Genomic DNA, 53,875 nt, shown 5'->3' on the forward strand with positions numbered 1-53,875 from the left:
ACAATTGGCAGAAAAGTTGAATGTGAGCCGAGTAGCAATTTGTGAACGATTACAAGCGATGGGAAAGATCCAAAAGATGGGAAGATGGGTGCCACATGAATTGAATGACAGGCAATTGGAAAATCGAAAAATCGTCAGTGAAATGCTGCTTCAAAGGTATGAAAGGAAGTCATTTCTGCATCGAATAGTAACGGGTGATGAAAAATGGATTTATTTCGAAAATCCCAAGCGAAAAAAATCATGGTTATCATCTGGCGAAGGCGGCCCATCGACTGCAAGGCCAAATCGCTTTGGTCGCAAGACCATGCTCTGTGTCTGGTGGGACCAGGTTGGTGTCGTATATTATGAACTGTTGAAACCTGGAGAAACAGTTAATACTGATCGCTACCAACAACAAATGATCAATTTGAACTGTGCATTGATCGAAAAACGTCCACAATACGCTCAAAGACATGATAAGGTGATTTTGCAGCATGACAACGCGTCGTCTCATACAGCAAAACCAGTCAAAGAAGTGTTGAAATCACTTGGATGGGAAGTTTTATCGCACCCGCCGTACTCTCCAGACCTGGCTCCATCCGACTACCACCTTTTCGCATCGATGGGGCACGCGCTTGCAGAGCAGTACTTCGCCGATTTCGAAGAAGTTAAAAAATGGTTCGATGAATGGTTTAGCTCAAAGGAGAAACAGTTCTTTTGGAATGGCATCCATAAATTGCCTGAGAGATGGGCAACATGTATAGAATCAAATGGCCAATACTTTGAATAAATATATTTTAACTATCCATTGTAAATAACGTGTTTTCTTTAGCGAAAAAACCGGAAAGGAATTACCGACACATCTGGTATATCCTGGTACATTTACCTCATTATCTTCAATTTCATCAGTCAATCTAGACTCCGACAACGCTAAAAACGCAGGATTTATCTTCTTCATGATCTGCTATTGTATCTCGTCCTTATGTGTCATCAAGCTTTGCGCATTTGTATACCATATTGCTTCTAACTTCATCTGTAGTTGCTATTCATCCCAGCCGATTCTCTTCTTTTCTTCTCCCAACGCTCTCTTGAATGTCGGGCATTCTGGGTCCAGTGCATTGTGCCCCTCATTGATCTTCAAGTTGTACGTTTGATTCTTATGCATACAATTTATACATTTCGTCTTTTGTGCCTTGCATTCTTTCGCTTTATGGTTTCCAGCGCACTTATAGCATGTTTCCTCTCGTGTACAATTCTTTGCCATATGTATGTATGTATGTATGTATGAATATTTATTCCTCCCCTAAGGGTTCGAAGGCGCTTTTGCAGGGAGCGTTCCCCAACCCTTTACAATTCCTCCTTACAATTATTCGCTTCCCTTGATCTTTATTTTCTGGTCCTGGGGGAGAACTCGCGTCCCGCTTGCCGCTCGTCCCCTCTCTTGACACACACACACACACCTCTTCCCTCTCCTGGACTTCCGTTTCCTTGGCCTTTCAATTTACATTCTTTTCCAATTCTTTGTCTACTTCCTCTCCGCCTTTACCCCCCTCATCCCCACCCCTCTCCCTCTCCAATTCTCTCATCCACCTCTCTCCCTCTCCCTCCTCTCCCAATATCCTCCTTACTTCCTTTTTCCAACTCTTTTCACTTCCATTTTCCCATCTCCTACATTCCTCCTACACATGCTCCCATGTTTCCTCTTCCCTCTCACACAACCTACACCTCCTCTCCTCCTCCTTCCTCCAATACTGCCCTCCTCTCATCTCATTTCCCAATCTGTACCTCGCCATCCTTTTCCACCTACTTTCTCCCCACCCCTTCTTCAAGTACTGCGGTATCCCTTCCCCTTTCACATATTCATACCACCTATATACCTTGACTCTCTTATCTTCTCCCCCCTCTCTCTTTTTCCTAGCTCCTCTCCCTTTTCTCTTATTTCTGTCACCAATGTCTCTCCCTCTTCTCTCCTTTTTCTTACCTCCCTCATGTCCCATCCTCTTTCCTTGAAGAATTTTATCCTCACCATCTCCCAACTCCGCCACTCTCTCCCCCTTCTCCGCTCTCTTCTTTATCTCCTCTAGACATTTCCTCGCAATTTCGCTCCCCCTTCCCTCCTCCAGCCTTCTCTCCCATTTCCATGCCCTTAACCCCGCTCTCTCTCTCTTAACTTCTCTCTTTTCAATTCCTCCCTTACCATGTATCCTGGCGTCTCTCTCTTTACTCCTAGTATCCATCTCATGTATCTTTCCTGGCTTCTCTCTATCTCTTCCCTCTCCTCCCACCCCCATATTTCCACCCCATATCCTATCACCGATCATACTAAGCTATCATATAACTATATTCTTTTCCCCCATTCTCTCTCAAACCTTCTTTTCCCTATTCCCCTATTCCCCATACCTGTCCCATCACCGTCATTCCTATCTTTACTCTTTCCTTTATATGCTTCTCCTGTCCCCCATCTTTCTGCATCACGTATCCTAAATATTTATATTCCTTCACTTCTTCCAATTCCTTTCCTTTCCATCTCCATTTCATCTTTCTCTCTCTACCCCCTCCCTTCCTAAATCTCATCACTTTCGTTTTCCCTATATTCACCTCCATCCCTTTCCTTTCCATATATCTTTCCAATCTCGCTATCATTGCCTTCATCCCCTCCTCCTCCGCCATTATCACCACGTCATCTGCATATGCAATCTCTTCGTTTCTTCCCTTTCTTCTTTTCCTCTCCCTCCTCATTACTTCCCATATCTTCCCCTCTTTTACTTTTTTATTCACCCACCTCTCCCACCTCTCATTCTCTTCTTTCCTCTTTCCTTCGCATAACTTTTTATATTTTGATTTCTCTTCTCTATATCTATCTCTATTCACCTCCCCTCTTCTCCATCTCCTCAATTCCCTCCTTACCTTCCTCTTCTCTACTCTACATTCCTCATCCCACCAACCTTTCCTCCTCTCCTTCTCGCCCTCTTCTTCTTCCCTTACTATTGCTCCCTTTATCCTTTTATTCATTTCCTTGATCTCCTCTTCTACTTTTCCTTCCCCTATTCTCACTTCCCCCAACTCTTCCCTAAATCTTTCTCTAGCCCTTTCCGTCCACACCCCTTTTTCTTTCCTTCTCTTCCCTACCCTTCTCTTTCTCCTCTCTCTTCCTCCCTCCATCCTTACCGTTATTGGATGATGATCTGACTCTATATTGTTCCCCACCTCGAAACTTTTTATCTTGCTCCATCCTTCCTCATTTACTATAACATAATCTATTACCGATTCTCCTCTTCCCCCTATGTACGTCCATTCCCCTTTCTCATCTCCTTCCTTCGCTCCGTTCACTATCATCCATCCTCTTTCATTTATAAACTCTATCAATTCCTTTCCCTCCTTATTTTCCTGCTCGTCTTTCCATTTCCTATTCTCCTTCACCCCCTCTTCATCTTCCCATATTCTCCCCCTCTCCTTCCTGTCCTTGCGTTAAAATCTCCTCCAATTATCGTTCTTCCTCCTCCCCCTTCCTCTTCCATCCATTCCTTTAATCTTTCCAACCTTTTCCCTAAATCCCCTCTCACATATACTCCTATTATCCTCCATCTTCTTCCTTCTATTATTACATTCCCCACCATCACTTCCTCCATCGCCTCCCTCTCCTCCTCCTCCCCCATCTCGCTTCTAATTCCTTCCTTATTCTCATTACCATCCCCCCCTTTGTTCTTCCTTTTCTATAAACTCTCTTTGCCGTTTGTATTTCCCATGTATATCCCTTCGGTAGCTTCCTCTTTAACCACGCTTGTTCTTTTTCCCCTATCCATGTTTCCATTAACGTTATTACATCCCGTTTTTCTATCTCTCTCCAAAACTCCCTATCTTTCTTTTTCAATCCTGCTACATTCCAGAATGTCACCTTTAACTCCCTCTTTCCTTCTTCCCCTCTTTCCTTCCTATTTCCTCCTCTCCCTTCTCCTCTTCTATCTCCGCCTAGTTTTCCTCCTTCCCATTTTCCTTCCCCTTCCCCCTCCCTCTCCTCTCCTCTCCCTCTACTGTCAATACTTTCTTTTCCCCTTTTCTATTAACCACCCCCCTCACTTCTTCGTCCCACCTTCACCATTCCTCATATATTCTTATTTTGCCATACCCTCTCCACACCCTACTTCCTTTTCCTTCTTCTTCATTCGCTATTCTTCTCATTATCCACCTTGCTCTCCTTTCCTCATATGTCAAATCGTCTTCTATCCATACCTTGCTTCCTTTCAGTTTCTTTTTCCTTTCCATTATCCTGCTTTTTCTTCCTCACTATTTAATTCCACCACTACTATTTCTCTCTCATCCCCCTTTCCCGTCTTTATCCTTCTTATTCTTTTTCCAATCCCCTCTTTCATTCCTATTTCTTTCAGTATCTTCTCCACCTCCTCTCTTACCTCCCCTTTACCTATTTCTACCCCCCTTATCACTATATTCCTTCTTTTCTCCCTCTCTCTTTCCTCCTCCCTTCTTTCCAATACTTTCACTCTCTCCTCCATTTCTCCCTTCCTCTCTTCTGCTTCTCTTCTACTCTCCCTTTCCCTCTCCTCCTCCACCTTCTTTACTCTTTCTTTTATCTTTTTTATCATCTCCCTTTCCCCTCCCTTCTCTTCTATTTCTTCCCATTTCCTCTCTAAACTCTCTATCCTATCCCTCATCTCCTGCTTCTCTTTCTCCCATATTTCCTCTCTCCTCCTCATTTCCTTCCTTAACCCTTCTATTCCTCTTTTACCTCTTTAAACCCTACTCTTATTTCCTTCCTCATTTCCTCTAATAAATTCTCCCTTTCCCTCCCCTCCTCTTCCCCTTTTACTGGTGACCTCACTGTCTTCCTACTTTTCATAAATCCCATCTCTTCCTCCTTCTCTCTTTTTCTTTTCCACATTTCCCCTATCATTCCCGTACTCCCTCTTCTCCCTCCCTCCTCCCCTCTTTCCCCTCCATTCCCTTTTCTTCCCTCCCCCTTACTCCTCTCTTCTTTCCCTATTTCCTCCATTCTTATCTTCCCCTTTCTCTCCTTTAAACTTCGCTCCTTTCTCTTCCTCCTTCCTCCTTTCTCCTACAGATGTCGTTCCTTCTCCTTCTTGCCTCTATTCTATCTGCTCCTATACTCCTTGGCCGTATCCTTTCTCTTATTTTCTCCCCTCTATAAACTCTCTTTCCCTGCTCTTCTCTAGCCGTCCCTAACCTCACTCTCTCACCCGTATCTTTCACCCCCTTTCCACTCTCTCTCTCTCTCTCTCTCTCTCTCTCTCTCTCTCTCTCTCTCTCTCTCTCTCTCTCTCTCCCTTCTCGCCTCCACTCACCTCCATTACCGCTCACTCTCTTCACACTCTCTCCTCCCCCCCTCCTCCAATTCTGTCCTCTACACTCTCCTTTTCTCTCCTCCTTTCACTCTACTAGAAACCCTCTCCTATACTTTACGCCGCCGGAAACGGAAGCCCCAATTCTTTGCCATATGATAATAACCTCAGCATTTGAAGCATCTCTTCACACTGACGTAATTAAACACCAAGCATTTTCTCCATCCCAGATTCATCTTCTTTCTTCTTAGCATATCTTCATGGGTCTGTTCGTCTGTCTCGATTATTATCGAACCATCTCTTTTTTCTCTTTTTCCTGGTTTTCCATTAACTATTCGCTTTACTACTCGTATGTCACCAGCAATACTATTTTGCTTCTTGATTATATTTATTAGGTTATCATCATCCCATTTCAGTTCATCTCCACTAATACCAACTATTTTAACATTGGGTTTCTTTTTCTGTGGCTCAGTAACTTGGAAGTTTTCTCCCAGCTGGGCCTGTACTGTAGTCTTCAGCTTTTCCATCTCTTCTCCAGTTTCACAACCCATTACAATTGTACCTTTACCTCCTTTTCTTAACTTCGTTATTCCCACTGCCATATTCTTGATGTTTACTTTTTCTTTTACCAACTTTTTGGTAACTTCACTTTCCTGTTCCACCTTGGGTTTGACAATTAGGATGTTTTCTTTCTTCCTCTCCTTCACCACACTGCAGTAGCTCCTCTGGGTTGAACCTCCAGCTCCACTAATTTGGTCAACTATTCCTCCTTGAATTTTTTGCTTCAGTTCTTTCAACTCTTGTCTGTAATAGCCTATTTCTTCTTGTACTACCTCCTTAATCATCAATTTGATTTCCTTTTTACGAACTACCTCATCTCTCATCTATTTGATTGCTTTAACAATCCAGTAAATTTTTAAATCAAGACCGGATGATTTCTGTCCCTCTGCAGTAGGTTCCAATGATCCATTAGATCCTGTTGAACTTAGCCTACCTCTCCCCTTCCTTGACATGGTTGGAGCTTTCTTCATATCTGCATTTATATCACCATCCACTGAAAAGTTTTCATACGGACCAATACATGGTATCAGTTCATTATTCTTGTTATACACTTTATGCTTGGACACACATCCCGGATGAAGAAATATTTTATTACAGTTCTTACACCTACTAACATTACTTTTTATTTCCTTTTTATACACAGCGCATTTATATTCAGGATACTGTTCTTCTATTATCGACATTAGAACCGCTTCTTAGCTGTACTGTCAACACAAAGTCCACGCATATCGGGATTCACATGTCAACACAGAGTCCACGTATACCGCGACTCACATGTCAATAGTCTTATGTTCGTCTATCAGGCGGACCCGAAGATTCCAAGGAATAAATTTAGGTTCTACGCCCGCAATTTAGCACGTCCCGGCTAGATATCACTCCCAGTAATCACCAGTCTATGCACTCACAACATAGACACAAATTTACAGTAATTTTGTCACTTTAAACCACTCAAGACGAGCGACAATCACGAAGCGATGCTCAACACATCCGACTCATCAGAGAGAGAGGGAGAAAGAGAGAGAGTGAGTGGGTGAGAGTATAAGAGGGAGGAGAGTGTGAAAGCGAGGAGAGCGTGAGGGAAAGAATGAGAGTGAGAGAGAGAGAAAGTGTGAAAGGGAGAGTGTGAGAGAGTAATAGTGTGAGAGAGGGAGTGAGAAAAAGGATATGCGAAAGCGAGAGGGTATGTGTGAAAGGGAGAGAGAGAGTATAAGAGAGAAATTGTCATGAGAGAGAGGGAAAGGGGGGGAAGGAGGGAGGGAGAATGAGAGAGGAAGAGAGTGAAAGAGGGGGAGAGTGTGAAAGAGAGGAGAGTGTGTGTGTGAGAGAGAAAGAGAGAGAGAGAGAGTGCGAGAGGGAGAATGTGCGAGGGAGAAAGTGTGAGAGAATGTGAGAGAAAGAGAGTGTGAGAGACAGCACGAGAGAGAGGGGGGTATGAGAGAGAGAGAAAGAGAGTGTGAGAGAGAAAGTGTGAAAGGGAGATAATGTGAGAAAGAGTGTGAGACAGAGACAGAGAGAGTATGAGAGAGAGAGAGAGAGAGCGTGAGATAGATAGATAGATAGAGAGAGAGAGAGGGAGGGAGTGTGTGAGGGAGGGGAGGGTGTGAGAGTGATTGAGTGCGAGAGAGAGATTGTGAGAGAGATAGAGAGAGATTGATTGATTTGCCTTTATTACCAGGTACGTAAATATGAAATCGGAATTTTTGTATAGAAAATACACGTTGATTGTATGAAAATGATAAAAAATATTTTATTCGAAGTATTGCCCATCGTTAGCTATACATTTTTCCCACCTGTCTGACAATTTGTGGATGCCACGCCAAAAAAACTGTTGCTCTTTTGAGACAAACCAGTCATCGAGCCATTTTCGTACATTTTCGTAAGAAGTGAAGCGCTGCTCAGCAAGTGCGTGTCCCATCGATGCAAATAAGTAGTAATCGGACGGAGCCAAGTCTGGTGAGTAAACCGCATGCGAAAGTATTTCCCAACTAAACGCCTCAATCGTTTCCTTGACCAGCTTGCTGTGTGCGATGGTGCATTATCATGAAGCAAAATCACTTTGTGTTGTCTTTTTTGATATTCTGGTCGTTTTCCACGCAAAGCTTGATTCAAATCGGTCATTTGTTGTCGGTAGCGTTCAGTATTAAGTTTCGCCAGGTTTTAGCAGCTCATAATAGATCACACCCTTCTGATCCCGCCAAATACAGAGCATTGTCTTTCGTCCATAGTGATTTAGCCTTGCAGTCGATGTCGATGGTTTGCCTGGAGTTACCCATGATCTTTTACGCTTAGAATTCTCAAAATATATCCACTTTTCATCGCCAGTCACAATTCGATGGAGAAATGACTTTCTTTTGTACCTGACGAGCAGCATTTCGCAAGTGGTTTTTCGGTTTTCCTGCTGTCTTTCATTCAGTTCATGTGGAACCCATTATCCCATCTTCTGGATCTTTCCCCATGGCTTTCAAACGTATGGAGACGGCTTCTCGTGTCACATTTAATTGATCCGCAAGTTGTTGCGTTTAAGCGTCATCCTCATCCAACAATGCTTGCAATTCGCTGTCTTCAAACTTTTTCGGTGGTCTTCCACGTTCTTCGTTTCTCACGTCAAAATCGCCACGTTTGAATTTTTTAAACCACTCAAAGTATTGTAATTTACCAAGAGCATACTCACCGTAAGCGTCGACAAGCATTTGATGCGATTCTGCAGCAGTTTTCAAATGGTAACAGAAAATCAATGCTGTCTGCAAATCGTAGCTTTCAAGCACAAAATTCGACATGTTCAACGCTATTACAAATTATGTTGTATGAAATTTGTATTATTGTGAGTTGAAAATCTTTGTCAGATGTCAACCAATGGAAATGGCGCCAATGACGTGGTTTGACGGTAACTACATTGACAGCTACGGCCATCTATGGGCAAATTCGGTTTCATNTATCGAAGCAAAATTGTAAAAATATCCCGAATTTTCTTCTTTGTTGACGTACATCTTTTCCGAAGTGCTTATCAAAAACTTAATCGACAAATCACAAACCGTTAAAGAATTTTTTAGTACGGAATGTCACTTTTCCAACGAGTAATAAATATTTAACCTATGCGATTAATACATCAACGTGATATATAACCACTAAAGCCATCTAGCGGAAAAATAATAGATTTCTTTTTCCCCAACCTAATACAATGGTATCTTTAACTTGAGAATTAACTTCAAAGTTATTCTGAATTTCAGTACTCATTTCAGTGTTATTCTCAACTGTAGAGTAACTTAAACTAACTCTCAAGTCGAGAATAACACAGGCATAATCACAGGCCTCAAGATGAGGATAACACTCACGTCACACTCAAGTTGAGGGTTACACTCAAGTTGAATATTATAGTCAGAAACATTTCTTATGAAAAAACACTCAAATATTGAGTATTTATACTCAGTTGTTCGAATTTACTCTCAAATGTGGGTATATATACTCAAATTTGAGTGTATATTTGAGGATAAATTTGAACAATTGAATATAAACACTCAATTCAATATTCGAATGTTTTTCCGTAAGGAATAACATCGATTCGACGTTGATTTGACGTTGATATGGTCGGTGAACCTTTGAATCAACGTTAATTGAACCCTCATCGACGTCGGATCCACGTTGTGGTTCTGACTGGGTTATACTTAATTGAATATTCGAATTTACGCGCAAATTGAATATTATTTTGAGTGTATTTTTGAGTTTCTTTTCCATAAGAGGAGATAACGTAATGAAGGAGCTACGAAACATTGCAATAAGAGATTTTCAGCGGCTGGCTTTGGAGCGGCTGGCAGAGCACATTGAACAGCATTGTATAGCTTTACAGGGATCATAGAATAATTACTAATAAACATTTTTTTTACCTTACTTTCTTTTGTTTATGAGATTTTGTTTATGAGAAAAAGTCCGAAACTTTTTATCCACACTATGTATACGTATTGTTGTATCCAAGACACAAGGTTTGTGGCAGCGTCCCGTTGTCCGCGAGCCTTAAAGCATTTGATCGATTGAACAACTGAAGAAGGATTGTCTGGACGACGGAATCAACCAATAAAGGAGAGATCAGCTGACAGAGAAACGTTGACAACGATCTTAAGAATTTTGCGTGAAAACCTGAGCTTTTGTATGCTTGAAAAGAGTTCTGTTATTATAAAATAATAATAGTTCTTCCTGAACGAATTATAATTATTTTCGTAAACTCGGTACGCGCGGAGTCGGTCGTGGGTAACAGTATACATTATATATTCTATTCAAGCTTTTCTTTCACTTGTTAGTTGGTTGACCTTTTGATACGTTTCTTTTGATATACCAGGTATGTAAATATAAAACCGGAATTTTTGTATAGAAAATACACGGTTATTGTATGAAAATGATAAAAAAATATTTTATTCGAAATATTGCCCATCGCTAGCTATACATTTTTCCCACCTGGCTGACAATTTGTGGATGCCACGACAATAAAACTGTTGCTCTTTTGAGGCAAACTAGTCATCGAGCCACTTTCGTATATTTCCGTAAGAAGTGAAGCGCTGCTGAGCAAGTGCGTGCCGCATCAATGCAAATAAGTAGTAATCGGACAGAGCTAAGTCTGGTGAATAAGCCGCATGCGAAAGTATCTCCCAACTAAACGCCTCAATCGTTTCCTTGACCAGTTTTGCTGTGTGTGATGGTGTATTATCATGAAGCGAAATCATTTTGTGTTACCTTTTTTGATATTCTGGTCGTTTTTCACGCAAAGCTTGATTCAAATCGATCATTTGTTGTCGGTAGCGTTCAGTATGAACGGTTTCGCTAGGTTTTAGCAGCTCATAATAGATCACACCCTTCTGATCCTACCAAACACAGAGCATTGTCTTCCGTCCATAGCGATTTGGCCTTGCAGTCGATGTCGATGGTTCGCCTGGAGTTACCCATGATCTTTTACGCTTAGGATTCTCAAAATATATCCACTTTTCATCGCCAGTCACAATTCGATGGAGAAATGACTTTCTTTTGTACCTGGCGAGCAGCATTTCGCAAGTGGTTTTTCGGTTTTCCTGCTGTCTTTCATTCAATTCATGTGGAATTTTATTTTCCCATCTTCTGAATCTTTCCCATGGCTTTCAAATGTATGAAGACGGCTTCTCGTGTCACATTTAATTGATCCGCGAGTTGTTGTTGCGTTTGAGCGTCATCCTCATCCAACAATGCTTGCAATTCGCTGTCTTCAAATTTTTTCGGTGGTCTTCCACGTTCTTCGTTTCTCAAAATCGCCACGTTTGAATTTTTTAAACCACTCAAAGCACTGTGATTTACCAAGAGCATGCTCACCGTAAGCTTCGATAAGCATTCGATGCGATTCTGCAGCAATTTTCTTCAAATGGTAACAAAAAATCATTTGCTGTCCGCAAATCGTAGCTTCCAGGCACAAAATTCGACATGTTCAACGCTATTACAAACTATGCTGTTGTATGAAACTTGTATTGTTGTGAGTTGAAAATCTTTGTCAGATGTCAACAAATGGAAATGGCGCCAATGACGCGGTTTGACGGTAACTACATTGACAGCTAGGGCCATCTATAGGCAAATTCCGGTTTCATATTTACAAACCTGGTATTAAACATACTTTTGATATATTAGAAAGCAGCAATGATATATTACAATTTTATAGTTAGTTTGTACATGATTCATTTAGAAATAAATTAACAAATACGTATTCTTTTACCTTTGCTTGGTCTGGTTCGGATATAATAATAAATAACTTATTGCCCATCCATAATCGAAATGGAGAAGGATAAATATCCATAAGCTTATACAGACAGGGCAGTAAATCTGAAACTTTTTATGCTTGAGAAGTACATTACAATGAAGCAGTTGTCTATTTAATTGTATTAAAATTATAAAGAATATAATAAAAAAATTAAAAAGAATATAATAAACGTCATATAATTTTAACATGAAATAATAATATTACATATATAGTTTCCTTTTATTAAAATATTGTATAATTAAGTAAAGAGACGGGAACCATTTACCGATTTCAATAATTGTGATACATATTGTTATAGTTATTACTGTGAGTAGTAGTTAGTAAATTTTCAGTCTCAGTACTTGTTATTGTTGTTTATTGAAAATTATTAAAAAAGAGAGATTCTAATAATTTTATAGCTAATATTTACGTTTAAAACTTAATTGTTGATGTATAAATACGGTTTCAGAACTAGATGGCCAAACTTTAAGAGCATATTCTACTCATTGTAAGGATGCAAAAGATCATAAAAACATGGGTCTAGGAATGATCCTTCTTTTCCAAGTTATAAACACTTTCTATTGACAATAGACGTTGATAAGAACATTTCATTAAAGAAATTGTTGGAAATAATTTCTTTTTGCAATAATGCATACCTCGCATCGACGTCTCGTGAAGTGTTAAAAACATTCAAAAATTTCTGGAATATTTTGTGTTTTGTCATATAAAGCGATAATACGATTTCTACAATAGCAACAGGGTCTCATAAACAACCTAGCAAACATATTATTACATGCAACATACTTGTTACTTGTAATTTCCTATTCAACAGCTGTTATATAACGCATATGTCATATAACAGTTAAATTGTTAAGTACGAAATTACAATTAACAAGTATGTTACATGTTACATTGTGTTTGCTGAGAAAAGTTTTAAGATGTTCGCATAAATAAAAAGCTAAGAGATGGAAATCTAACAAGGGGAGGACGCATCGACCGGGAAACGGTTTGGAACGAAACTTACGGAGTTAATAGTACATGACTACTAATAACTCATGCTAATAGCATACGACGCAATATCACTTCGTTTTCGAGAAAAAACGGTCTAAAGAAAAGAGTCAACATAGTGTATGAGTTAGTAAGAAGGATATCCAACGAAGTGGCGTAGCGCAGCAGCGAAGGTAACGGACTACCGAGGTGACGGCTGATGTTCGATCCCTGCTGTATGGCTTTTTTTCTATTCTCTAAGCATAAAAATGAAACAGAAAACATTAATAAGTAATAAAACTGCGTTTCTTAAATATATTAGTGTTTGTTAAATATACTATTAATGATTTAAATTGCAAAAAAACCCTAAATCTTATCTGTAAAATATATAGTGTATGAGAACATTTTTATATAATAATAATTGCAATTTTATATAAAAATAATTGCAATGGAAATAGGAGTAAAAATATATATTTTCGCTGGAGGATTTTTCGATAATAATTCATTATTCTCGTAAATAGAATTCGCATATACGAGAGCATTAGTGAATTCACTTTTAAAATCTTCATTTTCAAAAGATCTTTCTTCTAACAATTCTACACCAACTATTTTGCTTGTTGAAGGATTCTCTGACATTGTTATGATACATGTAATTTAAATATGATCACCGAATTGCTCTGTATCACTAGTAAACGCACGCTGCTGCTTGCTTTACTGACGACTGTTCCGATGCTCGAATCATTTCGTCATTCTTAACGATCGTTTAGAATGACACAAAGGAAGTTTTTGGAGGGGGATTGCCAGAAGAGATAAAGACACAACATAACTTCAACACAACACGACTTCAATACAACATAGAGAATTGTAACAGAAATAAATATTTTATATATACGATATAAGATTACGAAAAATTATCTCATACTAGTTTTACTCTTTGCGATCGGCTGATTTCGAAGAGATCGATAAACATGGATATCTGTAAGTTGATCTAAACATTTGAATCTAGCATCGGGAGGATAGTTTTCTATCATTATCGCTAGCCTCATTTGCCGTGCCGCACGCCAGGCGATCATAAATGCCAGCCTGGCGGCATCGACTTCTACGACGACTTACGAATGCCGCCACTGTGGCGGCATCGACCGCAAAGGGTTAGTAGCATTCTTATATATTTCATAACAATATTTTTATTCCTATTTCCATTGCAATTATTATATAAAAATTTTCTCATACACTATATATTTTATAGATAAGATTTACAGTCTTTTTGCAATTTAAATCATTAATAATATATTTACCAAACACTAATATATTTAAGAAACGCAGTTTTATTATTTATTAATGTTTTCTGTTTCATTTTTATACTTACAGAATAAAAAAAACCATACAGCAGGGATCGAACCTCAGCCGTCACCTCGATAGTCCGTTACCTTCGCTGCTGCGCTACGCCACTTCGTTGGATATCCTTCTTACTAACACTTACACTTTGTTGACTCTTTTCTTTAGACCGTTTTTTCTCGAAAACGAAGAGGTATTGCGTCGTATGCTATTACCATGAGTTATTAGTAGTCAAGTACTATTAACTCCGTAAGTTTCGTTCCAAACCGTTTCCCGGTCGATGCATCCTCCCCTTGTAAGAGGCGAAACAATGGACATGTTAGGTATTATTAACTTTCTCTGAATACGAGCGAATACGAGAGATTGAATACAGGCGTGTTTGAAAGAGAATGCAATTTTAATAGTTGATCGAACAATCCACAAGAAAAATTGTAGTTACGCAACAAGTACACCGTTCTTTTCCATTCTTTTCTTTCGTAAATGCGAGAAGCGAAAGCAAGAGATCAAAAGAAGTAACTACTGTAAATCATGTGTAAGATGTCATTTATGCCGTTGCGTTCGAAAACATTTCTCTACGCTAATATTCATTAGGCGCGCGAACATTCAAACACAAAAATGAATTTATTAAAATTCCTAACAGGGACCTCCTCTGTTAATCCATCTATTGACGTATTTATTATTTAAAAATTCTCGAACAATGCGACTGAAATATGCTGACGATATGCTTAATAAAAATTGTTTACAACTTAAGAAAGTTACGTTTCTGGACCCACATGTTTGCATGACTTTTTTCATCCTTATAGTAGAATATGCTCTTAAAATTTGGCTACCTATTTTTGAAACACCATGTAAAAATCATTTAAGAATAAATAAAATAAATACAACTAGGAGAAAGGACAAAGCCCTTTTCCTGACATCTTGTATACGTTCATGTATTGACAAAATTTATCAAAATTTAAGTTTGCCAGTATTGGAAAATGAAATCTAGGTTACAGGTGTTTAGGGATATATGTGTTTTTCAATATGTAGGTAAAATTAACACATATTGTATACATGTAAATTAACAATAGCTAACAATCATCATTATGAAGTTCATTTTAATGCTTTTCTCTATATTATTATAACAAAATCACATCTTGAAAATGGTAAAATGTAAAAACAAAACGATAAGTTTATAAATGATAATATTACCGTCAAAACTTGTCTGGAAAAAATAGTAAGCATTTCCAATAATTGGATACGCTTTCGGACCTGGTAGAGCGTTTGCTGCTTGCATGAAACGTAATCGTTTACGATAATACAAGATAAGGTGATATGTACCAATACATATCAAGATGACCGAAACGTATGCAAGCATCATGAAAATGTTCAACTGAAATGATAATTATACATAGATACAAAATACATATAGACATAACATACACACAGGATATTAAAAAAAGTCAGTCAAAATGTATCACTCTAGAATAGACAGCACATTATATTGAATAGAAAGTATCTAGTAAACAGAAGTCGGAAAAGCAATACTCTCAGAAATATAAACGATTTTCGATTCTGGAAATGTAAGTTATTTGTATGTTTCTATTGATCATGTATTATATCTGTGTTTACAATTTTGCAAAATTCTTTCATTTCAAAATTACTTTCCGAATAATTAGAATTTATTTCGAATACTTCCTTAATATTAGTTTTAGTTTTCTTACTATTTTCTTACTCTTTTCTTTACTTCTTACTATTACGATCGTTAAGTGAAAAAATTGTATTATATAACAAAACAAAACATCTATATTTTGACGTAAATCAAAGTCAGTATCGGTAGATGAACAGAGCTGCTCAAATGAAGTATATTTAACCCATTAAGTCCTGTACGGATATACGGACACTTTTTCATGACTTTTTTCAAGAGCTTTCTTTTTTACAAACCGGTCCTGCAAAAATTCTAGAACAATCATTTCTGAATCACGTAAAATTGAATTTGAACTTTCATAATCAGTCAAGAGAATTTTTAAAAAATGCTACCTATATTGCACATCTTTCTGAATCATTCAATGGAAAATAACACATCTTAAATGTTTTTTCCACGAGTTGGAGCAATTGTTTGCTGTACAACTGGGCATTTTACACTTCTATAAAGCAAATATTGTCAAAGCTTTTTTATATGTATGTATATATGCATGTGAGTTTAAGGTTAGGATTATAAAGTTAAACATAAGTGGTTCAAGGTTAAGTATTGACTAAAAAGTCGACTTAATTATTAATAATTTACTTAATAATAACAAAATTTTAATATTAAATATTGTATGTAATAAAACTTACATAAAAATTGCGCAGAAATATCGTCCCCAAAATGCATATAATGTGGTACTGTGCGGCACGCGCTCATAGATATAGAACCATGCCCACGAAATAGAAAGTTTCCTCTACTATTTCCCTATTATGCGGCCAAAGAAAAAAGATGGCGGTCCAAAGAACCAATAAAAAATCGACTAATGATGTCCATATTCTGACTTGAGGTACTCTAGTCTGCACTAGAGAACGTAATGACTGACGTTAAGGTGCAATCAAATTTACTGAATGAAAATCGAATTGAGTGCAGCACGACATGCGGCAAGCTTGCGCTAAGAAGTCGAAAAGACAAGCACGAAGAATCGCGGCGCCTAACGCTCCGAGAGAACCAAATAATGTGTTGTAAAGTCCGTATCATACTAGCGACTCGCGGCTGCGACTGCGACTGAGATTGAGATTGCGATTTCTTGTTTTCCAATCACACTTGCGATTGGCGATCGCGGCTGCGGTTAAATACTGTTAACATACTATTACACGTACAATCCCAGAGAAGGGGTTTATATTTTACGAGATCTATTAAATAATAGTCTATCTCCTTATTAAATTGTTTTGACATTTAAAAAAAAATATACATAACACATAAAACAACACAGATATAACCTTATTCTAATGATCACCAACTTCTACATACTATTAAATAAATGTGATTATGACGAGCGCGTCACGTGATTATACGGAGTTCTGTGATTGGTTGCGACTGCGGCTGCGACTCGAAAAATGGACAGCCGTCCAAACGACATTCGTGAGTTGCAGCCGCGAGTCGCTTTCTGATTGGTCGAAGAAGAATCGCAATCGCAATCGCAATCGCAGCCGCAGCCGCAGTCGCTAGTGTGATACACGCATAACGATCCACCGGCAGCCGTTTTAAAAACGAGACGAAAATCGCGACGACATTCCCATCGAGATACCCGGGCAACTCTCGGCGGACAGGTAAACACATGTATGTGCCGGATTGGCTGTTTCAGCCTCGTTTGATTCACTGCTCACGTGAACCTAGCATGAAACACCGAATAGTGATCGGAAACTAAGCTCGCAGGGCTCACGTGAACAGCGGATGAGAGAATATTCGTGAACTTTAAAAACCTCACAGGTCCAGGCGAACATACCGCCCGCCTTGAAACGTAGGTTCAATGCTCGGTACGTATTTAAAAAGAAAATACCCGACACACAGCTCCAGCAGCCAATCAATTAAAATGAATCAAACGGCAAGTGTTGGCTCGCAACGCAGGAAGCCGCCACCCGCCCTGAGCCAACATTGACAGATACAATAATTACGACTTAAAGCAATAGGAACGCATGATGAACATATTATACTCGTTAAGTCGACGGTGAAGTACATTCAATGGGAAGCACGCAAAGCTTCCCGATCGGGCGGACATAACTTAACGCGGCGGTTTTAATGGTGACGATGCGAATTAATTCGTCGGCGCCAGGATGAACCTGGCTAACTCGGCCGAGCTCCTACTTGCACGGCGCGCGAGTCGGGTTGCGCAACAAGACGAGACGGCTTATTTGCATCGACGGAGTCACCTTGCGCCACTTAGTGCGTTGTTGGAGAATGTTGATGTAATCACTCGCCCATAAGCGCCAAAATCGTTCGGAAAACTGGCAAACAAGTTGTCACCGAGACAACCGGTTTTCGGGCAACATGAATATCGAGGGTTCAGGAACGAGGAGGAACAGTGAGCGAAGATCCTATTAAAAAATGTCCCGGAGTCAGGTATTGATAGTCATCGAATGAGTCCGATAGAGGTGCGATCGGCCGAGAGTTCAGACAAGCCTCAACCTGGTAAAGAAGAGTGGTAAATTCTTCGATTGACAGCGTGTGATCTCCTATCACACGGCGTAGATCAGAGCTCGGCAAAGTTTTCAACTTTTGGCCGATTCTCGGGAGCTACGTCTCCTCTTACCGCGGCGGATCCAGCAACTGACAGTCGCGGCTCGCGATTTCAGGACCGTTAAGATCATAAGGCGCATCTATGCATTGCCTACTAAAGATGCGTTCGGGGAGCGCGTCGATCAGCGCTAACGCGTCATTCAATCCTTGTACATGTAATGAGCGATAAGGATAGAATAACGTGTTAGCGTTGACAGCGCGCTCCTTTAACGCACTTCAAAGGCTGAAAAATAAATGTATCGATACGACTATATGTATAATATTTCGTACAAACTTGTACAAGTATATATATATTTTTTCTTATATTTTTGTAATTAGAAGGTACACAATAGGTTTCCGCGTCACCCATGAGGTACTATTGCCGACGCGTTTTTTTTTAATGGTATCCCCTGTAAGCCTATTCCACTGAAGAAGAAGAGAAAAACAGCAACTTTTGATCGGCAATGGGAACTTAAAAAGAAGAAGAAATTAAACCAATTTTCGAATACTGTGCGACTGTACAAGTGATGAAATATCAACATCAAAGTTTGAAATGCTTGCTAGCATTAAAGAGGATAAAGATGCATCATTTAAAGAAGAACGTTTATCCGTTTTCGTTAATTTCATTTTAGAAAAAAAGCTCTCGCATAGATATGTGGAGCCGAACATAGAAAAAATACAAAGACTAAAATTTATTAAAAGAGGATAAGAAGATTGCTTTAAAATCTTAAAAAAATCCATTCCTTTTTCTGGCCGCGCCTTAAGGAAAATATCAGTTTGAAGACGGCAAAGTTCCTCTTAAAATTTTAATTTCTGTTCCTCAATTTGAGCGGTGACAGGATTTTCAAAAATAATTAAATCATTCCGAAGTATTGCGATATCACTAAAACGTGTTTCGAATTGAGTTATTATTGACTCAAGAATGTCAATGTGTCGTTTGAAATGAATTTTATTATGTTCCTCTGCAAGAATCTGGCAACATGGAAAGAAATGGAAAATATGTTGTATTAAATGATTTTTCAGTATTATTAATTTTCTCTGAAAAGAATCTACACTACTAATCAATTCAGAAATATTTTGATTCGGCTTTTGCAGCTTTAAATTTAATGAATTGAGATGAGTAATTAAGTCATTTATTACTGCGAGTTCAGAAAGTAATTCTAAATTAGTGAAAAAATCTTGAAATTCTTTGTATTTTGTAATGGAATGTTCTTGCAAGAAAAGGAAGACTTCTTTTCTCATTGCAAAGAACTTCTCTAAACATTTACCAGCACTAAGTCAGCGAACCTCACAATAAAGGGGTAGTGTAGGCTGCATTATGCTTTGCGAGAAACTGTTGAAACTTTCGATGAGAAAGAAATTTGTTACCGCCCTTAATAAAATTTATTATTTTTGTCACCATTTGCATCGCACTACTTAATTTCACAGCTTTCCCACATAACGCTTCTCGATGAATAATACAATGAATCATAGGAATATTAAAATTTCGCTGCTTAATTATTAATTTCGAAATTTAATTATTATCCGCTGCCTAAAAAAAGAAAACATAGTTGTGTGTAACATCGCCGTTGACAAATTGGAAATCCGAAAGCGACAGAGACAGCGTTGCACACCTACGCAGATCAGCAACATTTTCTTTTGGTTGCTTTCTCTCTCTCTCTCTTTCTCTCTCTCTCTCTCTCTCTCTCTCTCTTTCTCTCTCTCTCTCTCTCTCTCTCTCTCTCTCTCTCTCTCTTTCTCTCTCTCTCTCTCTCTCTCTCTTTCTCTCTCTCTCTCTCTCTCTCTCTCTCTCTCTTTCTCTCTCTCTCTCTCTCTCTCTCTCTGCTTTGAAACCAACAGTAAGTTTTACTTTCTTTATTATCTACCCTTCCTATCACCATTTTATTAATTCCCCTTATTCTCCTTTTTTTTCCTCTCTTTCCTTTTCTCTCACACATACAGACACACATACACATACAATCATTCGCATAACTATAAATTGTCATATTTTAAACCGCGCCGTTATATCATTTTGTTTGTCATCTATATTTTAATAAATTTGTTAAATATCTAATTTTCCATTAATTAATTTCAAAATCACCCCACCTTCCAACAGTCGACTCATGGTCCTATTCCCGATAAAGGGATTCACGTCCCTGACCGACAAACGGACCCCTCGTCGTACGTCAGCGAGCGAGTAAAGGGACCCGTCGGGTTCCTGACACGTTCCCTGACACGCGTGTACGAACGAGGTTCACTTTTACCGCGAACGGCAAAGTTACGCTCCTCCTCTAGGACGTAACAGAACCATTACAAAAGAAAAAAAGGACGAGAAAGAAATACAAGTACCTCCTGATATAAAGGTAAATTGATTTGTCAAATTACTTTACTCTTATTCCTTTTTTTATCCTGTTTATTAATTTTTGAATTGTATTTTAAATAGGATGTATCAACATACGAGGGTGGTCCGATAAGTTAGCTACAAAAGAATATAAATTAAAAGAATATAAAAAAAGAAAATAAATTAGCCTACAAAAGAAAAACGAAAATTTTGGAAAAGTGGCGATTTATTTCTCAACATAGTCTCCTTTTAGCTCGATATACTTGACCCAGCGATGCTCCAACTTCTTTAACCCGTCTGAAAAATACGTTTTCTCGAGGTCTGCGAAGTAGGCCTCCGTGGCAGCGATGACCTCCTCATTCAACTCAAATTTCTGCCCGGCGAGTGACTTTTTCAAGTTTGGAGACAAAAAGAAGTCGCACGGGGCCAAATCTGGAGAATACGGTGGATGGGGCAGCAGTTTGTAGCCCAATTCGACCAATTTGACCGTGGCGAGGGCGGAGGTGTGAGCCGGTGCGTTGTCATGGTGGAAGAGCACTTTTTTCTTCGCCAAATGGGGCCGTTTTTTCTGCAATTCGGCGTCGAATCGGCCCAATAATTCGGCATAGTACAGCCCTGTGACCGTTTTGCCCTTCTCCAGGTAGTCGATGTAGATCACACCTTGTGAATCCTAGAAAACGGTGGCCATCACCTTTCCGGCCGATAGGACAGTCTTCGTCTTCTTCGGAGCACGTTCGCCGGGTGAAGTCCACTGTTTCGACTGTTCCTTGATCTCTGGTGTGTACCAGTGGATCCATGTTTCGTCGACGGTCACGAAACGACGCAGAAACTCCTTCGGATTGCGCTTAAACAGCGTCAAACACTGCTCTGAAGTGGTCTCACGGTTGCGCTTGTTGTCCGGAGTGAGCAAACGCGGCACCCATCGCGCCGACAGCTTTCTCATGCCCAAAATTTCATGCAGGATATGACCCACGCGGTCTTTTGAGATGCCTACTGTCTCAGCTATCTCGCGCACCTTCAATCGACGGTCTGCCAATACGAGATCGTGGATTTTTGTCATATTATCCTCCGTGGTAGCCGTTTTCGGGGCACCTGGGCGTGGCTCATCAAAAACCGACGTGCGACCACGTTGAAACTCGTTAAATCAATTTTTGACGGTCGCCATCGAAGGAGAAGAGTCACCGTACACAGCATCCAAGCGCTTCCTGATTTCGCTGCGCGATTTCCCTTCCAAAAACAAGAATCGAATCACCGACCGATATTGCTCTTTTTCCATTTTTCTAAAATCCGCGGACACGCCCGCTTCCACACGCGGTCAAAACAAAACTACGAGTCCGATTCGGCTGAAATTTCGACGGTAGCCGTCTACGAAAATGTACTACATGATAGTAAATTTCTCTTGCGATAGTGGCGCCATCGGGCGGTGAGGCTAAGTACTTATCGGACCGCCCTCGTAAATATCTCCACAACGACTTAAATTAAGTGGTCGAGAAGAAAAATTGAAACGTGAAAATAACATTTTAAGATGTAGATTATACCGAAGAAACTAAAAACTGTCAAATATAAGAGATATGTTGCAGCGTTTAAAAGATGCAGGTAACTCATCAGATGAGTTAGAAAAAATACTCTTCACATAGTTTAGTGGTTTGAAATTGGACTTATTAAACAATGAATTGAAGAATAAGGATAAAAAGTTTGAGAGAACGTACTCAGATAAAATAAAAATGTTTGCATCTACGTTATATTTTTACTCTCCAAAAGCATACAATTTTGTTCGTGAGTACTTAAGTCTACCTCATAAAGTAACATTACGGAGATATGTTGCACATTTTTCTTGCGAAGCAGGTTTTCGTGATACCGTTTTTCAGTTTCTAAAAAAAGAAAGTATTGATTGTGACTATTTAAAAAATGTAGCTTTAATAATAGACTCAATATCCATTAAGTCTAGTGTATTAGGTGTACAACTTTGTTTCCGCCGTTTTTTCCCGAATTTCGAGGCTTTATTGTAAAAAACTGGTTATACATTTATGATTCAAAGTATTGTCCATCGCTGGCCACTACTTTTTCCTATCTCTCGGGTAGCGTACGAATCCCGCGTTGAAAAAACTGATCGTTTTTTGAAGCGATCCACGAATCGATCCAATTTCTTACTTCTTCATAAGACCGGAAGTGCTAATCAACTAGGCCGTGTGCCATTGATCGAAACAAGTGATAGTCAGAGGGAGCAACGTCTAGAGAATATGGCGGGTGGGGTAGGACTTCCCATTTCAACGTTTCCAAGTATGTTTTGACCACTTTTGCATCATGGGATCGAGCATTATCATGCTGCAAAATCACTTTATCGTGTCTCTCGTTGTATTGCGGACGTTTGTCTTTCAATGCTCTGCTCAAACGCATTAATTGCGTTCGATAACGATCGCCTGTGATTGTTTCAGTCGGTTTTAACAGCTCATGATACACTACGCCGCACTGGTCCCACCAAATACAGAGCATGACCTTGGAGCCGTGAATATTCAGTTTGGTCGTCGACGTGGAAGCATGGCCGGGATATGCCCATGATTTTCTGCGCTTGGGGTTATCGTAATGAACCAATTTTTCGTCCCCAGTCACAATGCGATGCAGAAATCCCTTCCGTCTTTGCCTTTCAAACAACTGTTCACAAGCAAACAAACGCCGTTCAACATATCTCGGTTTCAACTCGTACGGCACCCAATTTCCTTGCTTCTGAATCATTCCCATGTCTTTGAGGCGTTTTGAAATTGCTTGTTGAGTTACTCCCAATGATCGTACCAATTCTTCTTGACTTTGACACGAGTCTTCATTAAGTAATGCCTCCAATTCTGCATCTTCGAAAACCTTCTCTTTTCCACCGCTATGCCGGTCTTCGACGTGAAAATCACCGTTCTTGAAGCGTTGAAACCACTAATGACACATTCTTTCACTAATAGCGGCCTCACCATAAGTATCTAAGAGCATTCGATGAGCCTCAGCCGCAGATTTCTTCATATTAAAGCAGAAAATTAAAACTTCCCGCAAATGACGAGAATTTGGCTCGTAAACTGACATTTTCAATCGAGAATAACTTTATGATGCAAACACAAATCGACTAATGTTTCTATGGGGTTATATTGACAGCTGCCCAAGTTTATTGCATGACATCTATTTATTTCGACCACTACTTACCGCTAAAGCCATCTATAGGAAAACGGCGGAAACAAAGTTGTACACTTAATAATTTATGGCCACAATAATAGTGTATTAAAAGGATATGTAGATTATGGATTTGTTACGTCCTAGAGGAGGAACGCAACCCTTTCGTTCGCGAGTAAGGCGAACCTCGTTCATACACGCGTGTCAGTGAACGGGTCAGGGACCCGACGGGTCCCTTTACTCGGGCATCGACGTACGACGAGCGGTCCGTTTTTCGGTCAGGGACGCGAATCCCTTTACCGGGGATAGGACCATGAGTTGACTGTTGGAAGGGTATATGTGATTTTGAAATCAATTGAAAAAAAATGAAATATAAACAGATTTATTAAAATGAGTATAATAACAAAATGTATTACGGCGCGGTTTAATACAATTGATGAATGACTGTGTATGTGTATGTGTGTGTGTATGAGAAGTGAAAGAAGGAGGAAATAATAAAAAAAAGGAAGGAATATGAGTAAAGAGTTAGTCGGGTGAGGAGGAGCGTGAGTGGTCGGGAGAATTTAAGGGGGTGGATAATTCGGAAAAAGAGACGGGAGAATACGATATTGAAGGGGTAGAAGGGCTAGAAGCGCATGTAGGAGACGAGGGAGGACTAATAGGTAGACGTCGGAGTAAAAAAGGGGGTAGGAGTGTCGGGTCTGGGTGAAAATCTGTTTCAAATGAAATATTTATGATGGAACGGAGATATTGCAGTTGGTGTTCGAATTCATATAGATCTCTAGTCTCGTACACCGTCTCAAAGAAATGAAGGACTTGTTGGATGGATACCACAGAACGACAATAATGGCCCACTAAAAATGTATTTCAATAAACGGGTGGAACCAATAAATAAGAGTATATATATAAAAAACAGAACTTACTGCTGACTCCTGTTATCCCGGAGGTGAGCAAAAATAAAATTGTAGTTTGATAGCTCCTGCTCGGTAGGTTAGATTGTGCTCGTCCACTCCCTTCCGTTTGTCCAATTATGACACAAACACTAATATATATTTTTTTTTTATTTCTTTGAATATTTGCACAACCTTAGATATATGAGTTAGAAATATTATCTGAATATCTGAATCTTGAAAACAGAATATCCGAGTGAGAGTGTGACTGTCTTTTTCAGAGAAGAATTAGAAGTAGTGTGTCGCGGAGGCGGATTACCGCGGTTTTTATAGTGATAATCGGAGGCAGAAGCTATCAGGGTGGGTAGAGAGATGGCCTTTGAGGAAGGGGTGAATTGGTCTTAGTGGGAAAAAGTCTCAGCCATTAGCAAAGTTAAAAGACATCGTGGGAAGAGACAGTTAGTTTTTGGAGATATGAATATGGAAGGGCTAAAGGGTGGAGCGTGGGTGTCTCATAGTTTTAGGTGGATATATGATTGGCTGAATGAATTAGGCGCGACAAGCGTGGAGGTGGTGGATTCTTGAGATAGAGAAATGTATACAAGTGGCCGGCTGGAAAAATCAAAATGCCGTAAATCAAAGGCTGAGATCAGATTTTACGACTATCAGTGAAGTAAGCTTTGTTGGTTGACTGATAGGGCACATATGGTTTTGGATTGGGAAGATGTAAGTTTCAAGTTTTAGAGCAGGAATGCTCTGTGTTGCTTTGTTTTACTGAAGGTTTGTTAGCGCGGAGTTTCAAATTTTTATTTCTAGGACGACGGACACACTTGGCGAACACTACCCAGATATAAACTTTAAACGAAGACGTAGATTTTTACAACAGGGCACTGTTTCCTGTTATGGAATTTTCCCGAATCGCCTTTCATTTGGCGCGACGGCTGTTCGCCAGATGGGTCTGTTTCCTAATTTATATTTATATATGTATATATTCCTATTATAGTTATATTAGGAGAATATAAATCCGCGAGAGGAAAGAATTTTTACTAATTAAATCTACAGGACGTAACAGATTTGTTGGGAAAGACCTAAAATTACAATATAACGAAACAGATATTGCTTCAGAAGCTCTAGTATTTCAGATTGTTTCATACAGCACTAAATTTAAGATTCCAGTAGTTCACTTTTTTGTAAATAAAATTACAAGTGACAATCAAAGTAAATTACTTCTTGAGGCAATAAAAAGATTGTATGATGCAGGAATCATAGTGCGCTCTATTACTTGTGATGGAGCAAAAGTTAACTTTTCTACAATGATAAATTTAGGCTGTTGCTTTACCTCAGAAATAATGACAATTCATTTTAAACACCCATGTAATAATTCTAATATATATGTAATATTTGATGCTTGCCACATGATAAAATTATGTAGAAATGTTTTCGCAGAGAAAAATTTATATTCAGCTAGTGGAAAGATAGCGTTTGAATATGTAAGAAATTTACACAAGATGCAAGAGGAAATTGGTTTCAAATTTGCTAATCGTTTGAATTCTACACATATCGATTATAACAATAAGAAAATGAAAGTTTCTTTAGCAGCGCAAGTGATAAGTTGTACTGTCGCTAATGCTATTGACTATTTAAGAAGCGATAAATGTGAACTACTTCAGGATAGTTACGTGACTACTGAGTTTATCCGAATATTTGATAGATTATTCGACTCGTTGAATAGTAGGAATTCATATGGCAAAGAATTAAAAGCACCACTTTCTTTGTCCAACTTTAACTACTGGAATGATGTTTTAAATGAATTAGAAATATACATCCGTAATCTAACATGTGAAGGAAAATCAATATTACAACATCAAAAGCATACTTTTGCCCTTGGATTTTTAATTGATATAAAAAGTATTCGTGGACTAGCAATAGATCCATTGAGTAAAATAGAGAAACGTTTAAAATATTTTCTTACGTATAAAACTTCTCAAGACCACATAGAATTATATTTTTGTTATCTTCGCTCACGTGGTGGTTTTAATAATAATCCTGATATTCAGCAATTTCTGTGATTTGTACGGCGACTTTTATATAAAAATTTTGTGACTGCAAGTCTTAATGCTAACTGTTCATCAGATATTTGTGGCTCTACACCCATTTATGAATTTCGATCAAACAAAAGAATTCTCTGTGAAAATACTGTTGATGATAGCGTACAATTTATTGATGAAATGCTTCAGGTTCTTAATGAGAACAATTTATCGAATTATGAAGAAAATATTCTCTATTATATAAGCGGTTATATTGTTTCCAAATTTGTGAAGACATGCAATTGTTCTTATTGTTATGAAATATTACTTGCGCCATTCAATGCTCGAGACCACGATTACGTTAATAATTCAAGTGATCGCGCGTCTTTTTTCACTTTTATAAATAAAAGACAGCTATGTATTCCATCCAGTATTGCATATGAAATAGTTAAATTCGCGGAAAAAATTTTCAAAGAACTTCATGTTGGCTTTATGGGATACATTCATTTAAAAAACAGAATGACTACAATAGCTATAAAATATTTTATAGACAACCCGATGAGAACGGGACGTGTAATTCATGTCGAATCGACATGGATGATCCACGTCGATTCGATGTGGATTTTACGTGGAAAATAGGGTGGCTCAAAAGTGGAACTCGAATCTACGTAGAATCGACGTGGATATTTCGACTCGATTTTCCTCATAGTTTCCACGTAAGATCTACATATATATTTTTTCATAAATACATTCACATACGTCATGAAAAGTTCAAGCGTTTTCAAAACGTCTTTTAAACGTTTATACTGTGGATTGGATGCTATCTAATTAGATATACTATAGTCAGATATAATCTGAGTTGTGATAGTTATAAGAATAACTAGTAACATGATTGACTTTAAAGACAAACTATTATAAAATATACGAGGGTAGTCCCAGAAGTACCTGACCTGACGTATTGATAGCGGTTGTTGTTTGAAAAGAATGACTATGGTAGAAAGTACCAACCTTATAAAGCTTAAATTTGAAGTTTGACGACGCTACGTTGTTTAGTATTTGTTTGGCAGCCATCAATAATGAACGCTCTCAGTGAATTTGTAAACATGGAAAAAATTAGTCATCGTTATGTGATACAATACTTTCATTTGAAAGGCCTCAGTCCAACCAATATGAAAGTAGAGCTAGATTCTACTCTGGAGGAGTCTGCTCCTTCGTTTACAACAGTAAAATATTGGGTGGCAGAGTTTAAACGAGGCCGTACGAGCTGCCAAGACGAACATCGCAGTGGTCGACCAAATGAGATGACCACGTCAGAAGTGGTGAAGAAAATCCACAAAATGGTATTGGATGACCGTTGACTGAAAGTGCGCGAGTTAGCAGACATGGTAGGCATTTCAAAAAGTGCTGTACATCGCATATTGACTGAAAATTTGGACATGAGACAGCTGTGCGCAAGATGGGTGCCGCGATTGGAACAAAAACAGCGTCGTGAGGATGTTTCAATCGAGTGTTTGGCGAAGTTTCGCAGCAATAAGCCGAGTTTTTGCGTCGATTTATAAGCATGGATGAAACATGAGTCCATCACTTCACCTGAGACGAAGGAACAGTCAAAACAATGGACCAAGATGGCTTGATGGCTATTTTGAGGAGCTCAACGATTCCCACTATAAACAGGGTCGAAGCTATTGAACATCGTTAGGAAAAGTGTATTGAGCTAAAAGGAGACTATGTAGAAAAGTAAAGATATTTTTTCCCAAATGTTTTGTGTTTTGTTTGTATGGTTAGGTACTTCTGGGACTACCCTCGTACTTATACTGATCAGTACGTTGACGTATATCTTACTGGAAAGCACCCGTAATGTCGTAATATCCATGTGCGATTATAATGTGTAATTATACAACTTGCAAATGAAGAAAAGAAAAAACGTCAATATAAAAATGTACATTATTCATTTATTTTGCATTTTATAATTTATGAAGTAAGTAATAAGTAGAGAATAGAGTGGCATATCTATCAGCTTCCAATCCAAACATTATATCGATGTTCGAATTTTCTAATATTGTCCTTGACAAGTCATTATTATTGATCCCATATCATGAGGTTGTTCAAAGATATTTCATTAATATTTATATATTAATCATGTTTATATCTCGTTTCCAGAATGAGACATTGGAAGACACAAGCTTTTAAAATTATTATTTGTTTCATATTTTTCAGAAAGGGGCAATAGCACTATTTTATATTTAACGTCATGCAAACACCCTTTTCTTAGTGATCCAAGCTTGTTAACAGTATATATATTTAAACAACTGAAAGAAAATGGATAAATGAAGAAGTCATGTTGTTCTATGAATTTTCTGCCAAATAAATAAATGTTTTTAGTATTGGGTTGGCAAATAAATTCGTTCGGTTTTTTAGAGTAGAATAAAACATAATTTCTTTATACACAAGATAAATTTTAATCAATTATATATTGACCATCTTTATCGATGACCTCTAGCCATCTTTCCATCAACTTCATTATGCCGCGTTCGTAAAACGTCTGGGGCTTATCGGCGAAAAACCAATCCAAGTGGTTTTTAACGGCCTTTTCATCCTTGAAGGTTTTCCCGTTCATAGAGTTTTGCAGCGACCGGAATAAATGATAATCGGAAGGGGCAAGATACGGTGAATACGGAGGATGAGGCAAAACATCCCAGCCAAGCTGAAGCAATTTGTTCCGAGTGGTCAATGACGTATGAGGTCTGGCGTTGTCGTGATGGAAGACGACACCCTTGCGATTTGCCAATTCTGGACATTTTGTGCGGATTGCTTAGTTCAATTTCGTCAATTGCGAACAGTATACAGTTCAATCAATCGTTTTGCCGGACGGTAACAGTTCTTAATAGATGACACCCTTGAAATCCCACCATACGGAGAGCGTTATTTTCTTCGGATGCAATCCCGCCTTCGAGGTTGTTTACGGTGACTCGCTGCTATGCCCCCATGATCTTTCACGCGTTATATTATCGTAGACAACCCATTTTTCCTCACCCGTTACTATTCGTGTCAGAAATGGGTCATTTTCTTGGCGTTTCCGTAGCGAATCGCAGATGGATATGCGTGTGGTGAAGTTAGCCTCGGTTAATTGATGCGATACCCAAACATTAAGCCGAGAAACGTATCCCAGCTGGCGCAAATGCTTTTCTACGCTTGTATGGGATACATTCAATATCGTAGCAATCTCTCGTACCGATTGAGATGGATTTACTTCGATTATAGCCTTATTATCACTTGAATTAATCTCAGTCGGGCCAGCGGAGCGGGGCGCATCATTGACGTCGAAATATCCAGAATGGAAATTGGCATACCACTTTTGGCATACGCGTTCTGTTAAGGCATCATCTCCATACACACGGCATATATCTTTATGAGCATCCGCAGCTCGTTTGCCTTTTTTAAAATAATAGAGCAAAATGTGGCGATAATGCATGTTATTTATTTCCATGTTCACAGCTATGCAGCACACACAATACTGATGTTAGCCAAACCAAATATAAACAGTGAAACATAACCTTTCAAATGTGTATTCGATTTGCACGATAGCGCTGAGAAAAGAAAAGCGAATCCGCATGAAACTTACACTGAAACAAAAACCGAACGAACTTATTTACCAACCCAATACATTTTACAATATTTTAAATTTTAACAACCTCATTATCTTTCGTAAGACAGTAAGAATCACTAGATTTCAATCGAAACATTATATCTGATATGTTCGAATTTTCTTGTACTGTTGTCCTTGACAATGGCATGTATTCCATATCATGAGATTGTTTAAAAAATTTCAGTCTTTATAGATGGAAGATGAATCTTAGCTGTTCTTTTTATCATACGACAAACAATTTGTGAAAGCGTCCTACCTGGAGCATGAAGCAAATCCTTCAAATGTCCCAGAAAACTTTCATACTTAAATGAATTAAAGTTTTCAAGATTTCCGTGTAATTAGCAATCCGCAACAACATATATCAAATGATAAACATTATAAGTGACAAAACTTAATTCAAAAATGTAGGAACTGTGCTCTACAAATAGCCTAACAAGGGGACCCTCAGACCTGTTAATGAAGGATTTTTATGGCTCTCGAATATATTGTAGAGGGACTTCCCCTGTGCATGAGGGTCAAAGGATTTTCCTCAATGGGCTTTAGTTTCGGAGAACAAAATTTTGAAGTTCCACGCGCCGTAGAATACCCGGTATGTAGCAGCAACTTTCGAGTCAGCGGACGTGGCGCAGCGACTGCGGTTGCGGCTAATACACCTAAGTGTAGGACCTAAGTTCGGTTCTCACCATTCTTTTTTTTTATCAATTAGCAAGAAATGTTCACAGCATATATCGTGATATTCGTAATAAGTAAGACTGTGTTATGATTATGTAGTATTTAATATGTAAGTCAATTCTAGGATAGAAAACTGAAATGCGAAGAATTGGTGGAGACAAATGGTATTTTATTATTGTATGCAAATATAGTTATAGTAATATTAAATAATTCTTACATCACTGATTCCTCTGTATGAAATGAACAATTTTCAGGGTGATACTTCTCATAGAAACAGGAAAAACATAAATTCACAGAGCACCATGCACATCGTATAAAAGCATTTTCCTTACAGGCACATGGTTGTTTTAAAAGCGAGATGGAAGAAGAAGAAATCTCATCTGGAGGTGTATCTGTTAATAAATTGTTATTTTGCATCAAGGTCTCACAATATTTAAACGCGTTTGTCACTTCTCCCTTGAATTTGTCGTCTAATTCCATTTTATCAAAATTATCCAGTACACAATACCGCTTCGATCGTTCTCTCTCGGGAGCCTTGAACGAGTGAAAGTGACAAGGCTGTTGCTCCTTATTAACGGAGAAGCCGACGTCCTCACTCTTTTTTAAATCAGGTACCACGGTCTTTTGACAAAGAATTCTTTGTTGGGCTTCAGGTCGAATGCAAACGAGAAACCAACGGCCAAATTCAAACACGTTGAATCCTCTGCTATACTGTCTCCATCAAAATATTGGAGTGTACAGCAAAGCAATGCTTAACACATTGGATACAAAACAAATAATATTTAAAATCGACTGCGATACTATAAAACGGGATTTATAAGTGAAGTATGAATAATATCACTGTCCTTATTTATTACGAATATGTTCTTATTTATCACAATATATGCAGAAAGAAATACATTTTCGAATGTTAATGATTTATGTTTTCCGGTCTCGCCTTTAAAACAACCATGTGCCTGTAAGGAAAATGCTTTTATACGATGTGCATGGTGCTCTGTGAATTTATGTTTTTCCTGTTTCTATGATAAGTATCACCCTGAAAATTGTTCATTTCATACAGAAGAATCTGTGATGTAAGAATTATTTAATATTATTATAACTATATTTGCATACAATAATAAAATACCATTTGTCTCCACCAATTCTTCGCATTTCAGTTTTCTATTCTAGAATTGACCTACATATTAAATACTACATAATCATAACACAGTCTTACTTATTACGAATATCACGATATATGCTGTGAACATTTCTTGCTAATTGATAAAAAAAAAGAATGGTGAGAACCGAACTTAGGTCCTACACTTAGGTGTATTAGCCGCAACCGCAGTCGCTGCGCCCCCTAATTCGAAAATTGCTGCTACGTACCGAGTATTCTACGGCGCGTGGAACTTCAAAATTTTTTCTCCGAAACTAAAGCCCATTGAGGAAAACCCTTTGACCCTCATGCACAGGGGAAATCCCTCTACAATATATTCGAGAGCCATCAAAATCCTTTATTAACAGGTCTGAGGGTCCCCTCGTAAGTAGTTTATCTATATCAACAGCGTAATGTTTGACTAATATGGGGTCTGCCAAAATGCGAATAGCACAAGCCAGTAACAGAAAATTACGATATATTTCTTGATAAGGAAATTGTTTGAAAATAAGAAAGCTATCATTACATAGATTATCCCCCTTAAATGAAAATTCCAATTTTTTATTATATCACTTTTTTCTACCAATTAATTTGAACCACTTTTGTCTAAAACATTTCATTTGCCTAATATTGAAATATTGGAATATTTAAGGAAAACTTGGTAATTTTTACAACATTTAATTTACGACATCTCCCTAATTATTTATCTGAAGAAAAAGTGGTACTAAACTTTTTATTCTATTTGATGTCAAGAATATATTATTATAATAGTGCCCTGACTTTTGTTAATTTGATAATTTTGAAATTTCTAAACACTGATAAGTTAATAAAAGTTAAGGTATTATTGTAGCAATATATTTTTTAAACAGAATAAAGTAAAAAGGTCTAATACTATTTTTTTTTTGACAAATAGTTAGCGAGATATCGTAAGTTAAGTATTGAAAAAATTACCAAGTTTTCCTTAAATATTCCAAAAAATATTAGGCAAATAAAAAAATGTTTCAGACAAAAATTGTTCAAATTAATTGATAGAAAAAGCTATAATTGGTAGAAAAAGCTGTAATAAAAAGGTGGGATTTCTATTTTAAAAAATTGATGATCAATGAATATCTCGAAAGTGGCGTCACCTGTAAACAAAGTGCTATCGCTGTCTTATATCTTTATATTTCAAACCAAATAATTTTTGTTTGAAATATTTTTTTCTAAAGTGTCGCGTTTACAAAAAATCGGCTGGTACGAGTGGTCTGTGATGCCCTGTATAATATATAAAATATAATAATAAAATATAATATCACACACACCAACATTATACATATGATATTACAAAAAAAAAGTTATTTTTCCAGTAATTATTTCACTATATAACTATAACATAAGTATCACATATTGTTCTTAGTGAGCTCAAATGTATTATGGCCACTTTACATATGGACGCGTCCGAAATACGCTGACAATATTAACAATGCTGTTTTCGCTTTCCGGTATAATTTCCAATATGCAGCAAGATAATAAAACTTATTGTCTTTTTCACGAAAATAGGTTCTACAGAATTATTGACTTCCGGCTAATCTCACATATTATTCCGAGGTAGTGCAAGATCAGCATATAATAATGCACATGGCGCTTGGTTATTAACTTACTTTCGACTTATATAAATAAGAAGTCATTAAAAAAGAATTAATATTAGCAAGCATTAGTAAAATGCGCGATAATTGACGGAAATGAAAATAAAATTTATAAAATATGTGAAATTTTCTTCATCGTTTAGTGATGAATTTTGAAAACTATCTTCAATGAAATTTGTGTTTGTACATCAAGTAAAATTAGTGTTAAGTTGATCAGAATTCCAAACTTACTTTCAATCTTTACATTCAAATAGGTTATATTATTCTGTTAATCACTACATAATATTGATACTACAATATTATAAATGCGTTCTGTTTTCCGCGTTGCTCATCATTTACTGACGATTTTAGAACGAGTAATACGCTAGTCTTACAAGTAACATTACCCAACTGACCGATTTGAATGAAACTTAACACACTTATTAAACACCGAAAAATATTAAATACGTGTTTTTTTGTTTTGGGCTAAATACGCTTTTTAGGGGTAGAAAGCACCCCTCAACCCCTGGAGGTGGAAACAGTTATGGCTAATTATTTCTGAAACGATACATTTTCTGAAAAAAGTGCTTAGGACCAAAGTTGTAGAGTTCAAAGTGATGCACTTGATGGCGACTTAGAAGTCGACCTTGAGGTCGATTTTTAAGGTCAATTAAATTTGGAAATAATTAGCCGTTGTCGGACTTTGACCATATCCTGTATCTATAATCAGTAATTTTATGCGTTGACTAAATCTGTCTTCAGAATTTATTTGTTGCGTTATTTTCCTAAAAAAAAGAAAAAAAACCTGACGTAATGGGAAAATAGGCGCAAATTTATAGAAAAAATAAGAAGGAGAAAAAAGTTTTGTAAGTAACTTCAGAATAGAAGTAAAGATAAGAAAACGTAAAATGTCACTCTAATTGTAAGTCAAACATTACCTTCATGCTATATTAGAAATTTTTAAATTTTTTTAAATTTTTATTGCTACTCTGGAATTATCCACAATACCTTTTACTCTTTATTTTGTATTAGGATTTCAATCAGACATGATCAATTATTATGTTCCCGACTGTTGTTGAGCAAGCATTTTCCAAAATTACTTCTTGATCACTTATTTGCTATGAGCTATCTTGCTCGTGAATTTCGTTCGAATATACCATCAACCATCATTTCCTGTACTTGGGCGAGTGTTCATTGTTTATAGTTTTACGTCAATTGTTCTTACGACTGCTGTTTCTTGTGAATGTTTTCAAAATTCTTTCGGATAGTAGTTACTGCAAGTACTTTTCTATCATTTGTTCCTACGACTATTTTTTGTGTTAATTTCATTTAGGTTAATCATAAACTCTGCTTTCTATGAATTTACTTCGAATCTCTGTTATAATATTATTAAAGCATTGTTAATCTGTAAAATTTCATAATGTCATTAAACCCAAAAAAGATTTTAAAGTTATTATGCCTCACGAGGACCCAATGTACAATATAGAATCTAGAATAACAGATGAAGAAAAATCAATCGCTTCTCAACTTGCAGATTTGATAAAAGACGCTATCAATTTTGATATATTAGGAGTTCAAATAAGTTTCCGCCGTTTGACAAAAGATGGCCCCAGCAAAAGGTTATGTTGAAATTATCATATAAACGTAATATCGTAAGTTTGGACATCTAGTAACAACATAACCTTGAAGTATTAGTAACTCCGTATCAACATTACATAATTTTTTTCGTGCGAAAATGTCAAGTTTTGTGCCGAATAAGCGTCATTTGCGGGAACTTTTGATTTACTTCTTTAATTTGAAGAAATCTGCATCCGAGACGCATCGATTGCTTGCAGAAGCATATGGTGAGACTGCTTTAAGTGAGAGAAATTGTCGTGAGTGGTTTCAAAAGTTTAAAGACGGTGAATTTGACGTGGAAGACAAAGAACGTAGTGGAAGGCCGAAAGTATACAAAGACACGGAATTGGAAGCATTATTGGAGGAAGATTCTTGCCAAATGCAAAAAGAACTTGCACTTACATTAGAAGTGACTTAACAAGCAATTTCATATCGTTTAAAATCGTTGGGAATGATTCAAAAACAAGGAAATTGGGTTCCATATGAACTGAAGCCGAGAAACGTTGAACGCCGATTTTACACGTGTGAAATGCTGCTTGCCAGGCATAAAAGAAAGGGTTTTTTGCATCGTATAGTCACTAGTGATGAAAAATGGATCCACTACGATAACCCAAAGAAGAGAAAATCAGGGGACCACCTGGCCATGCTTCAACATCGACAGCCAAACCGAATATTCATGAAAAAAAACTCATGCTGTGTATTTAGTGGGATCAACTTGGTGTCGTGTATTATGAGTTGCTCAAACTGAACGAAACCATTACTAGAGCTCTTTACCGAACACAATTAATGAGATTGAACCGAGCACTCTAGGAAAAACACGCCCATTACTACTCCAAACACGACAAAATTATTCTCCTACATGACAATGCTCGGCCACATGTTACAAAACCGGTCAAAACCTATTTGGAAACACTTAATTGGGAAGTCCTACCCCATCCGCTGCATTCACCAGACATTGCCCCTTCCGATTATCACTTGTTCCGGTCGATGGCACATGGCCTGTCTAAGCAGCGCTTTACATCATATGAAGATACTAAAAATTGGGTCGATTCGTGGAGAGCCTCAAAAGATGAAGAATTCTTCCGACGTGGTATCCGAATGCTGCCAGAAAGATGGGAAAAAGTAATGGCTAGTGATGGACAATACTTTGGATAAAACGTAATGTACCGTTCTTTCACAATAAATTCCTAATTTTTGATAGAAAACGGCGGAAACTTATTTGTACTCCTAATATTTAAAGAGATTTATGATACTTTGAACTGTACTGATGCTAGTGTGATTCCTGATGCTGTTTTAGTTGAAGACAATTCAGAAGATGTTTCGGAAGTTGTGCAAGACAATACAAAATTCAGAGAAATTGTAGACATTGATTATAAGAAGAGAGTTATAAGTAGAAATTGAATTTTGGCGATCTGGACAAAAGAAAAGAAGGAATATGGAATCAGTTAAAAACCGATTTATGAAAATTATAAATATAACACAATTGTATCGATGGGAAGCACAAGTTGCTGAGGGTGGATCAAGGACTGATAAATTGTTATATATCTCTCAATACGTTCTAGAACAATTTAACAGTGCATCTGATCGAAATCTACCCATTCACGATTTAGATCTACAGAGATGGGTCTTGAAAGCAAAAGAGGAAGTTCATTTACCTTCTCAATTATTTACGGCTTCATCAAAATGGATACACAACTTTAAAATACAACATGGTATTGTTTCAAGAAAAATAAATAAATTTGTGACACAAGCACATATTTTAAATAAAGCAGAACTATTGGAACAATCTTCCAATTATATGAGTCAAGTTAAATTAGAGATAGGCTTGCTAGGAACAGCAAACGTTTACAATTCAGATCAATCAGGGTCAAAGAAATAAAAATCCTTACAATTCCTGCAGGAACAACTGGCTTCACTCAACCATTGGATGTCTACGTATTCAGACCGTGGAAAAACTTCCTGAAACAATTTTCTTAACTTAATTCTCTTATACAACTATGATATTAACCTACATTTGAGGAATAATATTCTCAAAATTCAATCAATCATTAATCCACAATCAATTCTCATCACCCCGATTCCAAAACATGATTAAATATGCCTGGTGGAAAAGTGGATATATTGAAGAAAAACCAGATACTATAGATGTGAAACGCCTGTTGATTTCTGTTTAAAGAATTGCGGGACAGTCTGCAAAATCTGCAATAACATTGCATTAATAAAATGTGCGTGGTGTACTAACTTTCTGTCTATGGAGCATTTTTTTGCGAAAGAAGATAAAGCTGTTCCCCATTATTGCCATGAATATAAAGAATAATGCCAATTATCATGGAATTTATACTCATAGACTATGAAAAGAAATTATAAAATCTTGCCTTGACTGGCTGGATCTCGACCATATCTTGCCTTCTCTGGCTGGATCTCGACCATATCTTGCCTTTACTGGCTGGATCTCGATCACATCTTGTCTTATTTGAATGAATAATTAACTTTCAATTCCTTTATTGATCGAATTATTGACTGATCTTGCCTTAATTGGTTGGATCAATGAACAATTTTAAATTGCAGAGGCTTGTTTTATTTACAAACCACCAACGTTCTGAATATAAAATTTTACGCTCTATCGATTCTCGGGATGAAAAGTAAACTTCTCCCTTTGAAAAACATGAAATGATTTTCAAATGACCTTGAAAATCGACCTCAAGGTCGACTTCTAAGTCGCCATCAAGTGCATCACTTTGAACTCTACAACTTTGGTCCTAAGCACTTTTTTCAGAAAATGTATCGTTTCAGAAATAATTAGCCATAACTGTTTCCACCTCCAGGGGTTGAGGGGTGCTTTTTACCCCTAAAAAGCGTATTTAACCGAAACAAAAAAACACGTATTTAATATTTTTCGGTGTTTAATAAGTATATTAAGTTTCGTTCAAATCGGTGAGTATCAGTTGGGTAGTGTTACTTGTTAGTAGTAGTACTGTCAGTGTTATTAACACTATTTCGGAATATAATCATATTATTTTGATTTCTGCGCACATTTCGACTTATCATGTCAGAGACAAACGTGAAATATTATCTGAATATTTAAAGTATTTGTATTTCTTGAAATAGCTTAGGACAAAGTTATGAGATAGAAAAAGATAGAAGCCAATAAATGAAGTAAATATAATTTTGTTGAGTTTTCAAACTATTATTTCTAATGTTACGTTTGAAGTATCAAATAGAAAATCAAATATATAATAATTTTATTTACAATAAGGAGTCATATATGATGGCTATATGCATCAGAATAAATAATAATTATTTTTGTGCAAACATCTTAATGTTTCGATCGATGAGGTAAATTGGTGAAATATATCTAGGACATTTTAATGCAAACATTTACCTTTTTCAGCAAAATCGCAGTATATAATTTGAAGAACCCTTGACAGTTGGAACTAATGATGACTGTATGACAGACGATAATGAATACGATATACATATGCACACATGAGAAAAATATAAAAATTAATTTATGTATAAAATTCCCGGTTTGGTGCGTGACTTACGGAAAAATCAGTACTAACTTTCTGGACAATCCGATAAACTGTCGTATGTCTCCGCAAAATAGAAAACACAAAAATGTTCACTTCCAGTGCTCTTGTCAGTGCGCATGTAGTGACTGATAACAAACAAGTTAGAAAAGTTTCAGGTATCTGCAACAGTATGCATTAATATAAAACATCGCATTATCATAAAAAGTTGTTTCTACATATAATTAGAGAAGCAATTTTTACTTAACAAATGCTGACTTCGCTACTACTTATTAGCTACTTACTAAGAACCATTTATTAAGAAAAAAAAGAACTTCTATAAATAGGTAAAGTTGAATACAAATTAAAGTGAATCGGAACAGAAATATCAGATCTCGAGACACGCAGTTTTACTATATCATGCGTATGTTTGCAAAAACGTATGTTTTTACTCTTATTTTTTGTATATGCATTTTCATAATGGTAAATACCTGGATTTCTTACATAGCCGCAAATTTCGAGTGTAATAAGAGATTTGAGAACATTTAAATTAAAGGAAAATATTTTCCCATTAATAAAGAATGAATAATTAATATCTCACACAAGAGGAATCTTCATCCTGGAAATCACCGTGCATTTTGCTTTTAGAAAAGTATAATATTGATGTAATAGTAACAAATGCTACCCAATAACGGTGCAAATCTTAAACTTTTTTGAGAAATGCAGTTCGAAGTTTAGTCTTTTCTGTTAATGTCGTTATAGCAGAAGAATTACCCATTTGCTTCAGTAGCGCAGTGGATCAGGCTTTGTGATATGAGCGTAGAGGTTGTTCAAGTGTGTTATTTTTACTATCACAGGGAGAACTATGTAGAATGTATAATAATACGCAGACAAATTCTTTACATAGTCATACTTATTTCTTTTAGCATGAATAAAAATGATCAATGCTAACGTGTATAATGATAAGTATATATCGCAGTTCTACGTGTACGCAATTGTACACATACACACACACATACACACGTATACCAAAATCAATGTCAAAACCGAACAATTCGTGAAAATTTTTTATTGATAGCAATTGTGCGCAAAGACGAAAGAGAAGTACATGGGTCTCCGCGGGTATCTCGTCATATTAATTGTCTATGAGCTGATAAACAATTGATCTCCGGTATTTACAAGTTACGCTTGTCCGCAGCTTGTTCGGTTTTGACATCATTGGTATCAGTGATGCGAATTTGGTGACGGGCTTGCACGAGGATTCTCCTCCCCCCCCATATACGCACACAGTCAGCTCGGTCAATCCGTGTGAGCCACGCGATCGGCAATGCGACGCGCCGAGCGAGCGAGAGAGAGAGAGAATATCATTCCCTCCTTGTCGCTCTCGTTCTCGCTCAGCGAGCCTAATTCTTGGGAGAGAAGAAAAGAGAAACATTTTATATTTTATTTAAAAAATCGTAATTTTTGCAGAAAACTGATTGATGAAGAAAAAAATTAATTCACGAGCTCAACGAAGATCTTAAAAAAAATTACTGCAAGAAATGAAGTTGTTGTTATTATATGCCATATTGTACAATATTAAAACATACGCGCAATAATTATCTATAATTTGCATATATGGGCGTTTATGTAATTATAAGTAATATAAAAGTCATGACAAATTAATGTGGCTGCGCGTTATCTCTGTCGCATCATTGCTAGAAATCGTCCGAACTCTCGAAATTATTTTCTTCCCGAATTATGAATATAAAACAATGTGGAAAGGAAAACAAGCGAGTGAAAGAGGGGACGGCGACGTCTGCCTTAAGATAACATCGCTGCTGGTCGCTTCGTCGCGATTGTCTATTCGCTGGTGGTGAGACGAAGACCGATTCTTCGTTTTCATCTAACTAATCTAGCTCGCTCGTGAACATAGCACAAAACAGAATCAAATAATTATCGACATAGCACGGAATAATACCGACAAATCGTGGACGTTGGCTTAATAGTTCATGTCCATGAAAAATGGACCCAGTTAGCGCTTCGAATCAGCCAACTTTTCTATAACGCTGTAAATGCAGCCATGCCCGCTCTCAGGCTTCTCTCTGCTCTGGTAGTATCATTAAATGTATCCTTATGAAAAATATACCGAATGTTGATATGTTGACCGTCAACCTTAATGTCACTTGAGGGTTCACCATCAATTTTAGTGTTAATGCAGGTGTTACTATTAAATAGTTAGGTGTGATGTTTATTTCGTATATTATATTCGGTATTACCGTCAAACAATGGAGCGTCAACTAGGTGCAATTGTCAACCTGGGTATAATTTGTAGTGTTACTCTCATATAGTTGAACTAGTTATCAGTTGTAGCCCCTGAGATATTATCTATCTCGGTAACGTATCATTATCATCTTTTTTATTGTAATTGCAGAACAATTATAATAATAGCAATAATGACATAAAAGGAACTAGTGTGTGTGTGAAGAACGTATTAGTGAGTCAATTTTTTATAATACAGATAATTATTCAAAGACCGACTTGCTTCGATAAAATCATGCTGTTTACCATTATCAAGCCGCAGCAAAAAACAGAACCATTTATAATTCCTGGTAAGGCTTTGCAATAACAGACCGATTTGTGACGTGTCCTACTTTGCGGGTCGAATCATGCGGATTTTCGATAAAGGATTGTAGAACATCTAATGATTTTTCTACACTTGTTGCTGATACTGGCTTACCTGGTATTGCACGATTTTTCACACTTCCAGTTTCCTGAAAACGCATTATCGTTCTTTGAACGGTAGATTTTGAAATGTCATTACCCTGATTACGAAAAGTTTCATTAAAAAGCCGCCTCACATCCTTGTACGACCTTAGTCGATCATCCCATCCTCTCATCATCAAAAGAGATATGCGTTCTCGTTCTGAAAGACTTGCCATATTGACAAGCAGAAGTGGTAAGATTTAGTCTAATCGACTAAATTAATATTTGGATCAATTCAAAGTTATTCTAAAGACAGTGCTGAAGAATAATAATGAGCACGGAATGAAGTGCAATTAAGTCAGCTTACAACTAGCTTCAAACTGTTTCTTAATAATTTTCAAAAAAATAGAGGAATTTCAGTCGAGTTTGCGATTCACTAAACTGTAATGAGTATTAAATGAGTAAATGGGAGAAATAAACGTCGAACAGCAGAATAGTTCAAATAAATAAATAACTGAAATAAATCAATCAACGAAATTAAGACAAGCCAATAGGAGCCAACGCCTGGAAATTAGTCGCGCAATTATTTTGACGAGTTGACTGGATCATCCTCCGATCTTGTCTTAGTTGGCTCGATCACTCCGACCTTGCCTTAGTTGGCCGGATCATCCTCCGATCTTGCCTTAGTTGGCTAGATATCTTACTTTAAAAAACTCGATAACTTCGGAACAGCTTACTCAAATTAGATAAAACCATAGTGCTTTGAAAAGGTCTGAAGAAGGGCTATATGAATATGCAATAAAAAGTTGAGAGTTCTATTTAAAAAATCCGAGGTGACCTTGTCCTGACCTTGATGATGCCATCCAAGGTCAAATTGTTAAGATCGGTAAATAGATCTTTTCCAACGCTATAACTTTTGTCTGAAACATTTTTTTATAAAGTGTATATTTTTCGAAATTTTCAGGGGTCCCGGGGTTTTTCCTTCACCCTGTATATTAGGTGTACAACTTTGCTTCCGCCGTTTTCCTACAGATGGCTTTAGTGGTAAGTAGTGGTCGAAATAAATAACACATCGATCAATAAGTCCCGGGACTAACCAACAAATGGCGCCTCTAATAACAAATCCATATCATTCTCAGTTAGTACCAACCTTTAGAAGTTACGTGTCAAACTTTCATGACATTCGTGACGCTACACCGTGTCACAAATCGATGGTAACGGTGGCCAAATTGCATGAGTTGAACTTCGAATTGCTTCCGCACTCATCGTATTCTCCAGATTTGGCCCCCAGCGATTATTGGCTGTTCGCAGACCTCAAAAAAAGATGCTCCAGGGAAAGAGATTTGGCTCCAATGAAGAAGTGATTGCTGAAACTAACGCCTATTTTAAAACCAAAGATCGTTCTACACGGCTGGCATAGAAAAGTTAGGAAAGCGTTGGAATGAATGTATCGCTCTTGAAGGAGACTATGTTGATGAATAAAGAAGAATTTTGGCAAAAATATGTTGTTTTAGTAATTAGTCCCGGGACTTATTGATCGATGTGTTAGATCATAGACATCATGCAATAAACTTGGGCATCTGTCAACATAACCCCATAGAAACATTAATCGATTTGTGTCTGCATCATAAAATTATTCTCGATTGAAAATGTCAGTTTACGAGCCAAATTCTCGTCATTTGCGGGAGGTTTTAATTTTCTGCTTCAATATGAAGAAATCTGCGGCTGAGGCTCATCGAATGCTCTTAGATACTTATGGTGAGGCCGCTATTAGTGAAAGAATGTGTCATGAGTGATTTCAACGCTTCAAGAACGGTGATTTTCACGTCGAAGACCGACATAGCGGTGGAAAAGAGAAGGTTTTCGAAGATGTAGAATTGGAGGCATTACTTAATGAAGACTCGTGTCAAAGTCAAGAAGAATTGGCACGATCATTGGGAGTGACTCAACAAGCAATTTCAAAACGCCTCAAAGACATGGGAATGATTCAGAAGCAAGGAAATTGGGTGCCGTACGAGTTGAAACCGAGATATGTTGAACGGCGTTTGTTTGCTTGTGAACAGTTGTTTGAAAGGCAAAGACGGAAGGGATTTCTGCATCGCATTGTGACTGGGGACGAAAAATTGGTTCATTACGATAACCCTAAGCGCAGAAAATCATGGGCATATCCCGGCCATGCTTCCACGTCGACGACCAAACTGAATATTCACGGCTCCAAGGTCATGCTCTGTATTTGGTGAGACCAGCTCGGCGTAGTGTATCATGAGCTGTTAAAACCGACTGAAACAATCACAGGCGATCGTTATCGAACGCAATTAATGCGTTTGAGCCGAGCCGTTTGTCTTTCAATGCCATTGAAAGACAAACGGCCGCAATACAACGAGAGACACGATAAAGTGATTTTGCAGCATGACAATGCTCGACCCCATGTTGCGAAAGTGGTCAAGACATACTTGGAAACGTTGAAATAGGAAGTTGTACCCACCCGCCGTATTCTTCAGATGTTGCTCCCTCTGACTATCACTTGTTTCGATCAATGGCACATGGCCTGGTTGACTAGCACTTCCGGTCTTATGAAGAAGCAAGAAATTGGATCGATTCGTGGATAGCTTCAAAAGATGACTAGTTTTTTCAACGGGATTCGTACCTGCCTGAAAGATGGGAGAAAGTAGTGGTCAGCGATGGACAATACTTTGATCATAAATGTATAATCAGTTTTTTACAATAAAGCCTCGAATTTCGGAAAAAACGGAAGCAAAGTTGTACACCTAATAGCTTCCTTATTACTCTTCTCACCTCCTTCCTTTCTATTCCCCTCTCCTCTCCCCTTTCCTCATTTCTTCCCCTCCCTCTGATCACCATCCATTCCACTCCCCCTAATAACCTCCTAAAGTGTCTATCCCATTCCTCCATTTCTACTATGTTTTACCATTCCACTATGTTTTACCTTGTGAATAAAATAAATATTATGTAAATTCTTTTTTCTCAAAAGCACCGACCGAATGTGCGTCACAAATCGGTCTGTTATTGCAAAGCCTTACCAGGAATTATAAATGGTTCTGTTTTTTGCTGCGGCTTGATAATGGTAAACAGCATGATTTTATCGAAGCAAGTCGGTCTTTGAATAATTATCTGTATTATAAAAAATTGACTCACTAATACGTTCTTCACACACACACTAGTTCCTTTTATGTCATTATTGCTATTATTATAATTGTTCTGCAATTACAATAAAAAAGATGATAATGATACGTTACCGAGATAGATAATATCTCAGGGGCTACAACTGATAACTAGTTCAACTATATGAGAGTAACACTACAAATTATACCCAGGTTGACAATTGCACCTAGTTGACGCTCCATTGTTTGACGGTAATACCGAATATAATATACGAAATAAACATCACACCTAACTATTTAATAGTAACACCTGCAATAACACTAAAATTGATGGTGAACCCTCAAGTGACATTAAGGTTGACGGTCAACATATCAACATTCGGTATATTTTTCATAAGGATACATTTAATGATACTACCAGAGCAGAGAGAAGCCTGAGAGCGGGCATGGCTGCATTTACAGCGTTATGGAAAAGTTGGCTGATTCGAAGCGCTAACTGGGTCCATTTTTCATGGACATGAACTACTAAGCCAATGTCCACGATTTGTCGGTATTATTCCGTGCTATGTCGATAATTATTTGATTCTGTTTTGTGCTATGTTCACGAGCGAGCTAGATTAGTTAGATGAAAACGAAGAATCGGTCTTCGTCTCACCACCAGCGAATAGACAATCGCGACGAAGCGAACCAGCAGCGATGTTATCGTAAGGCAGACGTCGCCGTCCCCCCTTTCACTCCCTTGTTTTCCTTTCCACATTGTTTTATATTCATAATTCGGGAAGAAAATAATTTCGAGAGTTCGGACGAGTTTCTAGCAATGACGCGACAGAGATAACGCGCGGCCACATTAATTTGTCATGACTTTTATATTACTTATAATTACATAAACGCCCATATATGCAAATTATAGATAATTATTGCACGTATGTTTTAATATTGTACAATATGGCATATAATAACAACAACTTCATTTCTTGCAGTAATTTTTTTAAGATCTTCGTTGAGGTCGTGAATTAATTTTTTTCTTCATTAATCAGTTTTCTGCAAAAAGTACGATTTTTTAAATAAAATATAAAATGTTTCTCTTTTCTTCTCTCCCAAGAATTAGGCTCGCTGAGCGAGAACGAGAGCGACAAGGAGGGAATGATATTCTCTCTCTCTCTCGCTCGCTCGGCGCGTCGCATTGCCGATCGCGTGGCTCACACGGATTGACCGAGCTGACTGTGTGCGTATATGGGGGGGGAGGAGAATCCTCGTGCAAGCCCGTCACCAAATTCGCATCACTGATACCAATGATGTCAAAACCGAACAAGCTGCGGACAAGCGTAACTTGTAAATACCGGAGATCAATTGTTTATCAGCTCATAGACGATTAATATGACGAGATACCCGCGGAGACCCGCGTACTTCTCTTTCGTCTTTGCGCACAATTGCGATCAATAAAAAATTTTCACGAATTGTTCGGTTTTGACATTGATTTTGGTATACGTGTGTATGTGTGTGTGTATGTGTACAATTGCGTACACGTACAATTGCGATATACACTTATCACGTTAGCATTGATCATTTTTATTCATGCTAAAAGAAATAAGTATGATTATGTAAAGAATTTGTCTGCGTATTATTATACATTCTACATAGTTCTCCCTGTTATAGTAAAAATAACACACTTGAACAACCTCTATGCTCATATCACAAAGCCTGATCCACTGCGCTACTGAAGCAAATTGGTAATTCTTCTGCTATAACGACATTAACAGAAAAGACTAAACTTCGAACTGCATTTCTCAAAAACGTTTAAGATTTGCACCGTTATTGCGTAGCATTTGTTACTATTACATCAATATTATACTTTTCTAAAAGCAAAATCACGCGGTTATTTCGAGGATAAAGATTCCTCTCGTGTGAGATATTAATTATTCATACTTTATTAATGGGAAAAGATTTTCCTTTGGTTTAAATGTTCAAGAAAAGTTATTTGTCCTCTGAGAATCTTTCAATTTTTATGTTCGTGAAAGGTTTATAAAATTCGTAGAGAAAAAAAATTATTTTACTACCTACCTGTTCAAGAGTTGCGCATAAGAGATATTTTAACAAATCTGAATCTGAATCAGTCAACAAATTAAATTTTTCATTCAATGAATCATATGTAGGGTAAGCATAAGTAAGATAAGTATAAATAATAAATTAAATATTATTCTCTGAATATAATAATAAATATTTTTGCATTAGCTGAATCATCGAAGTAAATATTCTATTATAAATTGACTTTTCGGATTACAATATTAATTTGATTTTTCAGAGTACGCTTTCAAATTGACTCTTCGGAATACGCTATTAAATTGACTTTTCGGAGTACACTTTTAAATTGACTCTTCTGACTACACATTTGTTAGTTGACTCTGTGGAGTACATATTTTTTAATTAACTCTTGGGAGAGAAGAGAAGAGAAACATTTTATATTTTATTTAAAAAATCGTAATTTTTGCAGAAAACTGATTGATGAAGAAAAAATTAATTCACGAGCTCAACGAAGATCTTAAAAAAATTACTGCAAAAAATGAAGTTGTTGTTATTATATGCCATATTGTACAATATTAAAACATACGTGCAATAATTATCTATAATTTGCATATATGGGCGTTTATGTAATTATAAGTAATATAAAAGTCATGACAAATTAATGTGGCCGCGCATTATCTCTGTCGCGTCATTGCTAGAAATCGTCCGAACTCTCGAAATTATTTTCTTCCCGAATTATGAATATAAAACAATGTGGAAAGGAAAACAAGCGAGTGAAAGGGGGGACGGCGACGTCTGCCTTACGATAACATCGCTGCTGGTTCGCTTCGTCGCGATTGTCTATTCGCTGGTGGTGAGACGAAGACCGATTCTTCGTTTTCATCTAACTAATCTAGCTCGCTCGTGAACATAGCACAAAACAGAATCAAATAATTATCGACATAGCACGGAATAATACCGACAAATCGTGGACATTGGCTTAGTAGTTCATGTCCATGAAAAATGGACCCAGTTAGCGCTTCGAATCAGCCAACTTTTCCATAACGCTGTAAATGCAGCCATGCCCGCTCTCAGGCTTCTCTCTGCTCTGGTAGTATCATTAAATGTATCCTTATGAAAAATATACCGAATGTTGATATGTTGACCGTCAACCTTAATGTCACTTGAGGGTTCACCATCAATTTTAGTGTTATTGCAGGTGTTACTATTAAATAGTTAGGTGTGATGTTTATTTCGTATATTATATTCGGTATTACCGTCAAACAATGGAGCGTCAACTAGGTGCAATTGTCAACCTGGGTATAATTTGTAGTGTTACTCTCATATAGTTGAACTAGTTATCAGTTGTAGCCCCTGAGATATTATCTATCTCGGTAACGTATCATTATCATCTTTTTTATTGTAATTGCAGAACAATTATAATAATAGCAATAATGACATAAAAGGAACTAGTGTGTGTGTGAAGAACGTATTAGTGAGTCAATTTTTTATAATACAGATAATTATTCAAAGACCGACTTGCTTCGATAAAATCATGCTGTTTACCATTATCAAGCCGCAGCAAAAAACAGAACCATTTATAATTCCTGGTAAGGCTTTGCAATAACAGACCGATTTGTGACGCACATTCGGTCGGTGCTTTTGAGAAAAAAGAATTTACATAATATTTATTTTATTCACAAGGTAAAACATAGTGGAATGGTAAAACATAGTAGAAATGGAGGAATGGGATAGACACTTTAGGAGGTTATTAGGGGGAGTGGAATGGATGGTGATCAGAGGGAGGGGAAGAAATGAGGAAAGGGGAGAGGAGAGGGGAATAGAAAGGAAGGAGGTGAGAAGAGTAATAAGGAAGCTATTAGGTGTACAACTTTGCTTCCGTTTTTTCCGAAATTCGAGGCTTTATTGTAAAAAACTGATTATACATTTATGATCAAAGTATTGTCCATCGCTGACCACTACTTTCTCCCATCTTTCAGGCAGGTACGAATCCCGTTGAAAAAACTAGTCATCTTTTGAAGCTATCCACGAATCGATCCAATTTCTTGCTTCTTCATAAGACCGGAAGTGCTAGTCAACCAGGCCATGTGCCATTGATCGAAACAAGTGATAGTCAGAGGGAGCAACATCTGAAGAATACGGCGGGTGGGTACAACTTCCTATTTCAACGTTTCCAAGTATGTCTTGACCACTTTCGCAACATGGGGTCGAGCATTGTCATGCTGCAAAATCACTTTATCGTGTCTCTCGTTGTATTGCGGCCGTTTGTCTTTCAATGGCATTGAAAGACAAACGGCTCGGCTCAAACGCATTAATTGCGTTCGATAACGATCGCCTGTGATTGTTTCAGTCGGTTTTAACAGCTCATGATACACTACGCCGAGCTGGTCTCACCAAATACAGAGCATGACCTTGGAGCCGTGAATATTCAGTTTGGTCGTCGACGTGGAAGCATGGCCGGGATATGCCCATGATTTTCTGCGCTTAGGGTTATCGTAATGAACCAATTTTTCGTCCCCAGTTTTCAACGCTATAACTTTTGTCGGAAACATTTTTTTATAAAGTGTATATTTTTCGAAATTTTCAGAGGTCCCGAAGTTTTTTCTTCACCCTGTATATATGTAATATTATATAAAGACACGTAATATATAGATATTGAAGTATATAACATAATATATGAAAATATAATATATAAAAATTATAATGCGAGAATTCTCCTTTATAAAACATAGAAAAAGTTATTTGTATAATGAATTTATGTTCCTATTCTTCTGTAATATATATATTTTTATTTGTAAGAGTAAAAGAAACATAAATTTAAAAAAAATAACAAAACAGCTAGACGGGAACACGCAGCCTGGAGAGTACCATCACCGCGCACAGTCTGCTGCCCTACGCCGTCATTTGGAAATAACTCTGCAAATGTTAGAATAACATACCTAAAATTGCGAAATTTCAATTTGTAATTTCTCCCAAATGGTTGAATGTTGCATCGTCTCCGGTTAACAGTAACTTTTGCTAGACCTATACTACATTTCTGCCAAAGCTCGTCAAAATCAGTAACCGCAGGTTTGGGAGCAGCTCTTATGAGTCGCGGGCGCGACTATGATAATACTGATAAGTTTTCCTATTCAACGCACCGAAATTATTATGAATAACATTATTTTATTATTAATAATAATATTATTTATAATAATAATTTTAATAATATTCCGCACCGAGAAAATGAAATATATTTCATTAATTGTTTTGCGGAGGCGGACAGATTCATAGATTTGATTGTTATTGGGAATTGTTTAATAATATTTGAAGAATAATTTTAAGTTATACAAAGATGTAGAATGAAATATAAAAAAGTATTGTAACAGAGTCAAGATGGTATGTAAATGATATTAGTTGTTCATATGTGAAATACTTTCGAGTATAGGATGCATTCTGTGTTAAAACGTGATTACTGTTTTGCATGAGGTTGCTCTAGAAGACTGAACTAGAAATAAATGACGCAGAACAAGGTCGTTTGGACTCTGGACAAATCCTTTAAAATATCCTGATATATATTAGGTGCGCAACTAAGTTCCCGCTGTTTTTCAAGAGATGGCTCCAGTAGTAAGTGCTGGTCGATTGTGACATAACCAAACGTCATGAACCAAGCTTAGACATATGGTAAACAAACCGCTTTGACACATTAGTGATTTTGTTTTTGCGTCATATACTTTTGGTTGTGTGAAAATGTCTTATTTTGTGCCAAATAATCGTCATTTGCTGGAAGTGTTGCTTTTCTTCTTTCATTCGAAGAAAACGGCGGCTGAAGCGCATCGAGAACTCCAAAAAGTTTACGGAGATGCTGCTCTAAGTGAAACAACGTGTCGTGATTGGTTCCGTCGCTTCAAAGACGGTGATTTCGATGTTGACGACCGTTCGCGTGAAGGAAGGCCAAAAACCTTCGAAGACGCTGAATTGGAGGCATTGCTCGATGAGGATCCGTGCCAAACGCAAAAAGAGCTTGCTTCAGCATTAGGAGTTACCCGCCAAGCCATTTCCAAGCGATTGTATGCGTTGGGAATCAAAAACAAGGAACTTGGGAACCATGAAAGAAGGAGGGCGTACTAGGTGGCGACGGGACGCCGTGCGTTCGGGACCTGCATCTCATTTTTCGTTCCGAGGAGAGAAAAATATCGAGAGCGCGGTAGTCGCTAGACCGGGAATCGAACCCGGGTCTTTCGCTTGCCGGGCGACTGCTCTAGACCACTGAGCTATCTGACGCTCCACGCTCACGACACTCTCCCCTCCCCAGATAACATTAAGAGATGTCGTTCGGAAGCGACATCTCTAGTGCTATCCCGAGCGCACGGCGACTACAGAGAGGCATTGTTACTTGTACCTGGTGGTACAAGCTGACAGTCTCTCAAAGTCAAAGGTTGCTATCCTTTTAAGACCTGCTGTCCATGTATGCCGGCCTCCACCGTTGCCCCTCCTTATCCGGTGCAAATAATAGAAATAAGCCCCGGGGTCAAAAACAAGGAACTTGGGTTCCTTATGATTTGAAGCCAAGAGACGTTGAGCGTCGTTTTTTCGCCTGTGAATAACTGCTCCAGCGGCAAAAAAGGAAGGGTTTTCTTCATCGCATCGTTACGGGTGATGAAAAATGGATTCATTACAGCAACCCAAAGAGAACAAAATCATGGGGACTGCCCGGTCATGCTTCTACGTCGTCGGCTCGGCCGAATATTCACGCTGCGAAGGTTTTGCTGTGTATTTGGTGGGACCAGGGCGGTGTTATTTATTATGAGCTGTTGAAACCGAACGAAACCATCACTGGGGAACGGTATCGAACTCAATTGATACGATTGAGCCGAGCACTGCACGAAAAGCGGCCACAATACGAGCAGAGGCACGAAAAAGTGATTCTACAGCATGACAACGCTCAGCCTCATGATGCCAAACCCGTTAAAACCTACTTAGAAACGCTCAAATGGGAAGTCCTACCCCACCCGCCATATTCCCCAGATATTGCGCCGTCCGATTATTATTTGTTCCGTTCGATGGCACATGGTCTGGCTAATCAGCAGTTCCGCTCATATGAAGACATCTCAAAATGGCTTGATTCGTGGATAGCCTCAAAAGACGAACACTTCTACCGTGATGGTATTCGAGCTCTGCCAGAAAGATGGGAAAAAGTTGTCGCTAGCGATGGGCAATATTTTGAATGATTCATTTGTAACCATTTCTTCACAATAAAGTTGCATTTTCATCAAAAAAACAGCGAGAACTTAGTTGCGCACCTAATATTTACCAAAGTTTGTCTGTGAAGATTTCGTTCTCCCATTCTATATATGGTTTTGGGTTTTGTTATTATTTACATATTCCATATGTGCGAGTTAACCCAATAAACAACAAGTATCATTTACATACCATCTATGTTAGAACGTGCTCTCTGTTAGAATGAACTCTCAAGCATGTAAATGCTACCTAATACCATGTGTTACATACTCAGATAGCCAAACCTACGCGAGCAGATTTCGAACAAAGCCTGCTATCATAATTTGATGGCAAATAGGCAACAAATTTAACGCAGAATTTGTTATATCAAATTATGCCGCCAATCTGCGATCAAATATGCGCCAGATCCTGCTGTCGGATATTTGACGGCAGATTTGTAGCAAAAATCGCGCAAGACTTGCAGTAATTTGATGGCAGATTGGCGGCAGAAACCGAGCAAACTCTGCGCGCAGACTCTACGCGTAGTTTGACAGCACGGCCTGTCACACAGGTCCTGTCGACAAAACACAAGCCTAATGAGGACACAAATGGCTATGGTTTTGATGTAGAGATCTGATCGAAATTGGCGTCAATCTGCACGCATTCTGCTAGCATTTTCCTTACTGGGTAGTATATCATGTATTTACATGATTGAATGTGTGACATTCTAAAATAGATAATACGTAACTGATACTTGATGTTTACTGAGAAAGGCAAATTTATGCGTTAAATCTCGCTTTTCATTGTGTGAAAGACTTTTCATAGAAATATTGTGCAAATGCATGCATTATTGCAACTGTGAATGTAATACTGTAGCTGTAATTGTTTTTGTGTATTTTAATATCGCATTTTCTTCTTTGTTTGTATACTTTGTTTAACGCTTGCACGATATTATTATTCCCTTTATGTTTGCTTCTTCCTTTCCTTACATCCTCTCATTCTTTATTAGGAAATATAAACCAATATCAAATAATTCCATTTTATAAGTGACTTATTCGACATTTGTTTATCATTTTCTCCTAATGGAAGAAACCACGACCATCTCAGTTTCCATCGAGCAGTAATGTGGGCTTACATATTCTTTTTTAGTAATACTATTGGGTTGGCAACTAAGTGATTGCGGATTTTGTCGACAGATGGATTTTACACTTTCTTTTGTTTCGTTAACGTGTTCAAAGTACCTAACCTATATTTTTGTCTTATTGTTTGGACCTTTTCTTATTGTTTCTACCTTTCATTTAGTACAAAAATTATATCGATTAGTTCTTTAGTTTTTTTTTATCCCAATTTAAAAATGGAAGAGCAAGACGTGCACTTCAGACATATTTTATTGTATTATTTCCGAAAAGGCAAGAACGCATCGCAAGCACACAAGAAGTTATGTGCCGTATATGGGAATGAAGCCTTGAAAGAAAAGCAGTGTCAAAATTGGTTTGCCAGATTTCGTTCTGGTGATTTTTCATTGAAAAATGCTCAACGATCTGGCCGTCCAGTTGAAGTCGATGAGACCCATATCAAGGTCATTATCGATTCAGATCGTCATAGCACAACACGTGATATTGCAGAGAAGCACTCAATGTAGCGCATACATGCATTGAAAAAAATTTTAAAAAGCAAATTTAAAATTTTGAATATTCATTCTCATTTAAAATCCGCAATCACTTAGTTGCCAACCCAATATTAAGGTAACAGCGCACAGTTAAAATCTCGAAATTTCAACTTGTAATTTCTCCCAAATGCTTGAGTGTTACATCGTCTCCGGTTAACAGTAGCTTTTGCTGAACCTGTACTATATTTCTGCTAAAGCTCGTCAAAATCAGTGACCCCAAGTTTGGCAGTAGCCCTTATCAGATTATAGCCCAGAAAGAATTAGCCTCGCTCTCGCGTCGCTGAGCGAGAACGAAAGCAAGAAAGAGGGAAAGATATTTTCGCTCGTGTCGCTGAGTGAACACGAGAGCGAGAAGGAGGGAATGCTATCTCTCTGTCGCTCGGCGCGCCGACGATTGCCAAGCGCGTAGTTCACACGGATAGACTGCGCCGGCTATGCGTGCGTGCATGGTGGGGGAAAT

The 53,875-nt window shown here is 37.7% G+C and overlaps 2 protein-coding genes and 2 long non-coding RNA genes across 4 annotated transcripts; 2 read left to right on the top strand and 2 right to left on the bottom strand.

Annotated features, from left to right (window-relative positions):
* Window positions 1–9,798: 9,798 nt before the first annotated feature.
* LOC112589102 (uncharacterized) lies at window positions 9,799–38,892 on the bottom strand. Its single transcript, XM_025301116.1, has 5 exons — window positions 38,773–38,892; window positions 38,592–38,653; window positions 15,115–15,295; window positions 11,578–11,684; window positions 9,799–9,939 (listed from the first exon to the last, which is right to left on the bottom strand). The coding sequence occupies exons 1-5, from the start codon at window positions 38,858–38,860 to the stop codon at window positions 9,799–9,801; spliced, it is 579 nt and encodes a 192-aa protein (XP_025156901.1). The 5' UTR covers window positions 38,861–38,892.
* A 2,028-nt stretch (window positions 38,893–40,920) lies between these two features.
* Window positions 40,921–41,288, top strand: LOC112589105 (uncharacterized). The gene is made up of 2 exons (XR_003113270.1): window positions 40,921–41,093; window positions 41,219–41,288. It is a non-coding gene; the product is annotated as an uncharacterized LOC112589105 (long non-coding RNA).
* A 2,600-nt stretch (window positions 41,289–43,888) lies between these two features.
* LOC112589104 (uncharacterized) lies at window positions 43,889–44,965 on the bottom strand. Its single transcript, XR_003113269.1, has 4 exons — window positions 44,661–44,965; window positions 44,445–44,535; window positions 44,200–44,350; window positions 43,889–44,054 (listed from the first exon to the last, which is right to left on the bottom strand). It is a non-coding gene; the product is annotated as an uncharacterized LOC112589104 (long non-coding RNA).
* A 3,061-nt stretch (window positions 44,966–48,026) lies between these two features.
* Window positions 48,027–49,481, top strand: LOC112589103 (uncharacterized). Its single transcript, XM_025301117.1, has 4 exons — window positions 48,027–48,136; window positions 48,231–48,381; window positions 48,527–48,724; window positions 49,386–49,481. The coding sequence occupies exons 2-4, from the start codon at window positions 48,265–48,267 to the stop codon at window positions 49,479–49,481; spliced, it is 411 nt and encodes a 136-aa protein (XP_025156902.1). The 5' UTR covers window positions 48,027–48,136; window positions 48,231–48,264.
* The last annotated feature ends 4,394 nt before the right edge of the window (window positions 49,482–53,875 follow it).

Source organism: Harpegnathos saltator, unplaced genomic scaffold (assembly GCF_003227715.2).
Source record: "Harpegnathos saltator strain DR-91 unplaced genomic scaffold, Hsal_v8.6 scaffold402, whole genome shotgun sequence".
NCBI classification, from domain to species: Eukaryota; Metazoa; Arthropoda; class Insecta; order Hymenoptera; family Formicidae; genus Harpegnathos; species Harpegnathos saltator.

What these genes read in the sequence shown, in the direction of transcription:
- LOC112589103 (XM_025301117.1), top strand. Translation starts at nt 48,265, where the DNA reads ATGGAGGAATGGGATAGACACTTTAGGAGGTTATTAGGGGGAGTGGAA. An exon ending in GGGGAATAGAAAGGAAGGAG is followed by an intron (nt 48,382 to 48,526) that starts GTGAGAAGAGTA and finishes CCCATCTTTCAG; the next exon opens with GCAGGTACGAATCCCGTTGA. An exon ending in TCCTATTTCAACGTTTCCAA is followed by an intron (nt 48,725 to 49,385) that starts GTATGTCTTGAC and finishes ATAACAAAACAG; the next exon opens with CTAGACGGGAACACGCAGCC.
- LOC112589102 (XM_025301116.1), bottom strand. Translation starts at nt 38,860, where the DNA reads ATGCGCACTGACAAGAGCACTGGAAGTGAACATTTTTGTGTTTTCTAT. An exon ending in CTGCGATTTTGCTGAAAAAG is followed by an intron (nt 15,296 to 38,591) that starts GTAAATGTTTGC and finishes TTATCATTTCAG; the next exon opens with TTGAACATTTTCATGATGCT. An exon ending in TTTCCAGACAAGTTTTGACG is followed by an intron (nt 11,685 to 15,114) that starts GTAATATTATCA and finishes AAAAAGTTTCAG; the next exon opens with ATTTACTGCCCTGTCTGTAT.